Genomic DNA, 60948 nt, shown 5'->3' on the forward strand with positions numbered 1-60948 from the left:
AATTGGTTCGTGATAAAAACACGCATGAAGGATGTATCATCAGCAATACGTGTAATCCAACTGCATTCCTCATATGTAACTTCATTCTTTTCAGTGTTTTTTGTTGTACAAATATTCTTCAAAACTAGATTGAGAGTGTGGACAACACAGGGTGTCCAAAATATTTTAAGATACTCACCCTCAATAAGAGCTCCAGCAGACTTCATCACATTAGCATTATCAGTGATGACTTGGACAACTTTCTCATGTCCAATCTCTTTTATAGCATCCTTCAACACCCCAGCAATATAATGTTTGTCTTTGAACTCACCTGACCCATCAATTGTCTTAATAAACACTGGACCCCCATCTGATACAGCCATAATATTAATAAGAGACCTCCTTTATGGATCTGACCATCCATTAGAAACTATACTTACACCATTTTCAACCCAAAAGTCCTTAATTGGTTTCAAAAGTCTATCAACATGAGTTTTTTCTCTTTGCAAAAGTGTTGTTCTCAAGGCATTGTATCTAGGAGGAACATAACTTAGAATGCTATGAGTAACGGCATATGAATAGGAACTACAATAATATGGGTTCCTTGCAAAGTTAAACGAAATCCCACCGGTGTAAAACATCCTAGCAATTTGACTATCCAATTCATGTCTAGCATTATTCTGGAATAATTTCTCCGCCGTAGGATTCACAACCTTCCTCCTCTTATTACCATCAAAGGGATTTGTACTATTACTCTCTTCTTGTGTCCGAAATGGGGAACTACTCCCAATAGGCCCACGGCTTGGGGGAGGTGGGGGTAAGGGAGTTTGTTTTCTCCGTTCTCTTTCTAACTTATCATTCTCAACCTAATCATGCATTTGCTGCATTTCCAACCTATGGCTCGGTGTCACACTAGGGCATACTTTAATACCTTTATTAACAATTCTTAATAAATGAGCCTTAACCCTAGAATAGGATCCCAAATAAATATTACCACAATAGTTGCACTTAAAGTGTGTGTTTCCACCTGATTTAATAGTAGAACCAGATGGCTTTTTTATTTTAGTCACATACTGCCAAAGAGGAGCTTCATCATTTGGCACTCCTTCATTAGATGAAGGTGAACTTTTTGTGCTAGTAGCTTCATCCATTGCAAATTCAACAGATTCAATTTAATCTACAAATAATTTCCAAATATATAATAACTATTAACTAAATAAAAAATCAAACCCCAATGTCACAAGACTCACAAAAAAAAAATTTTAAAAAATCAGATCATCACAAATTTACAACACAATCACAAATCTGAGTAATAATAACTATTAACTAAATAAAAAATTAAACCATTGTGTCACAAGACTCACAAAAAATAAAATAAAAAAAATCAGCTCATCACAGATTCACAACACAATCACAAAACATAATAACTATTAACTAAATAAAAAATCATCTATTAACAATTAACTAAGAGTGTGAGAGCGAGAGCTATGATACCTGACAGTGAGGGGAGACGAAGAGCAAGGGAGACAAAGTGGAGCGCTGAAAAATGAGATGTGCTGAAGAGTGAAGGCAGAGAATGAGAAAGAGCTAGCTGAAGAGTGAAGGCAGAGAGTGGGAGAAAGGCGCAATGAAGAGGCAAGGCTGGGTCGGCTGAGACTTGAGAGCAGAACCGGACTTGAAAAAAAATTGAAGAGAGTTTTGGCTGAGAGTGATCTGTGAGGGCTATAAGCATAAAGGGTTTCTAATTTTTCTTCCAAATGCACCGTTTGCCCATTGTTTGGTTTTTTTTTTTGAATTTCGGCCATATCGGTGTTGCGCCCGATACGGACCGATTTAGGCCGAATCGGCGGGAATCGGCCCTATTTTGCTCGCGTTGGCCCGAATCGGCGCCATATCAGCGCGAATCGTGCCGAAAATATTAATTTTTTAATGCCCGACGCGGCACGGACGCGCAGACAGCGGCGTCGTTGCACGTCCCCGCGTCGGGCCACATCAAACGCGGGTGCGGCGGCCCAAATGCCACACCCATGCTTCCCAGATGTTAGGTGAAAGGTGTTTTGCAGCTTTACCTATTGTTGCCTTGTTGGGTCAATTTAATGAGTTTCTGTACTAATGGTATATCTATTTTGTTTTTTAATAAAACAAATTTATCTAGAAAACAGAAAAGCAACCTCAAGAAGGCTCATGGGTGGAACAGCATTCCATGTTAAAGAAATCCAGCAATGCCATATTTGAACATTAGGTTGGTAGGGTATCTCTATTTTTCTATGGCGTGAAGACTGCCATGTTTATGATGCAGCTAACTTCATCCAAACCAAAGTTTCTGCTGTGATTTACCATGGCATGTGGAGACGGGCTCTAGCCAGATCAAAACCTCTTGTTCAAATCCAAAGTAAACTTAAGCAGCGTTTGGATAGCGTTTCAGTTTTGGCTCTACGTGTTTTTTTTTTCCTTTCTGAGAAGCCCTCCATCATGTCTGTCAGTGGGTCTCATGCACTACGCACAAGACCCACTACCACTTTGAATGTCCACACATTTTACTAGAATGGCACTGTTTGTGGGTCCTGTGTATTGTTCACGGATCTACAAACATCTTTTTCACTAAAACTTTAATTAAAAATGAGTCTCACGGTACTATTCACACATTTAAATATTATTTTGCTACAGTGTTAATCGTTTTCACTTTTCACTTTTTCAGCAAAATAAGCGATACCCAAACGTACTCTTATTCTAGTACAGAGAAGCTTGTGTGACATAGGTGCCTGCTCCTTCGGGGAAGTAATTTCTGTTCTTTACTACAATATGGTAGAAAATATAAAAAAGCAGATGAGGTGCACCAACTTGATAGTTATACCTCATCACTTTACAATTTTAATCCCACCAAAATTATACACATTTAATCCCACCAGAAGGAATATTAGCTATGAATATCCTATTAGAAGATTCTCATAGTATCACTGAAGAATTTGGATATATCCACTGCGTTCAACAAAAACAGAAGGAATATTGGGTCTGAATATTCCATTAAGAGATTCTTCATGGGAAATAAGGTTTACCAACATGATATTTTGGATTCTTCAGCCGATAATCTTCCTGTTGTTCTAAATAAACACAACTGTCCTCTTTTATTAAGCTTTCTCTTAGGCATTTCAAAAAACACATGGAAACAGAGAGAAAAAGAGATTTGAGATTAATTTCCTACAATTTTTTAGCAACAAAACAGAGAGCAAGCTTTCAATGGTAACACTAGTCTTTAATTCCACCAAGTATCCAGCTAATGAGTAAGAAGTTCTAACCAAGCTTAGAAATGTGCACAACAATTGAGAATTATCAAATGTAAGTAGCCACATAAATGAAAGAAAAACTAAGGCCATGTGCATAAAAAAGTTAAACCTAATGGACTGCAAAAACTAAACAAAGAACAGTAGAAATTAATAATATATACAGATACTGCAATACTAACCACACAAAAGTACCAAGAATATGATACAATTCATCGCAAAAATCTACCAAAATTATATAGTTTCTTTTCCCATTCCAAAAAATAATTTATATATACAAAATGTAATGTCTGCAATTGCCCACATATCATTTGAAAAAAAAAAAAAGAACCTAGGACTTGACAACTTGAGATTTTTTCATCATTGGCTATAGAATGAACAAATTGAATACAAACTAATTGATACAAATACCTTTCAAATAAAATAACAGAATAGAACAAATTGAATACAAACTAATTAAAACAAATACCTTTCAAATAAAATAACAGAACAGAACAAATTGAACTAAAGTAAAAGTTTGTGCCTATAACTTATAAATTAAAACCGCCAAAACCAGAGGATTGACCAATATTGGGTGGTATTGGTGGCAGACAGCATGTCTTCTTGCTCCAGGCTTCCTTTGAATCGAAATCTCCCATATTTTTAGGGTTCGGAAGAGATGAATGATAGGCATCTTGGATAGGTTGATTCCCTAAATCGAACCCACTACCCAGTGGTAAACTGGGCTTGCCCATGCCTGTCTCTTGATCAAAGATACTCTCTGTGTACAAAGCTTCCCTATTTGTGGGGTTCTGGAGAAATGATTGATAAGCATCTTGATGAACTTGATTCCCAAACTCGAACCCACTACCCGGTGGTAGAGTGGGCATGTCTATGTTTGTCTCTTGTGCAAAGTTGTAGTCCATGTACAAAGCTCCCATATTTGTGGTGTTAGAGAAAGATGATTGATAGGAATATTGAAGAGCTTGATTCCCCAACTCGAACCCACTACCCAATGGTAGACTAGGCATGTCCATGCCAATGCCCATATCTTGATAAAGTCTGCATATCCTCTTGGTTGGCCGGGTTGCTTCTGAATTGAAGACTTGGTTAGTGCATGAATTTCCCACTTCAACATAGGTGCCGGATGAACTACCAATTCCAGTTTCAGCAGCAGTAGCAGCACCAGCTGTACGGTTGTAACTAGTATTCACTTTTGATTGGTAGGTGCCAGATGAGGTGCCAATCCTAATTCCTGTCTCACTGGGAGTAGTAAAGTTGTTGTTTGGGAAAGGTGATTGGTACTCAATAGCCTGATTCCTAGTCTTCCACATTGTTTGGAGAGGTTGCTGCTGATTTCGGCACGAGAAACAATGCCTGAAATTAAACTTCATTCCCTTATGATCAAAACCCTTCTTCTCTGTATTCTGAATAACGCAAAGGACCAACTTGCGGCATAATTCTGGGTCTGCTCCCTCCAATGAATCCCCAGCAAGACTAAACTCATGCATAATCCATTCAGTTTTGCTCATCCCGTCTTTTTCATGTACCTTAAAATTCAACAATTTATTTATCCCAATAAGTTTTTGGGTTTTTGGATCATAGACTTCATTGGTACTACTTACGTGCCAAGCCCCATAATGACCGACCGTACGAGCCACACGGCTCTCACCTTTTACTCTGTTTAACATAGTAAAGAAGTAGTACTTCTCATAATCCAACAATGCTTTGTCATGAGTACAGTAATCCCATGGAGGCAAAGGAGGATTTCCATTAGAACCATAAACAGAACCAGAATATTGCATGGCATCATGAAGCAAGCCTAAGGATTGCCCACGTACCTTTTTCATTAGATACAGGTTTATGAGTTGATCATCCTCAGGATTGAACTTAGATCCACATGGCAGCCAAATCATCATCTTCTTCTTCTTCTTCGTCTTCTTCTTGGCTTGGTTTTCTTTCTTAGCTTGTCTCGGTTTTCTTGGTTACGCTTATCTATTTAGTGCCAATACAACAGTAAGTATATATAGAATTGACAACCGACATTACACCCACCGCCTCTTAAAGCAAGATAGAATTTCAATCTGGGCCGGCCTCGCCCAATTGCCCAATGCCCCCAACAGATAGAAGGCCCATCTATTAACCAAGATAATATAATTAAGGCCCAATCATTAAGACCCTTAGAGATAATGGTATGCATTGTTGTCACAAAAAATTAAGTTAATAAATTTTTTTTTAAAACAAATTCTATATTTGAATCTCTTAAATTATCAGTCCATCTGCTGTAATAGAAAACTTGAAATTGTTAAAATTTCCACTCTATCAAGTTTAAGCACAGAAAGTGAAGAGTCTATTAAAATTAAGAATTTTTTAGGTGTAAAATAATAATAATAATAATAATAATAATAATAATAATAATAATAATAATAATAATAATAATAATAAAAGGAAAAAACTAAAAAAATAAAAATACTCGGAATCAAACACCATATGCACAGGAAAAAAAAAGTTCTATGTTTATTCAATTATTAGTCTTAGTTTTTTCTTTTCCTTTTACACAATAAGTACTGTAGTAATTGGTAAAGCAAATTTTTTTTTTGTTTTTTTTTTTTTGTTGTTGATCAATTACGAATTACCTTTTTATTCTTCCTTTTACACTGTTTCTATGCAAAATGCCAAAATTAGATATTATTTCTTCTTGTAGGAATCCCATATGTTAACAATAAAATTTAAAAGATCTCTCTTATCATTTATCATACTTAATTATCAATTTTGTATCTCAAAAATTACAGAAAAATAATTTTTTAATAAATAATAATATTATAAGTTAAATAAAACATTATTTAATTATTTAAATAATAAAAATCCTCATTCAATTTTTTTGCCTTAAGTCCCAAAATACATTGTGCCGGCCCTGATTTCAATTAGACCTTACCACTTCCTGTCCAACTCTAGTTTGAATTTTTTTTTTTTTTTTTTTTTTGAAAAATTTACTAATGACAGTCTAATTTTAGTCATAGAATTTTAAGATTTAGAGTTTTTTAACAAAAATTATTAAGACCCTTATTATTATTAAAGAGTTGGGGAATAAGAATTTAAATTTTGAACACTAAATATCTCCTTTAAAAACATCATAAAATGTCATTTGAGCTACAATTTTGGAACCCGTAGAACTATGCACCACCTTAAGTTTCAATTAAAGGAAAATTTGAACATTTTAGTGCTAGAAAATATGGTGGGTAATTCAAATATTAAGCTAACTTTAATATATTCATAGATTATTGGGCCTCAATGTAAGTTCAAATATGTAAGCTCATTTGAATGGCTAAATTAGGAGGATAAAAATTATCATGCATTGAACCATGATTTGAACTATTTTAGTTTTATTTTCATGTGGTTTACTAATCATTTCCCTTATCCATGTGGATTTGACCTTGGACTCACCATGGTATTACTTGGTGACAATCCTATACTTGAAAGCATTATTTAAGACTCAACAAGTTTTTGGACAGCTTTTAGAAAAAAAAATTCCTTAGTAATAATTTATCAAAATCTTACCAAAATGTGTCTTAGTTTTTGAAATAATGTCCCCTGAACAAGTTAACCAAATAGATACTAAGAATAATTAAAGAGAGAAAAGGAGAATAACATACTTACCTCATGTAAAGAAATACAATTTACTTAATGAGCAAAATTCTTTTGTAATGTGTGATTGTGAATGAATTGTGTGTCATTTTTCACATGATTCGAACAATTAAATAAAGAGTGTTATACAAATAAATAGATGGTATCGTACAAGATTTTTTTCATATTGTCTTTCTCAGTTAACAACTGAAAATGTACTTTTTCTTTTACCTCTAATATTAATTTCACTTGAAATAGTGGAGGAAACCAAAGATCAATAAGTACTGAATGACTTCCAAGACACATGGATTTTTTTGATTGAAAACAGGTGTCTATAGAAGTCTTAATTCCAGTTCTAGTCCTAGTAGTAGTATTAGTAAAGTTGTAGTCCATATCTTCAAATCTACCATCCCACAGCTACTCTTTTTGTAAGAGAAATAATTGATAGGCACCTTCAAAATCTTGATTCTCAAACTCAATAAATACTTCACAATAAGTATAGAATATATATAGAATTAACAACCGACCTATTAGAGCATTCTCATTGGGACTACCAAATGGGAAATGTTAGAATGATTTAGCATTAAAGTCCAAAAATCACCAACAGCCGGTCTTGCAAATGCTAAGTATTGTAAAAAAATTTGTAATTGTGCTGTAAAATCACACTGTAGCTCAATGGTAAAAGAAAATACTAATATTTTATTCATTTTCAGTGTTTGCTTTATCAACTCATCTCTCTCTCACCGGTTACTCTCATCTCTTCTCTCTTTTTTTCTTTTTCTTCTTTTTCAGTTCTAGTTCTCTCATTCAATCCCTCCCCCTCTCTCGTCCCTCTCTTCCCTTTCTTTTTTTTTCCCCCCTCTCTCTCTATTTCCCCTTGAATCAAGGGTTTGATGTGGTGGCAGATGCGGCAGCATGTTCATGGGTTTCCGACGTGGTTTGTAGCAGCGAGGTCGGCATGGGTATGGTGATGGATTTGGTTGCGTGTTTCTCTATATTTGCTGTTCGTGGTGGTGGAAGGTTTCCATGGTGGTGGGGATGGGTGATTGATGGTGGTGGTGGTTGATGTGGGTTTGTGGTGTTGTGGTGGTGGTGGGCAGAGGGCAGTGAGCAGTGGGCATGGTGGTGGCTGATGTGGGTTTGTTTGATTATTTTTTAATGGGTTTTGTGGGTGTTTTTGGTTGGTTTGTGCCTAGATATTTGGTGGGTTTTTGGCCATTGTGGTTGTTGTGTGGTGTGGGTTTGGTGTCATGGTAGTTGCTGTGTGGTGGTGACTGGGTTTTTTGATAATTTTTTCAATGGGTTGTGGCTGGTTTGCGGGTTGGTTCTCAGGTTGGTATTTGTTGGGATTGTGGTGGGTTTGGGGTCACGGTGGTTGGTGTGTGGATGAGAGGGTAGTTGTTGTGTAGAGGTGTGGCTAACAGAGTAACAGAGAGATAGAAATTAGAAATAAGTGGTAGATAATTTTATATTATTTTATTGTATAATTGATAAAATAATTTTTTGAGATGGTAAAATAAGATAGGATAAAATTTTGGGATGAAGATGCCCTTAAAACAATAAAGATAGAATTTCAATCAAGGTCGGCTCCACCCAATTGCCTAAAGCCCAATAGATAGAAGGCCCATCTATCAACCAAGATAATATAATTAAGGCCCAATTTCATGGTAATCAAATTATTAAAACCTTTAGAAATAATGGTATGCATTAGGGATGGCCATACCCATTGGATAATGGATATCCTACCCTACTCGATCCAAATGTTTTGGGTAATACTCAATTCTTCATGGATAAAACTTAATTGAGTAGGGTATAGATATTACCCGAATAGTTCGAGTAGGATATGTATATTATCCATACCCGACCCACATATATATATATAGGGTAAGACTTTTATCCAGTGAAAATTTTCACTGAACATATCTGGATTCAGACACGTGTCTAAGAGTGGACGCGTGTCCACCGTCCAACGTATCCAGTGAAAACTTTCACTGGACACAAGCCACATCCTCTCTATATATATATATATATATATATATATATAAACCTATCTCTCTCACTTTTACTCACACACACTCACTCTCTCTCTCTCTCTCTCTCACTTGAGCCTCCATCCTCACCAGTACCTTGAACTCATCACTCCGATCACCACTACGGTGGTCTTCTCCATCTCCGAATCGGCGAGCCAGAGCTTCGGATTGTGAAGCAAGGTCTTGCCTTTCACGATCTTCTTGATCACGGAGGGGATCCAAATCAGGGTCACGACCACGATTTGCCTGGTGGAGAGGAACGGAGGCCGGTGAATCGGACCGACGGTTCAAAAAACTCTTATCCAAGAAAGGTAGGCTTGCAACCAGAAGACTCAGAGGCTGAACGAAGATGGTGCTAACAGGTATGTTTATAATGTAAACAAAAAAATAGATATGATATAAATATAAATTATATATAAATAAGCAAAAATAAATGCTGATGATTCAATGGTATTGTCTAGGAGAACCAGTATTCAAATCTTCCCTATCCCCATGGCTGTAGATGTTGAATTATGAAAAAAAAAAATGCAAATTATATTTAGACTAAAAAAGATAAGACAATTAGTTCAGCAAGCTCGAACAAATGATCAGAAAATTAGACTGTAAGCACTAGCATTTAAATTACCTAGGTATTAATTACAAATTGATGGAAGAAACTGAATAGACAGAAACAATACAAAGTATATTAGGTACCTTTTAGGGAGTGATTTGTTTGCCATAATATATTGATTTAAAATTTTAAACCCACGATAATTTAATTATTTAAAGTAGCGTATATACTCGTATTAGAAAAACTTATTCAGTATATATATTTTGTATCTTTTTCCATTTCCATATTTGATAACTTTGGTGAAGAGGCATATGCTAAATAAATTCTAGTTAATGAATTGTTCTTGCCAACATATAATTATTTATTTTTGTTTAAATTTTGGTTTAAGTTTTTAGCAGTTGGGTTTTCTTGGAGATGCGAAGGCTTATTCAAGTGTTTCCAGACCTTGTGCAGAAACTATGGAATTATTGGGAGCTACGAGTGTTGGTTCTTGTGAGTCTCACCTTACAACTGTCTCTTCTTCTCTTGGGCAGTCGGAGAAGATATAGTGTTAAAACTTGGATAAGGATCATTATCTGGTTTTCATATCTAGGTGCTGATTCAGTGGCAACTATTGCGCTAGGTGTCATTTCCAATAATCAAAAAAATTCTTGTGATGGCAATGATTGCCAATTACAAAATGAGCTCACAACATTCTGGGCACCATTTCTATTGTTGCATCTTGGTGGACAAGACACAGTTACAGCTTACGCAGTACAAGACAATGAATTATGGTTAAGGCACTTGCTTGGACTAATTGTTCAATTAGGAGTGGCACTCTACATCTTTTACTTGTCTTGGAAGGGGAATTGGTTGTCATTTCTTACTATTCCAATGCTTCTTGCTGGGTTTATTAAGTATGCCGAAAGGATATGGGTGATGCAATTAGCAAATAACGCTCCATTGCCTGAACGTAAGCTCTATGATCCAAGCCCAGAGAAACGTAGATTACTTGCGGAACAAGCAGATGTATACCTCTCAAATCGTGAGAATTATCAAAAACTTTATGGAGAGAATATAGTTTGTCCTGATGTGGACGATATTAGACCCATACGAGCAGAGGCAGTTCGGCTGTTTGAAATTTTTAGACGTCTCTTTCTAAATCAGAGGGTCCCCTTTCTTCATCGGTTTTTGGTTGATAGTGTCTCAGCTTCTCTTGATTCTCAAAACACTTGGAAGGTGATTGAGGTTGAACTCGGATATGCCTATGATGTTTTCTACACCAAGGCTCCTTTGTATTTTACAGCTTGGGGTTTCATCTTCCGTTTCTTCTCTTTTACTTCCATCCTTTTTGTGTCTGTGCTTTTCCTTTTAAAAGAAAGGCACAAGCACTTGTCACAGACAGATTTGATTATTACTTACGTATTGATGGTTGGAGCTATTCTTATAGAGCTATATGCTGTCATTTTACTGAGTGCCTCTGATTGGCCTTGGCCACGTTTTAAAGGGTTAAGGAAGCTTCTTGAGAAACTCTTTGCTCCGATAATAAACCGTTATGATAAACTGATGACTAACAAACAAAGGTGGTCTAATTCAGTGGCTCAACTAAATCTACTTAGCTTTTGCCTCAAAGATTATAAGCCTGAGGTTGACGATGGAACCCCAAAACATTTTGCTAGGTGGAGAGAGTGGATCTTCAATCACATTCTGCCAAAACTAAATAGAGAACTACAGATGCTCTTTTATAGGACCCATAAGCAAATCTCTGATGACTTGAAAGATTTGGTGTACAACACTTTCAGGGAAAAATTAAGTTCCAATAGAGAAGGGTTTTCCGAAGATTATGACCAATACACAACATATAGTGGATCTATAAATGTGGAAACTTACCAAAGAATTATAATCTGGCACATTGCTACAGATCTTTGCTTTTACACACACGCTAGTGCAAACGAATCTATAAATAATTTTCATCGAGAAGTGAGCAAGGATATATCAGATTATATGATGTATATTCTTGTGATGTGTCCTTTCGTTTTATCAACAGGAAATGCGATACTCAGTTTTGAAAACACATGTGAATGGGTTAAGAATTTTTTTCAAGAGAAAAAGCTCACCAAACTGCCTAAACCCGACGCTTGTGCAATGTTGATCTCAGAATATGAAACTTCAAGCGATAAGGTAGACAATTATTTGTTGACAGAAGATCTATTATCTTTAGCAGTTTTACTTGCAAACAAACTAAATCCAATGGATGGAAAGTGGGAGATCTTGAGTAAGTTTTGGGTTGAGAACCTGGCTTATGTTGCAACCCTTTGTCAAGGAAATAATCATGCTCAGCAACTGAGAAAAGGTGGGGAGTTTTTTACCCACGTCTGGCTTTTGATAGAGCAATTGAACCTCACAGAAAGTTTTCAAAAGTCACGAACAAGACCATAAGAGGAACAACACATGGATAGGGATAGGGGACTCGAGATTTATGTTTTGTGGAGTGAAGTTTTTTTTATATTTGGGATCCAATGGGTGATGTCGAAGGCAATAGCCTCCCTTCTTTTTGGTTGGTGGAATTGGCTGAGGAAGCATTTCTCTAATATTTGGAATATGGTTCCAGCTTGTCTTATGTGGTTAATTTGGCAGGAACGTAATAATCATACTTTTGAAGATATTGTGAGATCTGTAGATCTTTTGAAGCCTATACTAGTTGGGACTTTATTTATTTTTAATTTTTAAAGAAAGAGTTGGGACTTTATTTTAGTGAAGTAGAATTTGGGGTTTTCCACAATGTATTTCTATTTTTGATTTTCTCCTTTCTGTTTGTATCTCTTCTTGAGTTACTTGTATCCGTTTTAAGTTCAGAGTGTTCGTCATCGTGAACATGATGTCCTTTTTATGCAATAAATCTTCAATTACCTATCAAAAAAAAAAAAAAAAAGAAGGTTGGGGAGATGGTTGATCATCTATTGCTATATTGTGAGTGCGCTAGTGAGTTCTGGTCCCTTCTGTTTTGTTTATTCGGGGTGCAGTGGGTTATGCTGCACAGAGTCCTTTGGTGTTTGGCGACGTGCTGGAAGGGGAGATATGCTAGACAGTGCTGTCTGGATTGCAGCACCTTTGTTCCTTATGTGGATTCTCTAGAGGGAGTGTAATCCTACAGCATTTGAAGGCTTCAAGAGGACTGCAACGAAGTTGAGTATGATTCTTTACGTGTTTTGTTTGATTGGATGGCTGCTTTACTCAGCCATTCTTATTCTACTTTGTTCGATTTGATTGATAGTTGTACCTTTTCTTGATGCTGTTGCTCTCTAAGCACACTTTTGGTGTACTGGAAATTGTTTTTTTCTTCTAATAAAATTTTGTTACTTGAAAAAAATGATTCTTCCATTGTCAAACAGCGCACAAATTACATCCAAAGAATAATCCTCATTAAGGGGAATGAAATGTTAACAGAATCCTATAGAATTAAAGACTCTCTATAGCTCAGGGATCTACTCCCTGTTGTCTGAATATTGAAGTCTAGAAAGCTAGAAATCATTTCCAGCCAAATATGAAAACCATGAGATCATTGTGGACCCAACCTTAAGCATCTTACCGTAATGGAGAAGCCTCATACAGTTTTATATTATGCATTGACATCTGGTTGTTCAACTTGTTAGTAAAGGAGTCTAATATTCAATCCTTGTTTGCATATTGCTTCAAAGTATAATCACAAACCTAGCTCTCCTCTTCTGTTCAGATTGAGCTGAGATTGTAGCCCTCTTGGTTGGCCTTAGAGAGAGTAAGTGGATGGAGATGACATGCATTGTATTGAGGGTTATAAGGTAGTCATCTCGTGGAGGAGTATTGAGTAAGGATTTGCAGTATTTCACCTTGTGCATGATGTTTTGACATTTTGGTGGAGTTCCAAAGGAGATTTCTCAGGGTTTTTTCCTTTCCTTTTCCTAAAAGGAGAATCATTTGTGCCTTTCCTGAATTCTTAGTGCTGACTGTTACAAGTGATCTGTATAATTTTCTACTACTAAGTAATGAAAACCCGTGCCTTCTGTTAATAAAATCATCATGGTACTTCCTATGATGTCTTGAATGCATTTCTTATTAGCATATTACTTGTTTATTGTCTCAGAGTTCCTTACCTCATGAAGACACTATAATTTTTGTTGTTTCTACCACAGGCCAGGGAGATACACCAGATCCCATGAAGGATGGTATGGAGTTACTATGAATATTATTGTTTCTCTTTTGGAAGAGGCCAAAACCTCTATATTTGGGCCAACCCTCTCCTTTTCCTTTTCTTCTGATCTCCCTTCATTTTTATGTAGGTCTTTTGGAAGTTTCTTCTGCAAAGAAATTTAAGTAAGCATTGGCTGGAAGGTGTTCACTATGCTGTGTTTGGTTTGGGTGATTCTGGTTATCAGAAATATAATGTAATAATTTCTAGAGTTTTATTTATTATTTAGAATATTAATAAAGGTTGACATCTGTGGGTTTGTTATGCAATTTAAGTTATCAATCACCATGCTATAAAAATTGTGAAGTTTTTTTAATCTCCCCTCTTCTGCAGTGTATTAATAGACCTATATGTGTATATATGTGTATTTACTTTATAACCTCTTTCTCTTCGTTTTTGCTTTTTCCCATTTCCTTCACTCCAATTGAGAGCTCATATATTGATGTTGAGAGCCAACTGCTAAATGGAAGGTTTTGATTTTTCCATCTGAAATCTATGAGCATCAAAGAGTAGAAATTTCATATCCAAGCATGCCACATGAAGGGCTTACTAATTGAGCCTCTATCTTTTTTACCATCTTGATAGAAAGATTTATTTATATTTCTCCATGGTTTGCAAGCTTAATGGTTTGTTCATATAACAACAATATATATTTTACTATTCATATAAAAAATGTCTTTTATTATCTTCGTTAGATCATTATAATTAGGGATGGCCATACCCATTGGGTAATAGATATCCTACCCTACCCGATCCAAATGTTTTGGATAATACCCAATTCTTCATGGGTAGAACTTAATTGGATAGGGTATGGATATTACTCGAATAGTTCGGGTAGGGTATGGATATTATCCATACCCGACCCCCACGCACGCGCGCGCGTGCACACACACACACACACACACACACACATATATATAACCTAACTCTCTCTCACTTTCACTCACTCTCTCTCTCTCTCTCTCTCTCTCTCACTTGAGCCTTCATCCTCACCAGTACCTTGAACTCATCACTCCGATCACCAACACCACCACTACGGTGGTCTTCTCCATCTCCGAATCAGCGAGCCAGAGCTTCGGATTATGAAGCAAGGTCTTGCCTTTCACGATCTTCTTGATCACGAAGGGGATCCAAATTAGGGTCACGACTGCGATTTGCCTGGTGGAGAGGAACGGAGGCCGGTGAATCGGACCGACAGTAAGCGTGGTTTTAGCCTGGATGAAATTGGCCATCGACTCGGCGAGTCGCGAGAAATCGATAATTTTGGACTAGAATCCGAGTAGAGCTTGTGAAGATTTTTAATTTTGGTTTTCATTTGACGAAATCTTGCTTTATCCTCTGTTTGGTTGCTGAGATAATGAAATGAAATCATTGAATCTTATGTATTTTCTTGCATTTTTCCCGGTGATTAAAGACAAGCTGAAAGATTTGCTTTTAAAATTAAAAATAAAAATAAAAATAAAATTGACCTTTAGTTCAGTTGGACTATTAATTTTTTCTGTATTGGGTTTTTGTGATTTGCAGTAGAAGCTTGACGAGGAGGATGATGGGTGAGAGATTGAGAGAGAGAGAGGTGAGAGTTTTGTTTTTGAAAAAGAGAGGAGTGAAATGGAGGAGGAAAAAAAGAAATAGAAAAAGAGACTAAAATTTCTCTCATAAAAAAAGATAGGCGCGTGCTCTGTATTTTTTTTTTTTTTGTTCTAATTTTTGTTTGGTTGGGTTTTTAAAATTTTTTTATTGATTAGTTTTTTTTTGGTTTTTTAAGATAAAGCTATTGGTTAGTTTTTAAGTTAAAATGTTTTGGATTAAAAAAATAATAATAAATGGGTTTCGGGTAGGGTATGGATATCCATGGATAATAAATTCGGGTAAGATTCGGGTATGGATACTAACGGGTATTGATATTCGGGTATCCATGGGTAAACTTTTCGGATAGGGTATGAGTCGGGTATACCCATACCCTACCCATGGCCATCCCTCTATGCATTGTCAACAAAATTTTAGTTAATAAATTGTTTTTTTAAAACAAATTCTATATTTGAATTTCTTAAATTATCAATCTATCTGCTGTAATAGAAAACTTGAAATTGTGAAAATTTCCACTCTTAAGCACAGAAAGTGAAGAGTCTATCAAAATTAAACTTAAAATTAAGAATTTTATAGACTGATTCTTGAAGGCAAAAAAAATAAAAATAAAAATAAAAGGAAAAAACTAAAATAAATAAAAACACTCGGAATCAAACACCATATGCACAGGGAAAAAATTCTTTATTTATTCAATTATTGATCTTAGTTTTTTCCTTTTACACATTAAGTACTGTGGTAATTGGTAAAGCAATTTTTTTTTTTTTTTTTTTTTTGTCAATTACGAATTACCTTTTTATTCTTCCTTTTACACGGTTTCTACGCAAATTAAATGCCAAAATTAGATATTGTTTCTTGTTGTAGGAATCCCATATGTTAACAATTAAATTTAAAAGATCTCTCTTATCATTTATCATACTTAATTATTAATTTTGTATCTCAAGAATTACAGGAAAATATTTTTTAATAAATAATAATATTATAATTAAGTTAAATAAAACATTATTTAATTATTTAAATAATAAAAATCCTCATTCAATTTTTTTTTTCCTTAGGTCCCAAAATACATTGTGCCAGCCCTGATTTCAATTAGACCTTACCACTTTCTGTCCAACTCTAGTTTGATTTTTTTTTTTTTTAAATTACTAATGACAGTCTAATTTTAGTCATAGAATTTTAAGACACAGTTTTTTAACGAAAATTATTATGTCCCTTATTATTTTGGTAATAGCAAAAATAATATAATTATAAATTTTTTTAATTGATTGAAAAAATGATTTAAGTTACTTATCATTAGAGATTTTTAACTTTTGAAATTTTTGTATAATTTTCATATAAAAAAAGGTGTAATTTAATTTTAAATTAATAATTTAGAAAATATATGTACTTAAATTTCTTTTTTAATTTGTAGGTATGTCTCGATCTGCCAACCAAACCCAATTCCTATGGGTTGGATTAGATTAGCATTTTCTCAAACCAAAGAAATCAAGTTGGTCAATTAATAAGTTATGTACAACATGAGAGTAATTAGAGGAAATAAAAAAAATGCATTGGTCAACTATATAATTGCATTACATGTTTTTAGTAAAAATATAGGAGGGATATTATTTAAATTTGTCCAAAATTATTATTTTTTACCTAAAATACAAGAGAGGGAAGATTTTTGAAAAGTCAAGGGGGCCATTTTATTAAATAATAGTTTTTTCTTCTTTTTATTATTATTAAAGAGTTGGGTAGTAGGAATTTAAATTTTGAACATTAAATATCTCCTTTAAAACACCATAAAATGTCATTTGAGCTACAATTTCGGAACCCATAGAACCATGCATGCACCACCTTAAGTTTCAATTAAAGGAAAATTTGAACATTTTAGTGCTAGAAAATATGGTGGGTAATTCAAATATTAAGCTAACTCTAATATATTCATAGGTTATTGGGCATCAATGTAAGCTCATTTGAACGGCTAAATTAGGAGAATACAAATTATCATGCACTGAACAATAATTTGAATTGTTTTAGTTTTATCCTCTTGTGGTTTACTAATAATTTCCCTTATCCATGTGAATTCGACCTGAAATTCACTAAGTTATTACTTGGTGACAATCCTGTACTTAAGAGCATTATTTAAGACGCAACAAGTTTTTGGACATCTTTTTATATATATTTTTTTCCTTAGTTATAATTTATCAAAACCTTACCAAAATTTGTCTCAGTTTTTGAAATAGCGTGCCCTACAAAAGTTAACCAAATAGATACTAAGAATGATTAAAGAGAGAAAATGAGAATAACATACTTACCTTGTGTGAAGAAATACAATTTACTTAACAAGCAAAATTCTTATGTAATGTGTGATCGTGAATAAATTGTGTCATTTTTCACATAATTCTAGTCCCAATAGTAGTAATAGTAAAGTTGTAGTCCATATTTTCAAATCAACCATCTCCCACAGCTACTATGTTTATGAGAGATGATTGATAGGCATCTTGAAAAGCTTGATTCCCAAACTCAATGAAGTCCACACATCATGAGTGCAATAATCCCATGGAGGCTAAGTGAGGTTTTCCGTTAGCAGTGATAGAGTTAGGATTTTGCGTAAGGGGAAGGCCGACTAGAAAACGATATATATAATTATAGGATGCAAATAACTAGGCATCGAATGTTTTTGTTGAGTTTAAATCAATAATATTTAAATTTTTTATAAATTTACATTATCCACCACGTTTTTCAAAAGAGGATATATGATTTACATCATTTATATTGTCTCGTGTGGAAAAAATCAATGGAAATACCTAAAACTGAGACTTAATTCTTAGTCTTTTTGAAAACATTAAATCAAGCACTCAATAACAAATGATGGCCATATAACATCAACCTTGCCACTAACTCCAAATAATTTCATTACCCAGAAAAATGTTATTGTTAAAGCAATATTTGCTACAAAGCAATTCCATGCATGCCAAGTTTCTTGATGCAATTTACAGATTTGCTTATAACACATTTTTATCTACTAGCAACAATCCACCTTCGCTTCCATTACAAAGAAAAAGGGCCTTATGTCATCCAAAGAGCTTTGCAATAAAATGACTTTACTTTTTTTCTCTATTCACGAGACAATAAATAAGATTTTGAATAATTAACAGATCTCCTGATTTTCTCTCCTTTTTATAGTTACCTCATCAAGAATTCAATACATAGAGAAAGAGAATTGTAAATTTAATTGAACTTGATATACACATTGTGTTAGTCTCCTTACAGGGACTCTGCAAATTGGGGGGCCTCCAAGTCAAGCTCTTGTCTCATGACACAGTTCATTAACCAATCACTACTGAAAGTCCATATCCCTTTCTTTACAGCCAAAAGTGCTACTTCCATGTCTTCTTCACATGCCACAAAGATTGTTTTGCTTGATTCATTCACCTTCTCCAGTCCATGAATGATCTGAAATTTTTAATCACGAATAAAAAATGACATGTATCAGTAAGCACACTCCCCTAGGTTTACCTACAAAATGACACTGCTTTCTTCAAGTTGAAAATTTTGAATTTCAATTGTGTTTTTTCTGCACAGTAATGAGTGACATTCACTTCGTAAGAGGCTCAATGAAGAACAGGTACTTTAGGAAAAACCCAAAAGTGAAAACAGTAGTCCATCTAAATGTTTAATTACAAAAGCTTCTATAAAATCGGCCATTAGCAAAAAATTGTGACAGCAAATAAATTTAGGGGAGACAGTATAAACAAAAGTCACAATTTCTCACAAAAAATGAACAAAGTTTGAAGTTAAAAAAAGTTCTACAATTTACTTGATTTTGAAGAACATCACAATACTAAAAATGTGGTAGTAAAAATCATGAGAGATGTTTCAGCCGCCAATGAAGAACCCCAACACTAGCTTGTTTATGATGGACCCAACTAAAGAAAAAATAAAATTATCTACAAGATGTGATTATACTTATCTTCCATAAAATAAAGCTTCAATTACAATCAGACGTGTGTACAATCAGGAGTCAGTAAGCTTCTTCGAACTTACCTCTCCACCAGCAGACCTAACAATGGCTGATAGGGTCTTAGCAGGGGGTTGAACATGAGCAGCTATGCAAACATAATACCCTTTGAGCAAAGCTTGGGGGCTGGATTTTGCTCTTAGAACTGCACATTTTAGCTCAGCTCTGTACTTCAACGCATATTCATCATCATTTAATATGTAGGGCGATTCATCTGGTAAGTTACGGTGGAGAAACCAAAAATATATGTTAACAATGTTTGAATAATTATTTGATAGTAAAAAAACTTATTAGACCTCCTAACTCACCCACAAATTTTCCCTCACGGAAGCTTTCTTTCAACCAATTAGGTGAGAGTATCCAAGCTCTGCATTATGACCAATGCCTCAAGATCATAAATCATTATATATAATCAAAAAAAGTGTATACATGTGAACATATGAAACTGTGACAAAGCATGAAAGATGAAAAAAGAAGCCACATAGTAAATTAAATATCAGAAGATGAAAATCATATTTTATAAGAACAATAGAAACCAAAAATAATGAGCTAAAATGAAAACTACAGTGACAAACCATTCCCAATGATAGCATTGCTGACTGCATAGGAACTTCTTCCAAGTTATAGACAATTATAAAAACTTATCCCATTTTTTATCATCTTTCTTCCAAGTAATCTCGTCTTTCAAAATTAAAAATGGCTATTTTTTTTTTTTTATTGATAAGTTACACATGCATTCAATGATTCTTAAACCCAATACCTCACCCTCCATCCCATTATTATCGGAGGAGGATGTGCCAATTGAGCTATAGTTCATTGGCAATAAAATTGGATTCTAGATGATATAATCAATATTTTTAAAAGAATAACCCGCATAATAATAGAATAGTGCTTAGTTTAAACACTTACAAAGACCAAACCCCTAACCAAAATAAAATTCATAAGTTTCGTACATTCAAAGAATCAAAATTTGTAGGCAATATGCTGGTAATTTACTATGTTAGAGAAAATGAAAAATAAATAATAGTCATTAAGGGACATTATCTTCTTTCGAGTTCAAGGACATCAAACAAATCCTTCTTAAAAAAGATAACTGTTAATATTCCCTCACAAGGTACAATCTCCCTAATATGAATTATATAAGCATAACTAAAAACCAATTCAAAAACTTGAATGTATACTATCAAATCAGAAAGCACATCAGTATAAAATTCAAAAAATAACTAAAAATAATAAGGTCAAAAAGAAAACACAATTGGAAATAGATACAGCAATATCATAAAATTTAACTTTTTAATGAGATTTCCAATATAAACTGTATGAAGGAAATGAGAATCAGATATAATTCCAAGTTTGAAAGATAACCAAGAAAAAATAGAAGCCCAATAAGTTCACATTCAGATTTCAAGAACTCCAACATACTCGAGACAAAAAAAAAATCTAGTAAAAATATGGAGGAGGCTTGAAAAATGTCCAAGGTAATTACACACTGCAAATCCTATGAGAAATATATGTATTGTAGTTGACAAATAAAAGTCCAAGAGGCATAGTTTTATGATAGTAACTGATAAGACTAACCCTGAACATAGAGCAGTGCAGAAATTCAGTGTTTTTCTCAATTTTCCTGTGACAACATGCGTGCATAAACTTCCATTAGAGATAACAGCACCACCAAGGTCTTCAATTACCTATATCAAAAAAAATTAATGCTCTATAAAATTGCATGACACCTCAAGAGAAATGGAGCCTTTTCTTTTAATAAAATAAAACAAGAATGCCCCATGATACTTAAATGGGTTTTATCCAAACAAGATAAATACGCTGGATTTTTTACCTTGGTAAGACAAGTTTTCTTAGCATCATCAGCAATATTCATCAACATTATTCTAAAGCATTCTCCCTTTGACAGAAGTTCCTTACTGGCTGGACCTTCTGGAACTATATTAACAGATTTATGTTCTTCAGCACTTTTTTCCAAGCACCTACTTTGTGTTACAGAAGCTGTTGGAGTAACTCCCAACAAAGATTTGTTTCTCAAAGTGTCCAAGGAATATCCATGAAAGCAAGAAAGATCATTTCCATCACTTTCTAAAGCTTTAGGACAAGAATCTAATTGGCAGTAAATTGAATGGCTTCCTTTTATTTTCTTTGACTTCAATGAAGATAAAGAGGCCTCCCAAACCCTCCTCTTTGCACCCTTTGTAGAACAAGAACAATGTTTTGCATTAGCTTCAGCTCCAATCTCATACAATTCTTCACCAATGGCCATCTTGTTACCATCTGCTCCTGCAAAAGGGACTGGGGATCATTAGAACCAAGCACTGAAGCACAACTCCAAGAACCTGTCAAAAACAATCAAGGTTGCACACTGCATTGCGACAATAAAAGAAGATTTGCTGACCGATTAGTTGCACTTCCAAATTGTAGCATTTTAAGTTGGTCTATATGGGCAGTAGAGAAGTCAAAAGGATCAATTTTAAGGTTTTAAGGAACGTGATCATCATGATTATTTTTGGTAATTTTATAGAGGTTCCCATCCAATTGAAGGAACCCCTATAAAAGTGTGCATATGATGCAAAAATGGCATAAACTATGAAACCACTAAAATTTTTCAAAGAGATGGAATAAACTAAATTCTACGTACCATCTAACTTGTCATCTTTTTGTGAGAGGCCATCATTCACCAACACTTCAGGTGGAACGTTCTTAGCCCCAGAGATCATTGGGTATGGTTTAATTGGAGAACGACAACCATCGCTAGAAATTCCAAGTTGTTGAAATCCAATAACAGCAGATGACGAAGACATCTCATGAGGCTTTAATGGTATACACAATCTTAGAGAACCTGCAGAATTATCTGCAAGGTCCTTGTTAAGATGAGAAACCATGAGGGTTGAACCACCAGGAAAGCATAATGCTTTCCGTATTTCAGCTTTAATAGGCAGCCTACGAGCTCTACCCTTATTGTCAACCTCTGCTATTGAAACAAAACCCTGCATTTGTAATTAATTTAACAAAAATCAAATTTAGAAATAGAATATAAAATAATTTCTATGAAAGTACCAAGAGTCACATATACAACTTATTTTAACAAACTGTCTTCTTAATGAAGCATAACTAAGAACAAGAGAGAAATTTAAACTCTTGCAGAGACAACTGTGTCGATTTTCATGAAAAAGGCTATATTTGTAGTGTAAAGGCTGAGAAAATAAATATATAATAATCATCATAAAACCAACAGGCACATGTGCCTATGAGTGTACGAATTTTATTGCTCCAATATCCTGCCAAGTTTCTGTCCCTAATTACCTGTTTAAACCAAAATCCTTCAGATTCCTTGTCTCCCCAACAGAATATTGTGCGAATACCAACATTGTGCAGTCTCCTTCTCAATTCCACATACAATAAGCAACCCAAACCCTGAAAATTATTGACATGTCATTGATGTCGATTAGATTTAAGGGGAAAAAAATCAAAAGGAGGGATGGATATATGCATATAACAGTATTGGGATAAAAAAAGATTTGCAAAACATCAAATTGTTTGCAGTGTAAGCATTGTTACAAAGTTTTTTTTTTTTTTTACCACAATAAAAGGCATTCTGAATTGAAGGTGCCCTGAAAACAATAATAATCATGTACTATGAACTTTTGGTATTGAAAGCTTCCAAAATCTCTCTTCTGCAATATGACCTAATTAGTCTGCTTTAGCAGTTCTGAATCCTGATAAAGGTATTTGCTCAAATTTCTCCATTATATAAAGCAAACCAAGTATGAAATTCAATCTTTAAACCAGAAATTGGATATTATTTCTTTTAAATACATGTACATTCCTTACAGTGACAGGAACCTACATCTTACAACACCTTGAACCAAGACAGACCACAAAATTGCATGGAATGGGAAAAGCAAATGAAAAAAAGGACCTTGTGTTGGTAAATTAAACTAACAGCAGCAAGAGGGATCTCAGCATGTTGAGTATCAGCAGGGACTATTTGATAAGTAATTGCAGCTATAACCTGTATAATCACAATAAAAGGGAATCAAAAACCAAGTGAATATAGAATAATGGCATCTTTTGTGGTGCCCCATGTTTGTAATTCGAATTCCACCTCCCCCTCTCTCACTATCTACCTATCTCCCAAAAAGGGGAAAAAAAAGGGGGGGGCGCACTGGCTACATATCTCAACAGATATGCATTATACTATTAACTAAAAACGCAAATGTCATACTTGCTTGGGAAAGAAATATTTATAGGAAAATACACAAGGACCATGAGGCTAGCCCTCCAATTCAGATGATTGTGCCCTTAGTAGCTTCAAATAAGCTATGTTCTTTTTGTGCATTAATTTAATTCTCATCCATAGAACACAATATCAAGGAATGATTGACTAGGAACAATAGCAAGCATTTCCTCATTCAATAATAACACACGGACAGTCACACTTAATGGTAAAAAGAGAGAGGGAGGAGGGAGGGGGGTGGGGGGTACAACTATATATGTAGTTCTGCATAATACAATATCATGTTGAAGTTAATGAGTGCGATATTACTCCTATTTACCCATTCACGAGGCTCTAAATTAAACACCCTTTTACTTAGACATTATCCAAAACGAAATGATAATTTGTGCTATCACAGGATATACCATAATAAGAAATTCAATTGCTACGCTTCTGTAACACTCATTACGCATTATTTTCCGTGACATTGTTATTCTATTTCACTCAGATATATTTATCATGCTTAATTATACTTTATAAAAATACTATAATGCCCAATAACACCTACTACATAATATATGTCTAATAGTACATGCGACAAAATATAACTCAGGTTCTGCGTTCTCTATGCACATATTCATGGCTTAATACTAAATATCCATATATATGTTATTGAATTCTTTTAAAAAAAATTTAAAATCACTAAACTCATTTTTTCCCTTTCAACCAATTCTTTTAAGCTAAAACAGAATGAATATATATCAAACTAACATGTACAGTTCAAAATTACCAGTATAGAATATCAAATATGCTAAGTGCATGAAATTCAATTCTAATGTTTGCAATAGAAAAAGATTAGCTCATATTCAGTCAAATCCATTCATATATATGGTAGTTTGTGATCCATAAAGAAACTTGAAACTCTATTTTACGAACCACATCAAATATCCAACACTTTACAATTAAATGATTGAATCAGTGTGCCATACTCAACATGATCACTTCCTCATTTTTCATTTTGCACAGTTTTTTATTCAGTATATAGATTATTCAGCTTAGAAATATGACAACTCCATTGGACAACTTATATTTTCTAGGATCGAAATACTTAAAGGTTGCGTTTGGATACTTAAATTTGGATTGGATTTTAAATCAATAGACTTGATTTAAAATTCCATGTGGTTAGATGTTATTTCAATTTTCAAATCCAAGGATTTCAAGGTTTAAAATCCTTGATGAATTTGGCCAAATCCAAATCCTTCACCTTTTTAAACTATCCAAACAAAGTATTTGGATTTTAATCACCTAAATTCAAATCCACATGCTGACATCCTGCTATCCAAATGCATCAAAAAATTCTGCAAATTTAGCTAGGCCTTTTGGCACAAGTGAGCCGCTTTACGGTTTTTGGATTTAACATCCTCTCAACTTCCACTTTTACGTATTATATTATATTAGATGCCTTCAAGTTAACCTTAAAAAACACACATACAATCTCATAACAAAACCACTCGGTAAGCCTACCTCTCCAAAATCTCCCAAAGAGTTGGATTTCAAAAGCAATGTACAATATTTCCTGCAGAGAAAAGAAAAGAAGAAAAATTGATGATTGAAAACCTACTAATACTTTTTAACTTAATATCACCATCAGCAGCGTGCAGATATTAATCAACTGTACAGCTACACCTACATGTTACAGATTGCAGAAAGAAAACATAATTATGTACTAATTGACATTCAGTGAGCATAGTCATAGTTCACGCCATAAGAGCTAGCAATGGGGGGCAGTTTATACCCATTTGTTACACATCTTTCAAGGAACTTGGATTGCTTTCCAGTATTGGCAGCATAATTCATCGTGGGAAGCTCCTTCCTGTACATGTTGAGTACTTCCTGCAATATGGATCCATAAAAGGCATAGACACTATTACTTAAAACATTACAATATCAAACAAAAGCGGATATGTATGTGCAAAGTAATTACTAGGTACTCCCGAAGCATATCACATGGTACTCCATATCAATAAAAACAAGCCACGTAAAACTTAACTTTTTTACATGGCTTTTTTAAGCTTATATTATATTTTTGTATTAAATGGTTTGTATTTATTGGTATGGAGTACCCTGTCAGCTGTACTTTGGGATAATCTAATAATATTCTCATATGCACATGTAATGGAGAGACATACCTGAAGATAAGATTTAGTACAGCTATCAGAATCCTTAGGATTAAGGAGCATGAAAGAAACTTTCTCCCCTTCCTCTAAATAAATGAAAAGAAACTAATTTAATACCCATCAAAATCCTCAAGCATCAATCAAATATTAATAGTGTTAGAGCCACATTATGCAATGGAGAGGCCCCAAAATTTTGATATTTTGTTTAGTACAAATGATTTTTTTTCAAATTTTTTTATGTTTGATAAAAATTGAGCTTATCCAGTAACACTCCAGGAAAAAAAAAATAGCCAACTGAATCAGTGGCCCCTAAAAAAACGACTGGCTAGGTAATGCCAAAGAAAAAGAAAGTTTCTTAAAAAAAACAATGTCATTTTTATTTAACTTTTTCTTTTGTCATTTATTTTTATTTTTATTTTTTTGGTGTTCTTTATGTGCACAAGAATCATATATTATATTTTGATTTATCATAGAAAGAGATTCATAAATTATTTTTTTTTCTTGAATTTTATTGTATATGTTTAGAGCAAACTAGATAAATTTTGCATACTAATTAACAAACAATGATAAGTTCTCCTTAATCTTTAATTTTAAAGTTTTGACTTACTCTAACATTACAAAATTAAGAATTTATATGTATTTAAAGTTTATCTTGATCAATTTATCAATATTAAAGTTTCCCCTCCGCCCCTTCTTCCCCACAAGCAAGAATTTCTAACTACCTTCCTCTTCAAAACATTACAAAGAGATTTACCTTTCTCTTGACATTTTAAATCCCTAGTTTCATTCATTTCTTTCTTTTCATTTTTTGATAAGTATACTATTCTTTCCATCCATCTCTTCTACCACTGACTTAAACAACCAAAAATGAAAAATAACAAAATCCTCAAGCATCAAAAAAATGTAAGATTATCTCCATTATGTAATAAAGACTCATCCTATTAGGAGTCCATTTGTGTATAGTCACTTAAAACATCATTTGGCGAAAAGACAGTATTTTGGTGAACAGTCACTTGACAATTAACTGTCAATGATACTTCTTGATGGAAAGAGTATAAATAAATAACCAACGTTAAAATTAATGGATTCCCTAATCAAGCCTTCCAAAAAAAAAAATGTCTATGTTGTCCATCAAAACTAAGGTGTAGGCCATAGACTAGAAAAAGTCCTTCCATTGTTTTAGATTTCTTACATCAAAATATTAACTGCTTTTCTCTTCAGAATAGTCAGAAGAAAAAAGAAAAGAAAAATGTTTACCTTTCTCTTGGCAATTTGAATTCCCAATTTCAATTTCATTACTATTCTTTCCATTCATCTCTTCCACCACTGTCTCAAACAACAAAAACCCAAATCACAAAAACCCATTACTAACCCTAAGAAACCAAAAAATGCTGTAAAAACCAAAACTTGAATGGAAAAAAGGGTTAAATAGGTACCTGAGATTTTGATAATGGCGGTTTGCTGATAGGGATTTGAATGCTGCTTGCTTGGGTCGGATTTGCAGGTGAGAGATATGGAATGGGATTTTGAATAAAAATCAATTAGCAATTGGGGGTACAATAACTTTAATAAGAGGATTCGATTTCTAGGGTTAGGGATTTTGTTAGGTTGTGAAATTGGGATTGGAATGGAGAGGAAGACGAAGAAGACAGTCTTTCTTGGCGCTTTTTTTTCTTTTTTTTTCTTTTTTTTTTTAATATTTGGAAATGTGTACTTTAAAATTTAAATGGGCGGGAATCAGGGTAGTATAGTAAATACGAAATAGATTAAAAACATAAAGGGCATTTTTGTATACTTTTTTTTAGATCAAAATTTTTAAATAACTATAAAATCTAAACAATATTATTAGTTGGCCAATGTTTCAAACAAATTTGGTTTCTAACAAATCGAGTCCGGTGGACTTGATTTTGGGCTTACAAATAGAGCATATTGTACTCGATTTCTCCATCGCGGCACCAGCTGAGCTGGACAAAATGTCCACATAGATTTAAAACTCGAGTGTATTAGAGTCGTTTTAAGAACTTGAGTCTAATAGACTCGATTTGTGTTCAGCCGTCCACGTGTCCAAAACACTTAAACTCCCAGATCACTCTCACCAAAACACTCTCAAACACCTCGCACACTCAGTCTCTCGCTCTCACTCTCAAAACCACAGATCACACTCATCTCAAAATCACAAAAATTCAAACACTCACTCTCTCTCTCACAGTCTCTCACTCTCAAACACCCAGACGCTTAAAGCCACTCAAGCACGAGACTCTCCCTCTCTCTGTCATTCTCCTCTCAACTCATCAGCAGCTCGACCTCATCGGTGGCTCGTCCTGTCGTCGTCGGACTCTGACCATCTCTCTAACCCACCATCTCTACGAGCCCAGCATCTTTTCGAGCCTTGTTAGGTCATTCACCGTCTCTCTTTCACTCTCAGGTAATTGATTCTATCTAAGTTCCTTGCTTTTTTTTTTTTTTGTTTAAAGGGTTCTGTACATATAGCTTCCTTTTAAATTTTGTCATTACAAGTTCCCTGGGTAATTACCTTTAATGTCTCCAGTTGGTCAAGAAAAGGTTCAAATAAGCTTTCAAACACATATCGCAATTCTGCTTTCCATTCATCACCACCAAACACTGTTTCTCAAGGTATGTCTCTCTCTCTCTCTCTAACACTTTGCTTGCATTTGTCTCTTAATTCTCACATCTGCCTTTGCTACTGATCGCATCTTAATACTATCGTTTACCAATCTTAGATCTTTGATTAAAGGTTTAAACTTTTTTCTGATCCCATGATATGAATATTTAGTTATTGAATCTAAAGATGAATTAATGGCTATATTCATGTTTACTAGACACTTTAGGAAATGGGTTTTGGAGAAAAATTCAGCCTTTAACATTCTTTAGTGAGAAAAAAACTTAGTGGGTAGTTTGTCCCTTTGTCCTATATTTAGTGTGAGGTGACAAGAGGATCATCAATCACATGTTATTTGTCCCTTTGTCCTATATTTCTGGGAATGATAATGTAAAGTTTTTGTCCTATAAGGGAGAAGAAGTAGTGTGAATGGTCGGCCATGGAATTTTCTGGCATTGGGAAAGTAGAGAGGAAAAACAAAAAAGGATACATTATAATTTTGAGTTTGTCTTTTTCATTATGGGAGGAACACAAAGAATCTTCCTTGCTTATTCCTGTGAAGTTGTATCTGATGTATGAAAAAGAGGATTGTATAATTCAAGGTATATTTTCACTTCTATATAGATACGAAACTAGTAGTACTGATTTGAAGGACCACAGTAAAGTCACTAAAGTGTTGAGATGAAAGTTAAGCTTGAATGATTTCCTTTTCTTTTAGCATATATACCAAAGTTCATGACTATGTAAAAACTTTATGCTTATATGACAGGCCTCACTAATTTTTCTTTATAATGATCTGTGCATTCAAATGCTATAAAGTTTGAAATCAGTTTGAAAATACGATGTTTATATCTATGTAGGCCCTCCTAAGTCTTAGCCCCCCTTTATCCAAAAATATATACCCTACTAAGCTTTTGAGAGAGGGATTCCATATAGGATTTAATTATATTTTGAAAGGTCTGAGTGAAGGAAGTTTGCCTTGTAGACTAGTAGTGGGGTTCAAGTTCTTAAAGTAATCTTAGCATTGGATCAATAGCCCAACTGGACCTATGCCAGCGGTTTAGAGACCTACAGCGGTGTTATTGAAGCGCTGATATAGTTCAGTGTTCTTTTTTAGTGCAACAATGCCAAAGTTGTATTAAAGAATATATATAATCCACCACTCTAGTATATTGTAAATCCAAGGCTTAAAATCATAGTTTAGAAGTTAGACTTTTTGTTTAAATTTTTTCTTTTTGGAAACCCTGATGTCAATGTAGGGCTCCATACAATCTCTCACTCTCTCTCCAGCACGTGCTAAAATTTAGGACATTTTCTAAACAAACAAAGCAGAATATTATTTTTCACATGCCCTCTTACACAATTTAACAAGACTAAAAAAAAGCTAGAAAATTAGTATAGTATTATAGTGTTATTCCATTACCTATGACAACTGATATTTGCAGTGCCCGCATTAGATTTTACATCATGTTTAATTTTGTTTCCAGCAGAAAACAAAAAAAGAGGAAATTTTTATTTGCCAGAATGTCAAGAATTTGGATTCATCTATTATTAAATACACTTTCATCATGGCAGCTGACCTACTTTTCCAAAATAAATTAAAGAAAAAAAATTAATTACTCACATAATATGGTACATTATCCACATTTTATAAAAGTTTGTACATAATATGGGATAAATTAATCTAGCTAATCAAAGTACATTGACTTTTGTCATTCTTAGTTCAATTAATTTGATGACTCCTTTTCTAATACTTTAATTCACTATCTTAACCTTTTCCCAACCAAATGGTCTTACCTTGTTGTTTCGAAATGGTTGCCAGTCCTTTTATTCTTTACATTCTTTATTGATTACTTAATAATGCCTGATGTGGCTCCACAATTATACCGGGCTCCTTTCTTTTCTTCTAGGCTCTAGCATTTCCTATTCAAATTGTAGCACTAAAGAAACGTGTGATAGAGGCAAAGGATTGGTGCAAGCGGTACATATTTTTTTGCTTGGAATTGGGAAAATCTTTGATTCCATATAGAGCTTTAATTTTGTATGGAAGGACAGCTAGCATGTATGTTAGCTTCATTGTGAGTAATTCGCAGTGTCCTCACATAAAACTTCAAATGGGGGTCACATTTGTAACATGCTAAACTCTAACAGTAGCGTCTACATCATCCTCATCGCATTCATCCATATTATCAACATTAGGATTGAGAGTAATTTCATGGTCATCAACACCCCTATCAAAGTCACCTTACTCAATCCTCTCTTCGTACTCATCTCTATCGTCAAGATCTTCCCCAACACAGTGTTCGTCTTCATCTTCAACTACTGGAAGTGTAGAGGATTCACCTCGATGTGTACAAAATTGATCTTCATATCTATTGCCAGGTTCGCTCTCAACTGTTCTTGGTGTCTCTTAAAAAGGGGGTGTATAGCCTCCCAACGTGGTGCATTGATCATCTAGGATTGCAAACTATAGAGATGTAGTTATTTGTACAATATCCTCTGCACCGACTTCCGCACGTGGCTCCAAAGTGACGTACAACTCAAAATTTGCTACTTGTTCCCATTGACGCATCTTGTGAAACATGAACTTCACATGTTTGTCTTTTGTTATCGCCATATATCTGTAATTAATGCATTGATTGAGGACTTCATGTGGAGAACGGAAAGTAATATGTATGTCATGCAAAGCAGGATTCAGTTCCAGCTCTTCCATAATTTTTATCTTCAAATCACTCAAGGTCTTTAACTTACGGCGTATCATCATATAACAGCACTGGATACCTGGACCTTGAAATGGAAATCCGTCATAAGGGTTGGCATTGCTAAGGGATTCACCATAGTATATATTTATATAGATCATTATCAACCTATAAATTATCAATTGCAATTGTGTTAGTGACAAATTTATAACTCCCAATCAACATCAATTACAAAACTTTGCGTATGACATGCCAACAATACTAACCTCAACCAAATTTGCATATACTCACATCCAAATCATTCTAGAGGCATGACTTTCAAAACCCATTCAAATAAGATATGATGAACAAAAATATTATATCAACTAGTTACCCATTGAAATCTTTGTTAAAAATCTTAAACAACTATATCTTGAAATAATTTATGCTAAAAAGACTACAAATGGGTGTCTTAGGTATCAAACTCATAATCCATTTCATACCAATGACAAAAACCTAAAAGTACTAAATATTCCTAACAATTGATCACAATATTTAGTACTAAATATTCCCGATATTAATTTTTTTTTTAAAACCTAGCATATTATTAATCACAATATTTACACTAACAAAAAAAAAAATATTTCCAATATGTTGTAATAACATAATTAATCACAATATTTGGTACTAAATATTCCCCCAATACTAATTATTCCCAATAATTTAATCACAATATTAAAATTTTTTAAAAAAACTTAGCAAATAATTTAATCACAATATTTACACTAACAAAAAATAAACAAATATTCCCAATAATTAATCACAATATATATTTTTAAAAAAACTTAGCAAATAATTTAATCACAATATTTTACACTAACAAAAAAAAAAACAAATATTCCCAATAATTAATCATAATATTAATTTATAAAAAAAATCTAGCAATTAATCACAATATACTAGCAAATAAACTAATCACAATATACTAACAAATAAATTAATCACAATATTTCCACTAACAAACAAAAAAAAATTACCTAATATGTTTGAATTGTTTCTTAAAAAAAAAACCTAGCAAATAATCATAATATTAACTAATAAAAAATATTTTTAATATTGTATTACCTATGAGAGATTGTTGTTAATGTGACAAATTGTGTGAGACTTGAGGAATGTGAGTGTGAGCTTGAGGTGACAAATTGTGTGAGGCTTGAGGAATGTGAGAACTTGAGGGTCAGCTGAAGAGGATATGAGAATGAGAGAGCACATATCTGTGAGTCGGGTAAAAGGGGGAAAAAGGTCACAGTTGGGACCCACACGACACGTGGATGGGTTGGGGACCATTCACAAAAATCGAGTTCAGTAGACTCGATTTTTAAAAGCAAATAAATCGAGTCTAGTTTACTCGAGTTATGTCCACGTGCCCGAAAAGCGGTGGGGACCCAAAATCGAGTCTATTGAACTCAATTTCATTTAAAGTGATTTCACGTGCGCACGTGACCTTAGTGTGAAACGTGGTAGACTTGGAAATTGGAAAATCGATTTTCCTGACCCAAAACCGAGTTCAATGAACTCGATTTTTGTGCCTACGTGGACTCCTTGTCCAACTCAGTCGGTGCTACGATAGGGAAATCAAGTACAAAGTACTCGATTTATAAGCCCAAAATTGAGTCCAATGGACTCGATTTGTTAAAAACCAAATTTGTATGAAACGTTGGGTAACTAATAATATTGTTTGGATTTTTTAGTTATTTATTAAAAAACGCCTTTTTTTATCTTAGTTTTTTTTTTTTTTCAATATACTATTAGTTGCTAGAGCTTAGTCCATGAACAAATTTTAGGTCAACTAAAAATTAAAATAATCATTTTAAGCTTTTAGCCATTGAAATATATATATATATATATATATCATTTTCAATTTGTTACAAACTAAACTAATTCATGAACTGAAGTTTAGAGACTACAAATGTATTTTTAACATTTTTAAATATGATGTGTACAACTCATTAATTAGTTGTTTAGGATTGGAAATTCCATTACGCTCTGTTTTTTTTGCTGGAAAACTTTCTGTAAAGATAGTTTTCCACATTTTCCAGTGTTTGGTAGCACAAAAAAAAACTGGTCAACGGAAAACTATTTTTAGTCAATGGAAAATCCTAATAAAAATAAGGCTTGTTTTTTATAGCTTGTTTTCCAAAAATTTTTTTTGGAAAACAATCTCTCTCTCACCGTACACTCTCTCACTCTCACTCTTTCTCTTTTCCCTTTTCTTTTTCTTTCCTCACACCCTTATTGTCACTCACTCTGATCTCTCCTCTTCCATAGATCTCTCTCCCCCTCACACTCTCTCTCCATATTTCTATTCCCCTTTATAACACAGTTCTTTGAGTAGATTTTTTTTTCCCTCATTGCTCAGTTATTATTTCATTCCTCTCTACCAACTTGGAAAAGAGAACATATTTGCAGCGGTAATTATTCATCCCTCTTTACCAAAATCCCAATTCTTTACTTTGAATTTCAAGCTTGATTTTATTTTTTTCTCTAAGAAACTTTTGATTTGATGGATTCCATGTATAAGTTTTTTTTGCACATAAAAGTGCTAAAAAAATAAATAATAAATAAAAAAGAAGAATTAATGAAGTAAAAGACGAAAATTTTAAACATAGTGCTTATATGGCTCTAAATTGCTTTTATATAGGATAATCTTTTTTGTTGATAGATACATTATGCAGATATTATGTAGTGATGATATATTATGTAGATACATTATATAAATACATAATTTTGAGTAATATTAAAGACTTCTGGTTAACTATAGTAGACAATTAGTGTACCAGCAAAAAGAGTAGACAATGAAAAGTTATTATTAGTTTGTACTTATTAAAGATGTATTCCCCTGTCAATTTTATGTATATAGACAAATGGTTGATATATGTGTATGTGTGTGTGTGTGGACGTTCCTATCCATATATATGAGCAAGATTCATGGTAGAGATCATGAAAATTTGACAACTAATTTTTATTGTATCTATTGTCAAAATTTTAGTATGAAAACCAAATTCATTCTTGGTTTTTTTTTTATTTTAATATTGATTACATTAGTTAGTTTACATAATACGCATGTTTTAAATTACACAAGAAAAAAAAAATTTGCATACCAAACACCAGAAAACATTCTCAAGCTCATTTTCAAGGTCGTTACCAAATACTGGAAAATGATTTAGTTTTCTAGAAAATACTCTTTGAAAATGAACCATTTTTTAGAAAATGTTGATGCTGAAACAAACAGAGCGTTAGTTTGATTTTTGAATTCATATTTGAAAAATAACCTCACATCTTAATTATATGTGACATATGGCATCTAGTTTATGTGGGAATTTTAATCTATGTTTGGGTCATTTTGTAAATTTGAATGTGATTGAAAATTCTATATGAGTTTTGTGAAATTATTATGCTTGAACTAATGAAGGTGATTGCAATTTTACTACAATATTACAAAAAGTCTAATAATATAATTATGCAGGGTAAAGGGATAATTATTTTATGATACAATTTTATAAGACATGTCTCTAATAATATTTGTGAGTTCACATATTGTGAAAGAGATATCTTATAAACCATTTCATAAAATACCTTCTCGTGGTCAATGATCTTTGACTGTGATATAAATTCTCCCAATTTATGTAAAATGCATATTTTGGACAGATTTATTTTATAAATTTATAAATATATCCTTATTTAAAACCTTTAAGGTTTTTAATTTGTTAACAACTTAAAATATAATGTATAAAGTGAAACTTATCTATTGTATTTAAGCTTGTTTCGATCCATTAAATAAAATGAAAACCGACGCAGTATAGAACACCAAATCCGCTATAGCACATTGGCAATTCTTATGGTTTAAGAAACCTTTCAACACAAAAATTTTCCCGATCTTGTGGGTGGCCCAATTAGGAATTTTTTTAATTTTTTTTCTTTTTATATTTATTAATTTCCGATCAATTAGGAAAATTTTTATTTATTTATTCGATCTTGTGGGTGCGCCAATTAGGAAAAAACATTTATATTGCAAAAAAAAAATAAACTGCTAATAAAATCACACATTATATTTATTTATTTCCGATCTTGTGGGAGGCCCAATTAGGAAAATTTTTATTTATTTATTTATTTTTTGGTCTTGTGTGTGGGCCAATTAGGAAAAACAATTTATATTGCAAAATAAATAAACTGCTAATCAAATCACACATTTTTTTTTTCGATCTTGTGGGATGCCCAATTAGGAAATTTTGTTTTTATTTAATTTTTTCGATCTTCAATCTTGTGGGTGGGCCAATTAGGAAAAAAAATTATATTGCAAAAATAAATAAACTGCTAATGAAATCACACATTATATTTATTTTTTTCCGATCTTGTGGGTGGCCCGATTAGGAAAATTTTTATTTATTTATTTATTTTTTGGATCTTGTGGGTGGGCCAATTAGGAAAAACAATTTATATTGCGAAAATAAATAAACTGCTAATCAAGTCACACATTTTTTTTTCGATCTTGTGGGTGGCCCAATTAGGAAATTTTGTTTTTATTTATTTTTTTCGATCTTCAATCTTGTGGATGAGCCAATTAGGAAAAACAATTTATATTGAAAAAATAAATAAACTACTAATCAAATCACACACATTTTTTTAAATAATGCTAGAGATATAAATTATTTTACAAACTACTGATATGGTGAATGCTTATTGGTAAATGAAAAAATAATATAGTTAAAAAAAAAAAAATTAATGATGAGCCTAGATGAAAACTAATATGAAGTTGGGAACATCAACATTTTGTAAAAATGTTGTAAAATAATTTGTACTTGTAGAATTACTAATTTTAATTTTCGATCTTGTGGATGGCCCAATTAGTAAATTTTGTTTTTTTGTTTTTTTTCGATCATGTGGGTGGGCCAATTAGGAAAAAAAAATTATGTTGCAAAAATAAATAAACTGCTAATCAAATCACACACATTTTATTTTATTTTTTCGATCTTGTGGGTGGCCTAATTAGGAAAAAAAATTATGTTGCAAAAATAAATAAACTGCCAATCCCCATAAAAAAAAAAAAAACTGCTAATCAAATCAGACATACCGAAAATAGTCACTTTAAGTGCTTTCAGATTTATAAAAGATTTCAGTCAAAAAAAATTATAAAAGATCATTTTTCTTTCGTTATGCCTTGAATACTATCAAGTATCAACTAAGAATTACAGTTCCTACCACCAAAAAAAAAGGATTACAATCGATTCTCAAATAAATAAATAAACTAAGGATTAAAATTGTTGTCTTTGCCTTATAAGATGAAAGTAAATTGTCACAAATTATTTCTCAGAATTTACTAGATTTTCTTTTTAATGAATGTTCTGATTGCATCGGGCAAAAGATTTTATAAAAAATTTAAGTAGATTTGTGATGTGAGGTTTTTAATATTTTGGCATTTAAACCAATCACAAGCCCAAAAGGAAGGTTTCAACCAATCACAAGTGAGTAACAACCCACAGATTCAAGTAGTACCATTCTCCATTTTTTTTTCCCTCTTCATCTTTCTATTCACAAACATGAAATCATTGATGGTTGTTTGATATTTAATTTGTCAAGAACTTTGTAATTCAATTGGTTGATACTTATACTTTCTATATTTAAGGAATAAATATTAATTTTAATTTTAATTTTTTTTTAATTTTAATTTTAATTTTTTTTAAAGCTTTAATATTTTCTGATATCAAACTGAAATGCATATTGTAGAGATCATGAACCAATAGCAACAATTAATTAGCAATTGGGGGTATAATAACTTTAATAAGAGGATTCAATTTCTAGGTTAGGGATTCTGTTAGGTTGTGAAATTGGAATTGGAATGGAGAGGAAGATGAAGAAGACCGTCTTTCTTGGCACTTTTTTTAAATTAAAAAAAAATTGGGAATGTGTACTTTAAAATTTAAATGGGCGGGAATGAGGGTAATGTAGAGAGGCATGGCAAAACAGGCGGGCCGGTTCGGGTCGCGTCAATTGGGTTTGCGGTTCAAAACGGGTCATTTTTAAATTGGTCAATCGGGTGTTGGGTCAGGTTGACCCGTATTTTTCAAACAAATTTTTTTTTTTCAATTACAAAAACAAATCAATGACAACCTATTTAGAGAGAATGAATAAAATCAATTAAGCAAATAAATTGCACTTAATGCCACTTGTTAATATCCTTTCAATTCTGATAGTTTTGAGCATGACAAAAATTATTTATAATCATAAATTCATGATGGAAAAAAGTCTTCAATGTTAATAGTTCACTGTCAAGATACATATAATTACAAGTTTACATCTTCAAAAAAAGATAGATCTCAAAACAAACAAAACAAGTAAGCTAGCAAAGTAGCAAGTTATCGGTCTTCTTAAGTGCACATGTTCCTGTTGCATTTAAAATAATAGTAAAGTTATATTACTTAGAAAGATAAATTAAACAAAAAAAGATTTAAAAATAAACATAACATATTAAGTAAAGAAGAATAAGTAAATATTTTATAAGAATTACACCTCAATCTCTATCTACTCAATATTAGTAGTAGATTCAGCACTGCAAATATTCATACTTGCAAATTGTAGCTCAAGTTGGCCAACTTTGTCAGCATCTGCATCTACAATACAATATTTTCATATAACTTAATATACCATGAAAGAAAATCAATAAAGAATTAAAATTGTATAATTCTGACTGGAAAAAAATTAAATTACCTTCAAATCCATATAGCCAACTTTTAGTACACAACGTAGTTTCCACATTCTCAGGTAAAAGATGGGATCGATACGGAGTAAGAACCTTTTTCCCAGTGCTAAAACTTGATTCAGAAGCAACAGTGGTTATTGGAATGCTCATGAGATCCCGTGCCATTAAAGAGAGCTCTGGAAACCGATTGTAATACTCTTTCCACCAAGAGAGAACTTCCAACTTTGAATTTTCCTTTTGTTTAAGTCTAGTCTCTTCTAAATACAAGTCCAACTGAGATTTTTTTATTTTGGTACCATGACCACTTTCATAATGATCAAATTCCTAATCATTAAAAAAATTGCAATGAAAAATAATACCACACAAGAAGGGCAGGCCAAAGGCACAAGAGAAAACTGAGAAAGCCTAAAAGAGTAGAGCTGAATAGTGAACTGAGGAACTTTCAGGTTTGTGTGCATTTTGTCATTTTGTGTCTTTGCCTCTTTAGCTTTGGAAAATCCGAAAATGGACTACAACTAGCAAGCATTGACTATTGAAGGACTACAACTAGCAACCTTGCTACAACTAGCAAGGTTGTGACAGACATATCCTTGTGTAACGTGTTGGACCTGTCGGGGTGTTGTGAATTGTTTTGTCAATGTTGTCATGAATGATGAATCTCTATGCTCTCATGTCATGACAATTGTTTCTTTTTCTTTTTTTTTTTCAATTTTTTATTTGTTTATAATTTTATATGATTATATCTGAATCATTTGATTACTAGTTTTGGTACTTAGGTGCTTTATGCACCTAGTTTCAAGACGCAATTTAAATATTTTTTTAGCGATTTTTTTTTAACAGGTTGGGTCATGGGTTATTCGAGTCGGGTTGGGTTGACCTGAAAAAAAAAAATTGGATCGGATCACAGGTCAACCTGTTTTTGCTTCGAGTCAAGAAAATCTGGTTCAGGTCGGGTATTTTTCGAGTCGGGTCGGGTCAAAAAATTCTGACCCGTATTACCATGTCTAATTTTAGTGAATACCAAATAGATTAAAAACATAAAGGGCATGTTTGCATGCCCTTTTTTTTTTAATCTTAGTTTTGGGTTTTTTTTTTTTTTTTTTTTTGCTTCAATATACTATTAGTTGCTAGAGCTTAGTCCATGAACAAATTTTAGGTCAACTAAAACTGATACATCATTCTATTTGACTAAAATAAATCACTTTAAATTTGTTAAAAATTAAAATAATCATTTTAAGTTTTGGGAGACTGAAAAAAAAAAACATCATTTTAAGTTCATTACGAACTAAACTAATTCATGAACTAAATATAATGTGTACAACTCATCAATTAGTTGTAAAGTTCAGATTTGGAAATTCCATTAGTTTGATTTTTGAATTCATATTTGAAAAAATCCCTCACATCTTAATTATATGTGACATTTGGCATCTAGTTTATGTGGGAATTTTAATCTAAGTTTGGATCATTTTGTAAATTTGAATGTGATTGAAAACTCTATATGAGTTTTTTGAAATTTTTTGGCTTGAATTGATGAAAGTGATTGTAATTTTACTGCAATATTACGAAAAGTCTAATAATAAGATTATGCACAGTTAAGGAAAAAATTATTTTATGAGACAGTTTTATAAAACATGTCTCTCACACATTTGTGAGTCCCATATGTTGTGAGAGAGATATCTCATAAAATACCTTCTAGTGGCCAATGATCCTTGACTATGATATAAATTCTTCCAATTTATGTAATATGCATATTTTGGACCGATTTATTTCATAAATATATCCTTATTAAAAAAACTTAAGTGTTTAATTTTTAACAACTTAAAATATAAGGTATGAAGTGAAATTTATTTATTTGTACTTAAGCTTGTTTGAATTCATTACATAAAATAAAAACCGATGCACTACTGAACTTAAAATCCGCTGTAGCACATTGGCAATTCTTATGGATTAAAGAATCCAGGTTCAACTCCTGGCAGCGGAAAATTTTCTATTTTTATATTAACTTATTTTTTGATCTTATGGGTGGCCCAATTAGGAAAAAAAATTTATGTTGCAAAAATAAATAAGCTGCTAATCAAATCACACACTTTTTTTTTTCTTTATGTTGCAACAATAAATAAACTGTTAATCAAATCACACGCAACAAAAATAGTCACTTTCAGTGCTTTCAGATTTATAAAAGATTTCAGTCATCGATTACCATAAAAAAAAACAATAATATGGATTACCATCGATTCTCAAATCATATACTATATAATAAAAGTTGGGCTTAAAAACCGTAGTTATTGCCAAGTGGCTACATCATATTACAATTTTTTTTTTAGATTTTTAAATTTTAAAAAATACATATAATTTTTATTCTTCTATAATTTCTAAATTGATAAATATCTTAATTTAATTACACTGAAAAATTACACTTTGCCTACCTGTGATTTGCCCGAAAAACACTTTATCTACGTGTGGTTTAGAAATTGGCACTTTACCTACCTAAGGTTAACTCCGGTTATCTTCTGTTACCCACCTCTGTTAAAAACATGGGTAAATTTGTATTTTTATTACCATTTTATGTCTTTCTCCTCTCAAAACATAAAAACTAAAAATTAAGGGAAAAGAAGATCTAAAAATTAGGTTTTGTAAAAATTAAAACTTACCTTTTACGTCTTTTTATGAATCAACTTTTAGATCTTCTATTTTAACACATTAAAAATTGAAATTATGTGTTTCCTCACCTAAACCAAAGAATGGAAAAAAAAAAAAATCAATTAAGTTCACTAGGTCTTACTCTAAGAAGCACCACGGCCTAAGCTAAATTCACAAAAAGAATTCATCTAGACTAACCCAGTTCTTTCCTTCAAGCTAACAATAGAAAGAGGATAATGTGTATCCTGCAATCCCAGACATGAGTGCATATATAACTACCAGTGCAGTAAACAAAGCTCCTCGGTTGTATGGATAAAATGCACCAACCAATGCAAGCATAAAAATGAAGACAGTGCTGGAAATACAAACAAAGAATGAAGAGGGCATTTAGGACAGTGATGTGATAAACTAAGCTTCATGAATCTAAACAAAAATATAAAAATAAGAAGATCCTTACAAAGTGAACAATTAATTGCCAAAACCAAGGGTAGCAGCAAATAAGGATTTGTACTTTGGGAACCAGAAAACATCACCATAAATAAGCATAATTTCAATTTTTAATGTGTTAAAATAGAAGATTTAAAAGTTGATACATGAAAAAAAGATGCAAAAGTTAGGTTTTAATTTTGATAAAACCTAGCTTTTAGATCTTCTTTTCCATTGATTTTTTAGTTTTTTATGTTTTGAGATGAGAGAGATATAAAAGGGTAACAAAAATACAAATTTACCTCTGTTTTTAATAGAGGTGGGTAACAGAAGATAGATGGAGCTAGCCTCAAGTGGGTAAAGTGTCAATTTTTAAACTACAGGTAGACAAAGTGTTTTTTGGGCAAACCACAGATGGGCAAAGTGTAATTTCCCCTAATTACAATTTAAATTCTTCGTCTAATCCATCTAATCCTTATATAATTAGTATACCACACGTAAAAGAAAACATTTATATATATATATATATATATATAAAAGGTAGCAACGTGAATTACAAAAAAAAAAAAACAGCAACGTTTATTATAAAAAAAATATATATATATATATATAATTTTCTTCTCTTATAATTTCTAAGTTGATAAATATCTTAATTTAATTACAATTCAAATTCTTCATCTGATCCATCTAATCCTTATTTAATTACTATACTACACGTAAAAGAAAACATTTATATATAAAAAAAGTAGAAACATGTATTACAAAAAAAAAAAAAGCAACGTGTATTATAAAAAAAAAAAAAAGCAACAATGTAGTGTAGTCTAATCCTTCTCAAATTCTTCATCTAATTCATCTAAGCTGTGGTTGGTTGTGCCAAGTGACTGCACCATATTGCATTTTTTTTTAGATTTTTAAAAATATATATAATTGTTGGGTTAAAATGAATTACCCCTTGCAAATTAATTAATTACCCAAGTTAATTAATTAGATCAAATTACATGCAATAGTGTGGCAGTACAAACAAATCACCAGATTATCTAAATGCAGCAGAAAATAACTTTGACACAGGTGATTTGTTTACAAATGAGAAAAACCATTGAGACAAAACCCTACCGGGTGATTTTAAGGTCACCACTCCCAAGAATTCACTATTATCAATCACAAGCAGTTATAAGTATAGGGAATCTTACCAAACCCTTTGGCCTATCCCGAAATATCAACCTACAGTTGAACCCTTACCCCAATACCCAATTGGACTTATATAGTAACAACAATCTTTTCGTTCAATGTACGAATCCTAGTACGTGACTAACCAATGATGCATGAATCCTAGTACATGACTAACTCCAGCAACTTGAAGAGGTTGTTGGCTGCAAAGTTCTTCGGTTCATCAACAATGAAGATCAAGAAGCTCTTTAGTCACAAAACCCTTGACGAAAAGACGCAGTAGCTTCTTTAGAGAGAATAATGAATTGGGGCACTATTTGCATTCTGTCACTCAATGCATACACGACGGCCTTTAAAATAAGCCTTATATATATATATATATATATATATATATATCTAGAATTGTGAGAAAAGAAACCCCACACACATACATAGAAATATGCGTGTAATCAGATCTGAAAAGTTTAATTTCGTAATTCTCGACAAGTACAGCTTGTGCCGAGCTTCAACATTAAATCTCGATAAAAAGGATGTCGAGACTTCTGTCGAGCTTTAAAAAACAGCACTTTCTTCACTTGTTTCTTGGTCAGATTTGTATGGCTTCAATACTTAACTTGAACACTTGTTTCTTGAAGTACTAAACTCATCCTAGATTTACTCAATTACAAGTAAAGTGTGTTTTGTCAAAGGATTAGCCTTTACATAAAATATGTCCCTAACAATAAATTTTATTCTCCTATATTTTCTAAGTTAATAAATATCTTAAGTTAATCACAATTCAAATTCTTCATCTAATCCATCTAATCCTTATTTAATTACCATACTACACATAAAAGAAAACATTTATATATATAAAAAAAGGTAGCAACGTGTATTACCAAAAAAAAAAAGCAACGTGTATTATAAAAAAAAGCAGCAATGTAGTGTAGTCTAATCCTTCTCAAATTCTTCATCTAATTCATCTAACTGTGGTTGGTTGTGCCAAGTAGCTGCACCATATTGCAAATTTTTTTTTTAGATTTTTAAAAATACATATTATTTTCATTCTCCTATAATTTCTAAGTTGATAAATATCATAAGTTAATTACAATTCAAATTCTTCCTCTGATCCATCTAATCCTCATTTAATTACTATACCACACGTAAAAGAAAACATTTATATATATGAAGAAAAGAAAAGGTAGCAACGTGTATTACAAAAAAAAAAAAAAAACAACGTGTATTAAAAAAAAAAAAATAATTTTTCTTCTCCTATAATTTTTAAGTTGATAAATATCTTAATTTAATTGCAATTCAAATTCTTCATTTGATCTATCTAATCATTATTTAATTACTATACTACACGTAAAAGAAAACATTTATATAAAAAAAAAATGTAGCAACATGTATTACAAAAAAAAAGTGTATTATAAAAAATAAAAAAGAAGCAATGTAGTGTAGTTTAATCCTTCTCAAATTCTTTATCTAATCCATCTAAGCTGTGGTTGCGCCAAGTGGCTGCACCATATTGCAAATTTTTTTTTAGATTTTTAAAAATATATATAACTAGTATTATGTCCATGCGATGCACGGCTTAATAAAAAATGTTTTCATAATATAATTAAATTGAATAACAATTAAAATGAAAAAAAAAAAAAAGTTACATGGAAGATGTATATTATGTAAGTTCAAGTTTGGCATTTTTTTTTCAAAAACAAATATTTTAAAAACTATGGCAAATTGTAAAAATAGTATAAAAATTATTAATGAAATCTCTCTCTCTCTCTCTCTCTCTCTCTCTCTCTCTCTCTCTCTCTCTCTCTATATATATATATATATATATATCAGATATAAAAAATATCTATTTTTTAAAATCTAAAAAATAATTGAATTTTGTATATTTGTCCTTATATATAATATATCTAATTACAATGATCAATAAAAAAATTTTATAATTTTTTTTTAATAATTCCTATTTATATGAAGAGGGGATCATCCTAAAAGAATTAATTCAAAATTTAAGATTAAAAAATAAATTTTACTTGTACACCTAAAAGAAATTTAATTTTAATCTCTTATTTTAATATTTAAATCATTTGTTTTAGTGTTGATTTTATTCAAATGGTTATAAGTTATATCACACATTCTAACTTAATAATAAATAAAAGTATAATACCATAACTTAATGTAACATTTTGACTTACTAATAAATAAATATAACACCCTAACTTAAAGTGTTGTTTGTAATTGTATTGTGCTTTAGCCTTTAAGAACTATTTTTTTCAAATAAAAAAACACATATATTAATATTACACATGAAAAAAATAATGAATTCAATAACTGAAACAGTTGAAAACAAAATTAAGCCAAAATCCCAATTCATTAATGAAAAAATATCCAATTGCTGAACTTAAAAAAAAATGAAAACGGAGTTAAGTAAAGATAGACTTACATAGAAATTTGGATTGATGGATATAAAAACATGTTTAGATCCCTCTTTTTCTCTCGTCTGCTATCAGACACTAGTACCCTAGGTACCCTATGTATGTATGTATTATATGATACCTTATTCTCACACAATATGCATTCATTATATAACTTAAAAGTAAAATATTCATTTATTTTAAAGTAAATTAATAAAAAAATTATTTACATATGAATTTTGATTAAACCGTGCATCGTACAGGCATAACACTAGTAAATAAATAAACTAAGGATTACAATTGTTGCCTTTGCCTTGTAAGATGAAAGTAAATTGACACAAATTATTTCTCATAATTTACTAGATTTTCCTTTTAATGAATGTTCTGATTGCACCGGGCAAAAGATTTTACAAAAAATTTAAGTAGGTTTGTGATGTGAGGTTTTTAATATTTGGTATTTAAACCAATCACAAGCCCAAAAGGCAGGTTTCAACCAATCACAAGTGAGTAACAACCCACAGATTCAAGTAGTACCATTCTCCCTCTTTTGTTTTGTTTTTTGTTTTTTTTTTTTTTTCATCTTTCTATTCCCAAACATGAAACCCTTGATGCTTGTTTGATATTTAATTTGTCAAGAACTTTGTAATTCAATTGGTTAATACTTGATACCTTCTAATATTTTCAAAGAATACATCTGAGATTCAAATCTCTTTCCCCAAATTTTAATTTATTTTTTTTAAAAGCACTAATATTTTCGGATATCAAACTCAAAATGCATATTGTAGAGAACATGAACCAATAGCAACAATTAATGAGCCGTACATATTGTCCACTATTGCATGCAATCGTTACTCCTATGGCTATCTATTCATGGTATTTCCAAAATTCAAATTCTCCCTCCCTCTTCAGTTATATAATTATTAATTATTAAATAGGAAAAGTTAATGGGTGCTCAAAAGTCGTTGATTTAGAAAATATTTTTAGAAACTTTTTTATGAGAAAAGAAAAAAGTATCAAATCTTTCTTAAACTTATCCATTAACAAAGAGAAATGCTAATGCTACAAAAAATATTACAACTTTTACCATAACTCGCCATGTGGTAATAACTTGTGAGTGGTGGAGATGCAGGGGCGGAGGGAGGGGGGGGCAGGTGCCCCCCCTGAAATTTCAATTTTTTTTTACTAGGAAATACCATATTTGCCCCCCCCCTACAAAAAAAAAAAAAAAAAAAAAAAAAAAAAAAAAAAAAAAAGAAGCTAGAAAGGAAAAGTAACGTGACTTAATTGAGTTCCTTTTCTTTTTTTTTTGGACAGAAGTGATAAAACCTTTCCTGCTTTCCTAGTAGTAGTAGACTTCTACCCCTAGAAGTAGTACAATTCTAATGATCTCTATAACAACTTTGCTACACCTACCCGGATTAGAAGTCAGTAGAACTCTGAAAAAAAAAAGTATATATAATGCAAACAAGGCACGCCTCCCATCACAACGAAAAATTTTCTTTTCAATCCAGTTTCTTTGTTTGGATCTCAGAATTGCTGTGCAGTTTTTAAAAGCATTCAAGTTGGGTTTTTAAGTTACATTCAAATATTTATAGGTATGCATACTCTTAATACTTTTGCTTTGATTTATTTATTTATTTTTTTTAAAGAATCAAATTATATGTTTAAACTGTTTATATTTAGATGGATCTCTTAATTTGACTATTCTTAACCATAAATTTATAATTCAAATTATATGTTTAAACTATTTGTATTTATAATGATCTCCTCATTTGATTATTCTTAATCATAGATTGTAATTTTTTTTTCTTTATTTTAATGATATGACATATATATTTGTAGTTAATTGAGATTATGGAGAATCTTGATCATAATAATGAGTCCGGATCAAATCCTAAACGAACTCGTATCGAAGTGGATGTTGCAAATCTTCCCACGGATCCTTGTTTAAGAATAAAAATTTGTAACTATCATCCTAATGAAAGAGATCAAATTAGAAGGCATTATCTACCAAATAAACCTTGTCAACCAGTTGATCATGATTTTCCAATCTTGTCTTTTAATCTTGCCCCCCCTGACCTAAATTCCTGGCTCCGCCACTGTGGAGATGTGTAACCCTATGAACCCATTATTTTTTCTCCATCACTCATAACTTGTCACGTGGTGAGTTGTAGTAAAAATTGTGATTTTCTGTGGCACCAGCATTTTTCATTTAACAAATGTCCTAAGGGCACGCATTAACACTCTTGATTTATCCAAAAAAGGGAAAAAAGTACTTCTCATCTAATATTCACAATTAATACAATGGTGTACACATTTTGAAATGTGAAAATCCATGTTTTTTTTTTTGAGTGATGAAAATCCATGTTTAAAAAGGGTTTGGCTTACCTCTAGTATTTTTTTAACTAGAGGTTTCCTTTTATTTTAAATACACTATAGTAAGTGGAAGTGGACTTTAATCTTCACATTTTATTTAGTTAATGAGTGATGTGATAGTTTCTCATTAAAAAAAAAAGGAAAATTTAGTTAAAATAAATACTGGAGATAAGCCAAACTGGATTTAAGAATATGTTAAAAATGAAAATGTAGGTGAATCAAGAAAATGCATATTTTAAAAAATGGATGGGAGAGAATTAATACCATTTAAACCAAAATCAAATTCGGAATTTTCGTACATTAAGAGAATCAAAACTTGTAGGCAAAATGCTGGTAATTTACTATGTCAGAGCAAATGAAAAATAATAATAGTCAATAAGGGACGAGATTTTCTTTGGAATTCATGGACGAGGCCTTGCATCTTCCCCTTTACTGCTTGTTATAGTTCTGGAGTGCTAATCAAAATGTTTCAAACCAGTTTCGTTGCCTAGTGATGGTACAACCATAGTATCAAAACTAAAAGGCAGTGACCAAAAGTAAAATACAAAAACAAGCTATTTAGCAATGTTAAACAAATAATATCTTGCACAATCTTCTTTTTCAAGATGACATTGCGTAAGAATGATAACAGAGGAGGAGAAGAAATTGATACAGAGACAAGTATAAATCTTAAGGAAAGGAAGGGAAAGGAAGCAAAAGACAAAATAGATTCTTCAAGATGAAAATTGGATAAGAATGAGAGGAAAGGAAGAGAAAAGAATAGATTGCTTTCTTCTTTCCATATCAAGCTTAGTCTTCAATCTCTTCTTCTTTCACTCAACTGTCTTATATTTAAGAAGCTCGGACTGTCCATACAATGGTAACCTTAAAATCATTATAATAAAAAAAAGTGACAAGTCTGTGACTCTGAAATTGATATTGATACAAAAATATCTGAGTTTATTTTTTTTCTCCAACTGGGTATCTCTAAAATTTGCCAAATATGTCATACATTAAGGGCATCGGCTGTGGATTGCTCCTCGCTCTGGCGAGTTATATTTACATAAGAAGTAGGCGTCGTCCCAATTTGGTATGAAATTTTGAAATTAGTATTTCTTGTTATCAATTCAGCAGTATGAACAAACCTACTACTACGTACCACATAACTTCTTTAACACTTAGGTTTCTAATGTATGAGTTCAATTTTCATAGATTATCTTGTAACCAATCCAAAAAAATACCATATTAATGATACATTTGACATAGTTCCTCATTCTATATTCATTGTCATCATTATTTGATCATCTAGCTAGGACGATAGCGTTGATAAAGATGTGCACTTAATATATAATTAGGTGGCGTTTGGTACGGGAGAATTCATATTACTTCTGGCATCTAGATTCCTAGGAATGTAGTTATTCCTATGTTTGGTTTCATTGGGAGATTTCCAAGAATGCGAGATGATAATGTTTGGTGTATTCTCAGGAATCTTAAATGAATTATTTGTTTTTCCCATTTTGTCCTTAGATTTGAATGTGAACTATCTAGTCCTTTAAAAAAACACTTCCCTTTAAATAAATATTGAAAAAAAAATATAAACTATTAATTAGTCATTTAAAAAATATTATGAGTGCTAAATAGATAGATAAAAAAAATATTTTAGAATTAATGTGAAATTGACGTTTTTAACCAATGATATTGTAATTTGCTCGATCGACAGGTAAACAAGGGTGTCACCTAATTTGAATTAATTAATGGTACCTCTTTGTTTCAAATTTAATTTTATATATATATATATATATATATATATGCGTATGGAAAATGATAATATGTACACAGTACACATCAGTCACAGTCCTAACATAGATGCTCTTCCAACTTACATAAGTTTGTAAAAAAAAAAAATGTTAACCCTTGTAGATTAATTAGTACATTATGATGTTTTCTACAAAAAAGTACAAGTTTTAAATCTTTTATTCTTAACTATTGAAATTTTCAAAATAAAAAATTGTTGTCTTTGCTTAATTGATAGCTTATTATAATCAGATCGTAGCTTACTTTTTTTTTTTTTTAATGTCTAAACAATTGTATGGCACAAAATGAAAAATTAATTAACTTCAAACTTTTTAGGATCGCATCTTATGATATATACATATGTGTTGAAGCATCAGAGTTTGGTATATGCTGTGGGTTTTATATTATAAGTTTTAATTAGGTTTTTCCCCCCCTACTGTTTATTCACAGAAAAAGAAATAGAGGGGAAAAAGGAATTGAAAGCATGACTTCCCTTCATTCTTGGATGATTTCCTTGGCAATCGATTTTGGGACATTTTTTTCAAAGTCACTATCTTGACTTCCTAAGACAAGTCGCAAAGCATTGATATAAGCCATACAATAGCTTCATTTTTAATTTTTTGGCACCATTGTTGCATACAAATACCATGGGTTGTTAAAAATTTATGCATTTTGTATCATTGTAAAATAAAAATCAAAAGCACTAGAGAGGATACAAATTATTGACATGTACTGTAACATATGAATCTAGAAACAAAGCTATAAATCCAAAAAAAAAAAAAAAGGACTACATGAAGCTACTAATTAGATCTATATTTCTAGAAACTAAACAAAACTAAGATCTGAGATACGGATAGATACATTAACAAATTCTCATGAAAATAAATTCATTGACGTTTTGTTGAACAACACACACAACAGTAAAAGTGATTTCTCAAAAAAAAAAAAAAAATAGTAAAACTGAATACCTGGTAATAATGGAGAGTCTCCTTCAAACTTTTTTTTTCCACACGTAAAATCTAAATAGAACTTTGTTAAAAAATATATTAACAAAGTTGTTTATTCTATTTATGTTGTTTTGGCGAGAAAAGATAAAGACAAGAGAGAAGATATTGATAATTTGTTTATAGTTTATCTTAATTGCTTAAATAATAAGGAAAAATGGTTAAAATTGTCAATTTATAAAAAATATAATTTCTTTCAAGCTTGGAAATCTGGATTCTCACCAGTTTTAAAGGGAATCCACATTCCTACTAAGAGGGGTTTAAGAGGGGAATCCAGATTCCCATGATATCTGATTCCCAAGCATAATTTGCAACAAAACATGGGAATCTTTAAACATTCCTAAGAATCCTAAAACATTACCCCGTATCAAACGCCACATTAGAGAAATGATATGCCCACAATATTTTTACAATAAATTCTAAGTGGCAGATTGTTACTAGTTGTTATTGTTGGGTTAAAAAAGTAATCTCAGTCCTGAATTTAAAATTTGAACCAATAACAACTAACCACCTGTGATTTGTTGTGAAAATGTTGTGGACATAGCACTTTTCATATAATTAATCACTAACTCGAGCAATGCGTGGGACAATTTATATATATAGTTATATACTCTTATCATTGATGCAACAATAAATTTGTTTTTAAATTCTCCACATGAAAAAATAAATAACAATTGTTTATCATTTGTCAATCTATATAAATTCTCACAACTCTAAATAGCCCACCGTCTACTCTTTCACTCGTTTCAACTTCAACTCTTAATGACTCTAATTTTTTTTTTCTTTTAAGCGAAAGAATATGAAAGTTATGGTTTCCATGGAGGAATTCAAAGGGCAGCCTCGGCTCCCAAAATTTGCTGTCCCAAAACGCTACGACATAAGGTTGAAACCGAACCTCACCACGTGCAAGTTCGCTGGCTCTGTGGCCATTGAGCTCAAAATCGTGGCAGATACCAGTTTCATAGTCCTCAACGCCGCTGAACTCTCCATTGATACCACCTCCGTATCTTTCACTTACCCAGCTGCACACTCTTCTAATTCTAAGCAGCAGGTAATATCTATCTTATCTATCAGCCTAACTTTACTTTTAAAGTTAATTTAAACTAATGGTAAAAGGTTTTGTTGTATGTGCTTTAACTTAACATCCCAAAATATCTTGTTTGTTGAATACGTTAGAATAGGGCAAATAGAGAACACAAGAATACGTGGATTACATAATTTAGTTTGCTTAAGCGCTACATCTTTATCATATGAGAGTGTAGTGTACATCCTTTGTTAGAATGAACTCAACATGGGTATATATAATAGGCTAACTATATATTAACTATGGTTAATAGACTTCTAGTACAAGTAGGAGATTTGACTTACTCACAAAGTAGGATTAGGTTTAAGCCTATTATGTTGGGCCAATTTATCTGTAACATTGTTAAACTTTAGCTTGATTGATTTAGTTGTTTTTGCGGTTGTATGAGCTCTAGCTTATTCAAATAAATAGTCAACCTTGTGATTATCTGAATGTGAGACTCATTGACTGAGTTTGCATTTGTCATGACACACCAAATGCCATGTCTTTTAAAAATAAAATGTTGAATGAATAAATGAATAAGGTTTTGGATTTGGGAAAAAATAACTATTTAGCCTTAATTTTTGAACTATGTAGCCAAACAACATACTTTTCAAACAATGTAACAAAATACCTGTGTTTTTGAACTCAATATTGCTATTGTCGAGCACTATGCGTATTTTGCCACTTAAAATTTTTTTGAAAATTTTGCATAGAAGTTCCACTTAAAATTAAGTATAGTACTCAAGATTATGCATGGTACTCAAGGTTGGTAACGTCAAGTTCTAGGTAAAACTCGACATCAGCAAAATAAAGTTCCAAAACAAGGATATTTTGCTACATAATTTAAAAAGGGGTTGTTTGGCTACATAGTTCAAAAGTTTAGACTTAATAGCCATTTTTTCCTTTGGATTTGTGCAGGTGTTAAAGCCTTTAAAAGTTGATGTGGTTGAAGAGGACGAGATTTTGGTTTTGAACTTTGCTTACACTCTTCCCATTGGTCTCGGACTTCTCACTATCCACTTTCAAGGATCTTTAAACGACAAAATGAAGGGCTTTTATATAAGGTACATATTTTTTGTTGCAAAAAGGTTTTTTTTTGGGGGGGGGGGGAGGATAAAACAAAGGAATCTCTTTAAAGAAAAACCCTAGACTCGCCTTTAGCCAATCAAATCTACAAAACCAATTGTCGTGTATTTTTATTGCAAAAAGTTTAGAGACACAAAATTTTTCATAATATTTTTTTTTCACTTTTGTTGACCTTAATTTAATATGGTTGGTGAATAATAAAAATGATGTAAGTGGTAGATCCATACAAAAAGTAATGTTACTTCAATTACAATTTATCTCTTTAGAATTCATGTTTCTATGCAAAAACCATGTTATTCCAATCACAACTTGTTATCTCAGCAAAATTTCAATAGGGTTGAGTCAAAATGTGTTTGTGGCGGTGAAGATGTGCATGTGTATGTGATGACAAAAATTGGGTTTAGTTCTTGGGAATGAGAATCATTTTTATAAGATTATGTTTTGCATTCCACTTGTATAAGACCATATAGGATTTAAATTACTTAAAAATTTGAAGTGTTTTTTTCCCATTTAGCTAAGTGTTGAATTTAGTTTTTGTCCATTTGACAAAAAAAGTTAAAAAAATAAAAAATAATTAAAAAAAAGTTCTTTCAAATTCAAATATAGTTAAAATGATTAAATTTTTATTTCCAAATGCTGTTTCAGATTATCAGGCAGGCCTTTGACCATAACAATTAAAGGTTTAAGTTAATGTATATACTCTCTTTAATGGGATTGAACCTATGATTTCACCCTTCACCATTTACTTATGAATGGAGCAAATTATAAATGCCTTCTGTTTTTTGCTAAATGAGAATTTTATTAGTAATGTGTATATAATTTAATAAATGTTATTTTGTTTTCCAGTACATATGAGCACAACGGTGAGAAGAAGAATATGGCAATTACACAGTTTAAACCAGATGATGCTAGGCGATGCTTTCCTTGTTGGGATGAACCTGCTTGCAAGGTGTCACAATCTCTCTCTCTCTCTCTTGGTTAATTTAAGATTTTGTGACTAAATTATTTTTGGTTTGTAAGTAGATTTGCTTGATTCTATTTCAAATGAATGCAAACAAAAGCTTATTTGGCCATTCTTATTGGGCATCGAGTGTTACAGGCTACGTTCAAAATCACATTGGATGTGCCATCAGAACTAGTAGCTCTTTCCAACATGCCAATTATTGAAGAAAAAGTGGTTGGGGATTTGAAGACAGTTTCATATCAAGAATCACCAATCATGTCTACATATTTGGTGGCAATTGTTGTTGGTTTGTTTGATTATGTGGAACATCTTACATCTGATGGTAAAACATTACACTATGTTCACTGTTTCTTGTGGTATTATGATCCTTGTTCTTGATAGTGTAATCTTACATGACTTTATAGGAGTTAAAGTTCGAGTATACTGTCAGGTTGGTAAAGTAAATCAAGGGAAATTCGCATTGGATGTTGCTGTTAGGACACTAGAATTTTACAAAGAGTAAGTTTTACTGTGAATCGCCACCAAACTACTGATTTACAAGACACAACATAGAAGTCTTTAGCTAAATAGTGGACACTGGTACATGGTTATTGGTGATCCCTTGAGTTGTTACATTTTTGTGCTTGTGTTGTATTATTTGAAATTCCAATTAACCATGATAATTTCTGCAGATACTTTGCAATGCCTTACTCACTTCCCAAATTGGAAATGGTTGCAATTCCTGATTTTTCTTTTGGGTCCATGGAGAATTATGGTTTGGTTACATACTGTGAAACAGCTTTGCTCTATGATGTCCAGCATTCCACAGCTGCTGATAAGCAGAGGGTAATATGCATGTTGTGAATGTTGCTATTTTTGTTAGAATTTTGTTTGGCTAATATAGTATGAAGCTATTGTTTAAATAACACGGCACAAAATGTTTAATTATTATTTGTCTCAGGTTGTGATTGTTGTAGCCCATGAACTAGCACATCAGTGGTTTGGCAATCTTGTAACGATGGAATGGTGGACTCATTTGTGGCTGAATGAGGGGTTCGCAACATGGGTATTTGTTGCATTGGGTTGTAAATGATCCAAACTGAGCTGTTGATTAAAATTTTAAGATTGGCTTTTATAATTATGTTTTGAAAATGAACCAGGCTCAATTTTATCACCAAGCTAGATAACATGTTCATCCTTGCATCATTTATTTTGTTCATTAAGCTAAAGCTTGTTCACACATCTTTTGATAAGATTATTTCCTTCTCATATAAAGTCTTGGTTAACTGCTTATATATTTTATAATACATGCTTACATATATTTACTTATGCTTTAGGTGATATCAATCAAGTTACTTTGGCAGACTACTTTTATTCATTTATGGCCCTATAAAATAAAGTTCATTAACCTTGTCTTCACACAAAACTTTTTGCCATGAATTAGACTATTTATATGTCATTGTTTTGTTGTGAAAATAAACGCAAAATAATAAAATAGCAAGCTCCGCAATACACAAGACTTAAAGTGGTTAGGCTAACTCCAAGCCTACCTTCGCGGGCAATCCCAACAAAATTCACTATTAATAATAGGAATTACAATCACAAAAACTCTCAACAATTAACCATCCCAAAATCCCAATACACCCAAAGGTGCCTCACGCTAACTCACTTGGCAAAGTTAGTCTTCATCCTTCTTACAAGACAAAGCTTTGCTCTAACTCTCACACACAATAGCTACTTTACCACTCCTTTTATAAGGGACAACACTCCTCCTTACTACTTCTCTTTTCAATATGAGACTAACTCTTTTAATATATATAATTGGTGCACCTCCTTATTATTCTTCTAACCAATGTGGGATTCCAAAACCAATGAGGAATTCTTGAACCTTCTCCTTTCATGCGCTGGACTCAACATGTTTATAACTTTCTTAATGAAAGTTCATTTAAACTATATATATAAAAGTCAAGCCTCAAGTTCCACTAACTACTTAATACTATGTTTTAACTTGATTTGTTTATCAATCAAGCCTTAAAGGGTTGGCTTGAGCCTAACTTCATTATCATTATTAATCCACTATTTCACATCTATTCTTTTTTATTTTTGTTAAAATGTTGACATTTTTAAAAGTGGACATTCTTGCATCAGTTGTAGATATGTGTGTGAAATAGTAGATGAGAGCTAGTGTGAAAAAATAACTTTCCTTATTAAATTAAACTACATAATTGAACGTAGCCCAAGCTCTTTGAAAATGGTTTGGTTTTGTTTTGTTTTTTTTTGTTTTTTTTTTTTTTTTTTTTCACACAGCCAGCATGGATCATGTGTCTATATATTATCTCTTATTATGCTGCTTGTTGTAAATTATCTATCGTTTATTTCAATATGTGCAGGTCAGTTATTTAGCAGCTGATTGCTTGTTCCCACAATGGAGAGTGTGGACTCAGTTTCATGATGACTATACAGAGGGTCTGGGGATGGATGGGCTTAGAGTGTCCCATCCCATTGAGGTACTACAATTGCTTTAAGGAATTAGTATCATTACTTTTTTGAGTATATCTCAATTTAAGCGTACTTTTTTAGGTGAAGATTAATCAAGCTAGTGAGATTGATGAAATAATTGACTCGATAAGTTACATAAAAGGTGCATCTGTTATCCGGATGCTGCAAAGCTATCTTGGTGCTGCTTGCTTTCAGGTTGGTTGTTAGATTCTATACTGGAATATATTTCTTGTCCCAAGTAAAAATATTTCTAATTATTGAAGAAACTCTTTTCTCTCCACTCCCAAATTCACATGAAATTTAAGTCATGGAAACCCTTCATAGAGTAAGTCCTAGAAAAAGATAGAGCAATAGGAGTTTTCTTTTTGCAAGTTCGGAAGAGGTTAGAGAGGTTTTTTTCAAAAAATAGTTGGATAGAATGAAAGAGGTTTAGGAAGTAACCACTAACGTGATGAATACTAAGTAACTAATATTTTGAAAAGTGCTCATTTCTATTTATATATAGAAACAATGGTGATACTCATCTAGATAAGAAATGGTATTAGAAAGCATATTTACTTGATATCTGGTGACATGGCCTCATCTTGATTATCTTCTAGATTCTTTCTTGGCTGCCATGTATTACTGGTTTGTTTGGATTGAGGAGAAGGGAGGGGGAGTAGAGTAGAGTTGGTCAAAAATTAGCCTAATTTTCGCCAAACTCTACTCTACTCCTACTCCCTCACCCTCAATCCAAACAGGCCAATGATTGCAATTAAGGTTCGTCCTTTTAAGTTCCATCTTTGTCAAACGATCATCTTCTGCAATATATGAGATAATTGCTCAAATCTATTCTTTGGATTAAGAAGCTCAATTGGCTTGCTCATTGTATGGCAGTTAATTACCTTTTTTCTTGCATCTGTAAATTGTTTTCCTCCCCTTGCTTTAAGTAACTGTTATTTGCTCCTCTTCTTCCCCTCCCCCCTCTCTAATTTGTGTATGCAATCAGAGCTCACTTGCTTCATATGTAAAAAAGTTTGCTTGGTCGAATGCAAAGACAAAAGATTTATGGGCTGCCCTTGAGGAGGGATCCGGTGAGCCTGTGAACAAGCTAATGAATTCATGGACAAAGCAAAAGGGGTACCCAGTCGTATCTGTCAAAGTCGAAGATAAAAAATTAGTGTTTGAGCAGGTTTCTTGTGTCTGGTCTCTTTCACCCATTTTTTCTCGAAATAATATATCTTAACCCTGATGCATACCAAGTTGTTTTATTTTGTAACGAGTTTCAGTTAATAATATTTTGAGGACTAACTGGGTTCATACAAATCAATGTAATAATGGCAGTCACGATTTTTGGCAAGTGGTTCCCATGGGGATGGGCAATGGATTGTTCCAATAACATTATGCTGTGACTCATATGATGCGCGCAAGAATTTTCTACTTCAAACAAATCCTGAAACTCTTGATATGAAAGAGCTCATGAGTGAAGAAAGCAATTTAGCATCTGCTTGGGTAAAACTTAATGTCGATCAGACTGGTTTCTATAGGGTTAAATATGATGAGGACCTTGAAGCTAGACTCCGAAATGCAATAGAGAACAAATACTTATCTGCAACAGACAGATTTGGTAGTTTTGATATTTTTACTCATACCAGCTTTTATCTCATGATGATATGTGTTGATGGTTGAAAAGAGCACTTAACACAACTCATTCGTTTAACAGGCATCCTGGATGATTCATTTGCCCTTTGTATGGCTCGCCAGAAGTCTTTCATTTCATTTTTAGCCTTGCTGAATGCTTATAAGGAGGAACTTGAATATCCCGTGCTGTCTACTTTAATCAAAGTAATGCTCAACTCTTGCTTAGGACAAAATATATTTCAGTTGTGCTCTTAGTCCTAATTCTGGTCCCTTTATTCACAGATAAGTTATAAAGTAGATAGAATTACAGCTGATGCAGCCCCTGGGTCATCGGTTGCCAGTTTTTTTATTGAACTTTTCCTGCATTCAGCAATGTAAGTTGTCCTATATACAAATAATTGAAATTCCTATGGTGGTCTAAGTCATTCGGGTTGCTCTGTCTACTGTTTTTTTGATATAGTGATACCTTTGAAGCTGATTATATTCATTTTGGTTGAGAAAACCCTAAAAGATGTTAACTATTAAGGTCCTAGAAAGTATGACTATACATTTTCACAGATTTATAGCATGGGAGTATCTTTTCTTTATATGCTGAATAATTATAATATTAAGAGGTGATTAATAAGCTACAATCAATTATATATATATATATATATATATATATTATCATTTATAGCATATTAATCTCCCATGTATATGACATTTTCTGAATTTAGTCAATCTTTTTCTTTCTTATATAGAGCTGCTAATAGCTAGTAAATAGCAGACATAGGTATTTTTTCAGTAAATCTTGGAGATAAAGTGTAAATGTCTCAGAATGTAAAAAGAGAGCTTTAAGGAAGAAGAAAAAGTCACTTACGGATCGTTGTGGATAGACACAAAGTCTTACCTCAGGATCTAGGATGTGGATATTTCATACATAATGTGATTGGCAAATAGTATTTATTTCTTTTATTTAGAGATATTCAATATATGCTTACTCAAGACAAAAATTATCATACATACTAATAATTATATTGAATAAACCTTATAGATCACGTCTGAAGTTGCGTAATATGTATAAATATCTAAGGAAGTGAGCAGGATGTCAGAAGAAGTTTTAGGGGAAGGGGTCTTCAACTTGATGGCAGCAGACCAACAACGAGTTATATCAGACCTTAGATGCTAATGGAAACCAACGAGTTATATCACTAACCCAAATAATGAGCACTCAAAAACTTTGAGCAAAGTGAAGAGCCTTATAGCTTATTGGCATTGCTTGCTCTCCTATATGAGGAGTTGTGGCTATCAAAAAAAAAAACACTTTGAGCAAGATTAGCTTCTTTTTTATTTCATTCTTCCATTTCTTTTTTCTTGAATGTTTGAATTTCTTTGCAGGAAGCTTGGTTGGGAGCCTAAGACAGGTGAGAGCCATCAAGATGCAATGTTGAGAGGAGAGGTTTTGACTGCCCTTGCTGTGTTTGGGCATAATCTGACACTAGAAGAAGCAAGTGAACGTTTTCATGCATTCTTGGATGACAGAAATACACCACATCTCCATCCTGACATAAGAAAGGTTGGTAAACAGAGCATTAGTCAATCAGTAGTATTTTTCCATCTACAGTACCTCTCAACTTTTCTAATGGGCTCTGGTTGCAGGCAGTATATGTGGCGGTAATGCGAAGAGTCAGCACCTCAAACAGATTTGGTTATGAATCTCTTTTGAGAGTGTACAGAGAGACTAATTTGAGGCAGGAGAAAGCACGCATTCTAAGTAATAACACATCATTATTTAAATTTTGAAAAAATTTGATCTCTCTAGTATGTTGGAGACATGTCGCTTTTTGTGCTTGTAGGTTCATTAACATCTTCTCCAGATCCCAACATAACTCTTGAAGCTCTCAACTTTTTGTTGTCTTCTGAGGTATGTATAATTGTGGAGGTCAAGATTTTTTCATACATGTTGATATATAATGGTCTGATGGAGCTTGGGATGCTGATGCTGGCTTTATTTCCCATTCAATCTAGGTTTGTACCCAAGATGCTGTTCTTGGACTTGCGGTTAGTAGGGAAGGAAGGGAAACAGCTTGGTCATGGCTGAAGGTAATACCCCAGTTGTAACGTAAAATGCATAAATCACTTTGCATTGAAGAATTTCAACCGTTCATGTGCGTGCACTATATCCATGTTTTACATTGATCAAAATTGTCCTAAAAAAATTATGAGACTGGTCTAAGATTTTGCATGTGGATTTGAGGAAGAAAAAGGAATTTAAGCGTGTACAGAGTACAGGGCACTTGCCTTCTTTCATGTAGAAAAAACATGCATTGTGGTGCACCTGATAGACCTTAGACCTTTTCCCCTGACTCCAAGGAAGACAAAGTTCTTGGAAGAGCTGAAATTGACCCTTTAAAGATCCCTATGCCTAAATAGCTTGTAGGAGCTTTAGATTTTTTAATATCTCTCACATTTAATAAAACATCTATATCAGAATTTCTAGTTTTAACACAAATACAGTTTTAATTTATTTTGCTCAGAAATTACATGATGCTAGTCTAGACTCAGAACAATTCTTTTTTTAGCTTAATGTTGCTGAAATCTTTTTGCATAACATGAATGAACAATTCTTTTTCTAGCTTATTTTTCTAGTTTTGATTTACTTTGGCACTGATCCCCTATTATTCTATTCTTGTGTTCATCACGAATACATTCATCATTGATGCATACCTCTTTGTTATTTAATGCATTTTTTTTTTTTTTGCTTTTAAATGTGATTGAAATAAAGAATTACTGGGAGCATATTTCAAAAACCTGGGGTTCCGGATATCTAATAACTCACTTCATCAATTCAATTGTCTCACCGGTTTGTCTCTCCCTTCCTCATCCTCTCTTTTGTTGTTACTTTTTAGTTCCACACGTATCAGTATAGTCCTTTGTATCTCAATTAAAATTAAATAAAATTTAAATTCAAATGCATTTAGTTAGTTTTTGTTACTGCTTATATATTTTTTTCTTTTTCTTATCCTGTTCTATCTATCCCCTAGTTTGCTTCGTTTGAGAAGGCTGAAGAAATACAGGAGTTTTTTGCAAGCCGTACTAACTCCAAGATTGCTAGAACCTTGAAGCAGAGCATTGAAAGGGTTCACATCAATGCATATTGGGCTCAGGGTTTTAGGATTGAGTTACAGAATCATCTTGCCAGGTTCTCTGAGCGAAACTTTGTCGTCCTTCCACAAAAGATGGACTCCAAAATAGAGATGCTAGAAGGCTACTGCATATTTGTCTTATGATACAACTAAACCAAGAATCCTATAGAGATTATCAAAAAGTATTCGTAAATGAACGTGGATCACTATTTATAGCCAAGAGGGTTATAGCCCTTCAAAATGCACTTTGAAGACACACTTTGGATGGTTTTAGCGCTCATAAATGAATATGAATCACTATTTGTAGCTAAAGGGATTATAGCTCTTCAAAAGGCATCTTTAAAGAAACACTTTCAATGATTTTAACGTTCACAATACATACTAGCCATTTAAAGCACTTCAAAACTGTTATATGATAGATTTTGTGCACACACAAAACTATATTCCCAAACCTCTATTGATTGAAATTTACGCTTCAATCCATCTAGTAGCTTAATGACTCGATTGATCAACCTACTATCAAGGTAGGTGTTATAAAATAGAAAGGTCAAGAAATCAACCTACACAGGTTTTGATCCAGAAATTGAGTCATAGATCAAGCTGGCTCGATTCATCGATATAGCGGTTCGATTGATTGAGATAAGAATCGAGCCCTTAATTTGTCTCTTCAACTGTTTTATCTCAATTTTTAACCTTTTATATATTGCAAGCTATTTTGTCTATATATATATATATATAACAAACCCCCACTAGGTTGCAATATCTATACCCAATATGGATGACACTTTATCATACATAAAAGGAAATTGTCTTTCAACCTAGACTTTCCCTTAGTGTAGTAATCTCAAAGTCCTATGAAGCTAATGGTGGCCACAACTTCAACCAAAACTCTTTGCCAAAACTCTTTGCCTTAGAACCAAAGAAAACTCACACATCAAAATGTCCCTAAACCAAGGGAGTCAATTTTGATCCAAATGCCATTTTGATTTGGTCAAGGGAACGAAATATTTTAGTACTGGTTCATACTAGTATACCGTTTCGAGATTACAACTATTTGTATATTCCTATATCCTCATTAAAAAAAGTTAAGGGTTCAAATTGTTAACAACTTTAAATATAGGGTATAAAGTGAAAAA

General features: G+C 32.4%; 3 protein-coding genes across 6 annotated transcripts; 2 read left to right on the forward strand and 1 right to left on the reverse strand.

Annotated features, from left to right (window-relative positions):
• Window positions 1-8932: 8932 nt before the first annotated feature.
• Window positions 8933-12792, forward strand: LOC142609926 (uncharacterized). Of its 3 annotated transcripts, none has more exons than XM_075781651.1 (2): window positions 8933-9255; window positions 9832-12792. In XM_075781651.1, the coding sequence occupies exons 1-2, from the start codon at window positions 9243-9245 to the stop codon at window positions 11859-11861; spliced, it is 2043 nt and encodes a 680-aa protein (XP_075637766.1). In that variant the 5' UTR covers window positions 8933-9242; the 3' UTR covers window positions 11862-12792. The 3 variants fall into 3 exon arrangements, with proteins under 3 accessions (XP_075637766.1, XP_075637767.1, XP_075637768.1); XM_075781652.1 differs by having other exon boundaries at window positions 9839-12792; XM_075781653.1 differs by having other exon boundaries at window positions 9842-12792.
• A 5569-nt stretch (window positions 12793-18361) lies between these two features.
• LOC142610901 (uncharacterized) lies at window positions 18362-27290 on the reverse strand. 2 transcript variants are annotated; one of them, XM_075782882.1, is made up of 13 exons: window positions 27070-27290; window positions 26891-26959; window positions 25646-25719; window positions 25252-25349; window positions 24981-25032; window positions 23160-23252; window positions 22544-22654; window positions 21879-22227; window positions 21069-21520; window positions 20813-20922; window positions 19543-19601; window positions 19261-19448; window positions 18362-18669 (listed from the first exon to the last, which is right to left on the reverse strand). In XM_075782882.1, exons 2-13 carry the CDS (start codon window positions 26946-26948, stop codon window positions 18481-18483), a joined length of 1833 nt encoding a protein of 610 aa, XP_075638997.1. In that variant the 5' UTR covers window positions 26949-26959; window positions 27070-27290; the 3' UTR covers window positions 18362-18480. The 2 variants fall into 2 exon arrangements, with proteins under 2 accessions (XP_075638997.1, XP_075638998.1); XM_075782883.1 differs by having other exon boundaries at window positions 26891-26963.
• Window positions 27291-47560: 20270 nt separating this feature from the next.
• LOC142610929 (aminopeptidase M1-like) lies at window positions 47561-60170 on the forward strand. The gene is made up of 20 exons (XM_075782920.1): window positions 47561-47765; window positions 50264-50524; window positions 51458-51603; window positions 52472-52574; window positions 52725-52911; window positions 52994-53087; window positions 53261-53414; window positions 53530-53634; window positions 54959-55075; window positions 55149-55262; window positions 56056-56238; window positions 56391-56673; window positions 56770-56891; window positions 56970-57061; window positions 58065-58242; window positions 58326-58440; window positions 58523-58590; window positions 58695-58769; window positions 59452-59529; window positions 59711-60170. The coding sequence occupies exons 1-20, from the start codon at window positions 47679-47681 to the stop codon at window positions 59954-59956; spliced, it is 2808 nt and encodes a 935-aa protein (XP_075639035.1). The 5' UTR covers window positions 47561-47678; the 3' UTR covers window positions 59957-60170.
• Window positions 60171-60948: the final 778 nt, after the last annotated feature.

This window comes from Castanea sativa, chromosome 9, assembly GCF_040712315.1.
Source record: "Castanea sativa cultivar Marrone di Chiusa Pesio chromosome 9, ASM4071231v1".
Classification (NCBI taxonomy): domain Eukaryota; kingdom Viridiplantae; phylum Streptophyta; class Magnoliopsida; order Fagales; family Fagaceae; genus Castanea; species Castanea sativa.

Bases quoted from the DNA above. Each gene is read 5' to 3' on its own strand.
- LOC142610901 (XM_075782882.1), bottom strand. From the start codon at position 26,948: ATGAATGGAAAGAATAGTAATGAAATTGAAATTGGGAATTCAAATTGC. The intron at 25,350-25,645 runs GTATGTCTCTCC...TCCATATTGCAG, and splicing joins GTACTAAATCTTATCTTCAG to GAAGTACTCAACATGTACAG. The intron at 21,521-21,878 runs GTACGTAGAATT...TCCCTTTTGCAG, and splicing joins AAAAGATGACAAGTTAGATG to GAGCAGATGGTAACAAGATG.
- LOC142610929 (XM_075782920.1), top strand. From the start codon at position 47,679: ATGTCATACATTAAGGGCATCGGCTGTGGATTGCTCCTCGCTCTGGCG. The intron at 50,525-51,457 runs GTAATATCTATC...GGATTTGTGCAG, and splicing joins CTTCTAATTCTAAGCAGCAG to GTGTTAAAGCCTTTAAAAGT. The intron at 58,243-58,325 runs GTTGGTAAACAG...CTCTGGTTGCAG, and splicing joins TCCATCCTGACATAAGAAAG to GCAGTATATGTGGCGGTAAT.